The sequence below is a fragment of the Pan paniscus genome, chromosome X, assembly GCF_029289425.2.
Source record: "Pan paniscus chromosome X, NHGRI_mPanPan1-v2.0_pri, whole genome shotgun sequence".
Lineage (NCBI taxonomy): Eukaryota > Metazoa > Chordata > Mammalia > Primates > Hominidae > Pan > Pan paniscus.
This window is the reverse complement of record NC_073272.2, coordinates 121,681,149-121,753,237: the sequence shown is the minus strand read 5'-3', so window position 1 is coordinate 121,753,237 and position 72,089 is coordinate 121,681,149. Positions and strand designations below refer to the sequence as shown.

At 36.8% G+C, this 72,089-nt stretch overlaps 1 long non-coding RNA gene across 3 annotated transcripts; it reads right to left on the bottom strand.

The window, feature by feature from the left end:
• Positions 1 to 39,824: 39,824 nt before the first annotated feature.
• On the bottom strand, positions 39,825 to 67,021 carry LOC106634325 (uncharacterized). 3 transcript variants are annotated; one of them, XR_008622799.1, is made up of 5 exons: positions 65,785 to 67,021; positions 60,906 to 61,011; positions 58,456 to 58,524; positions 57,588 to 57,715; positions 39,825 to 40,003 (listed from the first exon to the last, which is right to left on the bottom strand). It is a non-coding gene; the product is annotated as an uncharacterized LOC106634325 (long non-coding RNA). The 3 variants fall into 3 exon arrangements; XR_001337703.3 differs by having other exon boundaries at positions 60,906 to 61,008; XR_008622800.2 differs by lacking the exon at positions 65,785 to 67,021 and adding an exon at positions 63,783 to 64,744.
• Positions 67,022 to 72,089: the final 5,068 nt, after the last annotated feature.

The following is a 72,089-nucleotide window of genomic DNA, read 5'->3' as shown; positions in this document are numbered from 1 at the left end:
ATATACATATCTATATATACATATATACATACATATATGTATATACATATCTATATATACATATGTACATACATATATGTATATACATATCTATATATACACACATATATATATATATACACACAACACTTTCTTTATCCACTCATTGATCGATAGCCATTTGGGTTGGTTCCACGATTTTACTATTGTGAATTGTGCTGCTATAAACATGTGTGCAAGTATCTTTAGTGAATAATGACTTCTTTTTCTCTGGGTAAATACCCAGTAGTGGGATGCTGGATCAAATGGTAGTTCTACTTTTAGTTCTTTGTGGAATCTCCACGCTCTTTCCCATAGCAGCTATACTAGTTTACATTCCCACCAGCAGCGTAGAAGTGTTCACTGATTGCTGCATCCACGCCAACATCCACTGTGTTTTGATTCTTTGATTATGGCCATTCTAACAGGAGTAAGGTGGTATTGCATCATGGTTTTGATTTGCATTTCCCTGATCATTAGTGTTGTTCAGTATTTATTCATATGTTTGCTGTCCATTTGTATATCTTCTTTTGAGAATTGTCTATTCATGTCCTTAGCCCACTTTTTAACGGGATTGATTTTTTTTCTTATTGATTTGTTTAAGTTGGTTGTAGATTCTGGATATTAGTCCTTTGTCAGTTGTATATATTGTGAAGATTTTCTCCTACTCTGTAGGTTATCTGTTTACTCTGCTGACTGTTCCTTTTGCCATGCAAAGGCTCTTTAGTTTAATTATGTCCCAGCTATTTATCTTTGTTTTTATTGCATTTGCTTTTGAGTTCTTGGTCATGAAATCCTTGCTTAAGCCAATGTCTAGAAGGGTTTTTCCAATGTTATCTTCTAGAATTTTTACAGTTTCAGGTCTTAGGTTTAAGTCGTTAATCCATCTTGAGTTAGTTATTGTATAAGGTGATAGATGAGGATCCAGTTTCATTCTCCTACATGTTGCTAGCCAATTATTCCGTCACCATTTGTTGAAAAGGGTGTCTTTTCCTCACTTTGTGTTTTTGTTTTCTTTGTCGAAGATCAGTTGGCTGTAAATATTTGGGTTTATTTCTGGGTTCTCTATTCTGTTCCATTGGCCTATGTGCCTATTTTTATACCAATACCATACTGTTTTGGTGACTGTGGCCTTATAGTATAGTTTGAAATCAGGAAATGTGATGCCTCCAGAAGGGACATACCTTAATGTAATACAAGCCATCTATGACAAACCCACAGGCAACATAATACTGAATGGGGAAAAGTTGAAAGAATTCCCCCTGAGAATGAGAACAAGACAAGGATGTTCACTCTCACCCCTCCTCTTCAACATAGTACTGGAAGTCTTAGCCAGAGCAATCAGACAAGAGAAAGAGATAAAGGGCATCAAAGTCGATATAGAGGAAGTCAAACTGTTCCTGTTTACTGACGATATGATCGTTTAACTTGAAAACCCTAAGGACTCCTCCAGAAAGCTCCTAGAACTGATAAAAGAATTCATCAAAGTTTCTGGATACAAGATTAATGTACACAAATCAGTAGCTCTTTTATACACCAACAGTGACCAGGCAGAGAATCAAATCAAGAACCAATTAATTTTTTTTATCCCATTTGTGTATTCTTTCAATCCAGAAGACTGAGGGTGGTATGCACAATGAAAATGTTGAAAATATTGGCTGGATGTTTTAAATGGACTGAATTATTTGACATGTGAAATGGGTTGCTTGGTTGCTGTGAAGCTCAGAAGAAACTCCACAAGGAATAGGACAAGAGTTAAAATGGCCATGGTTAAAGATGCAATTCATAAATTCTAATTTGAAGCTAACAGGTATTGGTCACAAATAAAAAGACAAGTCCAAATTACAATCAATAGAAAGCAGCTGCAATTTTAAAAGCATGCTATTTAATTTAATGTCAAAAGAAGTGAAACCATCAGTGCTAGACTGCCAATACCTGGACTTCCTGCTGTGAGACAGGTGGAGAAGGCAGAAATTATCTGTAGAGTTATTTGCCTGACCATAACCCAAACATTCTGTCCTGAAGCAGAGGCATAGAAGGCAGTTTTCTTTTTTTTTTTTCCTGAAACTTGAATCTCTTTCTTGTAGACAGAGATGGAAATCTCCATTCTAGAAAGGGAGGGTTGAAAAGAACAGTTCAAGCAAAGTATAGACATAACCAAAGAGGGGGAAGGTCCAAATTCAAGAGAACTCACACTTTACACTCAATGTCATCAGAGCTGAAAGAACTAAAGGGGTTCTGGTTGGCCAGGCATTGAGTCTGGGAGGAGTATCAAATGGCTGGAAGGGGATTCACTCTGAAACCTGTTCACAGTCCCAGAAAGATTGACCAAAAGGAAGAAAATGAGGCACAAAATATTTTAAAGTGTTTACTTGTGTCAAGATAAGGACAGCTGCCCAGAAGACTAATACCCAAGTACCCTTGGAGATAAGCTCTGATCAGCCTTTATTGATCAGCAGATTTTAAAGGCAAAAAGGGGGACTAGGAGTACGATGATACAAAGATATCTGTCAGAAATTCCCATTGATTTACATAAATAACACTGGTTAGTAATTGACTGTACATTGTTGAACTATAGGGTGCAAGTTACAGTGTCCAGCATGCAGCATTATTGGGTTAATTTTTAGCTACTGATGGCAGCAACTAGTTTAGAGTTCACATAGCAAACAGATTCAATAGATGATTACTTAAGGTAGGAAAGTGGGATGTGACTGCTATTTCATTTTCATTCACCTCTGGGCCTGATAATTTAGAGGAGATGCACATTTCTTGCTTGAAATCATTTATTTTCTTTTTCACCATTCCACATCTTTATCGAACTTATTCTGGAGAGAATATCTCTCTTCCATTGTTGGACATTATGGACTATGAAATGTGTTCCTTGGTCTGAGGAAATGTGACTTGACCCTTCAAACTTGTGCAATATCTTCTGTTCTGGTCCTTCTGTAGCACTTTGAGCAGTTGCATTTTCCACCAAATAAACAAAGACTTATCCAGGGTTGGTGTCTATTCCTGTCAAGACCCGTTTGTACCTCCCAGGATTACCAGCATCAGTCTCACTTGATAGCTATGTTTAGGGCCTTTGCTCCAGAGAATCTGTGCCACATCCATTTGCGGTCTTTCTCTTCTTTGCTCTCAGATAAAACAGTTGCCCAGGCTGGAGTGCAATGATGCAATCTCAGCTCACTGCAATCTCCGCCTCCCAGGCTCAAGTAATTCTCCTGCCTCAGCCTCATGAATAGCTGGGATTACAGGCATGGGCCACCACCCCCAGCTAATTTTTTTCCTTTTTTTTTTTTTTTTTTTTTTTTTGAGTAGATACTGAGTTTCACCATCTTGGCCAGGCTGGTCTCGAACCCCTGACCTCAGGTGATCCACCCACCTCAGGCTCCCAAAGTGGTGGGATTACAGGCATGAGCCACCACGCCTGGCCATGAAATAGTTCTTATTGGCATTATGTGCCTGAGAAGGCACAAAAGGAATATATCTAGATTCAGGCCATCTTGACATTGCTGCAGCTCTTCCACATCTACTCACTGAATAAAACATGATGTGAACACACATGGATATCTGCTTGTTGACTCCAATCACCTTCAGAACCTGAAGTTCTTCTGATGGGCATCAGCCTGTTCTACTCTAATGCACCTCTCAAATTTTCATAGAGCCATGGCCCATGAGGAAGTCCCCTTTAATACAGTAGGTTTCCATTGTTCTCCAGCCTGACCATGTAGCCTGGCCATTGACCTCTGCCCATGAGTCAGTAAAAACCCAAACATAGGCACTTTTACCACTGTTCAATACTTCCATCATTGCTAGAAAGAGATCATACAGTCTAGCACACTGAGTTTATTTGTTTGTACTTTCTTCAATCAGTGACATCCCTCCAAATAAGATGAAGTTTCTTTTCACCTTGGAACCATGGTCTACAAACCAAGACTCTCTTTGTCAGGCAGTTGATAGCCGCTTATATGGCACTGTCCAAGTGTTGATAGAATCCAAGAGCTCCTTGCACAGTTCCAGATTCAGCACTAGTGGAAAAGAGGCCTCCTGTTTGCATCTTCTCCTTGAACTTCCCAGGTGGCGTGGTTTTGTATAAACCTTTTGAATTCTCTAGTCCAAAATTCCAGTGGTCATTGGGAAGAGCTCACAGGCTTTTGCCATAAGCCCCATTCTACCCTCAACATTACAACACTAAATATATATATAGTTTTATGTAAATTTTAGAATTTTTTTCTACTTTTGTTAGGAAAGTCATTGGTATTTAAATAGGTATTGAATTAAATTTATAGATTGCTTTGGGTACCATGAACATTTTAACAATATCAACTCTTCCAAATCATGAATATGAAGTACTTTTTCATTTTTTGGTGTCCTCTTGAATTTCTTTTATCACTGCTTTACAATTTTAATTGTAGAGCTATTTTACTTTTTTGGTTAACTTAATATTCTTAGGTATTACATTTTATTTGTGGCTAAGGTAAATGAGATTACTTTTAATTTTTTTCAGATTGTTCACTGTTGGCACATAAGAATGGTACTGATTTTTTCTGTTAATTTTGAATCCTGCAACTTTACTGAATTTCCTTATCAATTGTAGTAATTTTCTTGTGGAGTCTTCAGGTTTTTCCAAATAAGAGATCATATCATCTGCAAACAAGGATAGTTTAACTTCTTCCATTCCAGTGTGGATGCCCTCCATTTCTTTCTCTTATCTGATTGCTGTAGCTAGGACTTCCAGTAGTAGCTATATGCATGGTGCAAGCGGGCATCCTTCTTATGTTTCAAAGTTTAGGGGAAATGCTTTCAGTTTTTCCCCATCCAGTATGATACTAGCTCTGGGTGTGTCATATATGTGTTTATTATGATGAGCTATGTTCTCTCTATCACATTTTTTTAGGGTTTTTATGAGTTATGTTCTTATGCTCTTTGTGTACCATTTTTGAGGGTTTTTATGAAGGGATGTTGAATTGTATCATGTTATTTTTCAGCATCAATTGGAATAATCATGTGGTTTTTGTTCTTCATTCTGTTAATTTGATTTATCACATTTATTTATTTATGTGTGTTGAACACTCCTTGCATACTAGTGATAAATCCTGATTGGTCATGATTAATTGTCTTTGTACTGCATTGTTGGATTTGATTTGCCAGTATTTTGTTGATAATTTTTTATTAATATTCCTCAAAGATATTGGCCTGTAGTTTTTTTCTTGATATTTTTTGTTAATGTTTTGATATCAGGGTAATACCAACTTCATAGAATGAGTTTTAAAACAGAGAAGCAGTATTTATTCCTCCTCTATTTTTTTAGAATAGTTTAATTAGGATTGGTATTAGTTCTTCTCTAAATGTATGGTAGAATTCAACAGTGAAGCCATCAGGTCCCCGGCTTTTCTTTACTGGAATAATTTTTACTACAGCTTTGATATTGTCATTTGTTATTGGTCTTTTCAGCTTTTGAATTTATTTCTAGTTCAATCTTGGTAGGTTGTATGTATCCAGGAATTTACCCATTTCTTGTAGATGTTTAAATTTATTGGTAAATAGATGCTCACAGTAACCAGTAATTATTATTTTTTAATTTCTGTAATATCAGTTGTAATGTCTCCTTTTTCAACTCTGATTTTATTTTTATCTTGTCTTCTATTTTATAGTTAGTCAGGCCAAAGGTTTGTCAAATTTATTTATTTTTTTCAAATAAACTACTTTTTGTTTCATCTGTCTTTTGTAGTTTTTTTCTTTATTTTGTATTCATTTGTTTCCACTCTCATCTTTATTATCACTTTTCTTCTACTAACTTTGGGTTAGTTTTCCTCTTGCTTTTCTAGTTATTTAACATGCAATATTAAAGTGTTTATTTGAAGTTTATCCCCTTTTTTGATGTAGGCACTTATAGCTGTAATCTTCCCTCTGAGTACTGCTTTTGCTGTATCCCATAGATTTGGGTATTTTGTGTTTCCATTATTATTTGTTTCAAAAATGTTTACATTTCCTTCCTAATTTCTTTATTGACCCACTGGTCATTCAGAAACATATTTTTAATTTCCATGTATTTGCATAGTTTCCAAAATTTCTCTTACTATTAATTTCTAGTTTTATTTTATTGTGGTCTGAGGAGATGGTTGATATTATTTCAACTTTTTGAATAATTTAACACTTGCTTTGTGACCTAACTTATGGTCTATCTTTGAGAATAATCCATGTACTGAGCTAAAGAACGTGTATTCTGCAGCTGTTTGATCAAATATTTTGTAAATACATGTTATATCCCTTTGTTCTATAGTGTAGATTAAGTGCAATTTTTTAAAATTAGTTTTCTGTGTGAAAGACATGTCCAATGCTGAAAGTGGAAGGTAGAAGTCCCTAGCTATTATTGTATTGGAATCTATGTCTCTCTTTACCTCTAACAATACTTGTTTTATGCATCTGGGTGCTTCAGTGTTGGGTGCAGATGTACTTAAAATTGTTATATTGTCTTTATAAATTGACATCTTTATCATTATATAGTGAGCATCTTTTTCTCTTCTTATGGCTTTTCTCTCAAAATTGATTTTGTCTGAAATAAGTATAGCTACTTCTGCTTTTATTTTTCTTTCCATTTGCATAAAATATATTTTTCCATCCCTTTATTTTCAGTCTATCTGTGTCTTTATAGGTGAAGTGTCTTTCTTGTAGGTAACACATTATTGGATCTTGTTTTTTTATCCATTCAACCACTCTAAGTCTTTTAATTGAAGAGTTTAGTCCATTTTCATTTAATTTTATTATTGATAAGTAAGGACTTACTCTTGTCATTTTGTTATTTGTTTTCTGGTAGTTTTCTGTTCATAGCTCATCATAATAAAGCTGTATATGACAGACCCAGAGCTAGTATCACACCGAGTGGGAAAAAAACTGAAAGCATTTCCCCTAAAATTTGAAACATAACAAGGATGTCCCTTTACACCATGCATATAGCTAGTACTGGAAGTTCTAGCTACAGCAATCAAACAAGAGAAAGAAATGGAGGGCATCCAAGTTGGAATGGAAGAAGTTAGATTATCCTTGTTTGCACATGATATGATCTCTTATTTGGAAAAACCTGAAGACTCCACAAGAAAACTATTACAACTGATAAAGAAATTCAGTAAAGTTGCAGGATTCAAAATCAACGTAAAAAAATCAGTACCATTCCTATGTGCTAACAGCAAACAATCTGAAAAAAAATTAAAAAGTAATCTCATTTACCTTAGCGACAAAAAAACCCTAAGAATATTAAGTTAACCAAAAAAGTAAAATATCTCTACAATGAAAATTGTAAAGCAGTGATAAAAGAAATTCAAGAGGACACCAATAAATGAAAAAAATATTTCATATTCATGATTTGGTAGAGTCAATATTGTTAAAATGTTCATGGTACCCAAAACAATCTATAAATTTCATTTGATACCTATTAAAATACCAATGACTTTCTTAACAGTAGTAGAAAAAAAAATTCTAAATTTATGTGAAACTACAAAGACCCAAAATAACAGTAGGTCACAATCAGCAGCTTAGGGTTGGGGGAAGGGTGATGACAGCACTCTCCTAGCCACCCCTGCTGTCTTGGTAGGTCACATGCCCCTCCCAGTAAACTGAATCTGGGCTCAGTTCAGCACCAATAGTCATGTAAATGGTGCTGTTCCTGTGGCCTAGACTGCCACCAAAGCCTACCTAGAACCTCAGAGCACTTTAACCTGCAGTGGCTTGGGCTGCAGAACCTCAAGTTCCAACCACTAGAATCATAAAATCTCCTCTGACTAAGGCTGGTTTGAATGCTTGCTCCATGGGTGGGCATCATCTGAGTTAGGTCAGTTTTTCTTTTCTTCTATAACAGGACAGCACTGAGTTCAATGTCACACAATTGCTGAGCGCTCCCTTCACCCCAGAACACAGTAATGCTTTCTGCAACATGTTGCTGCTACAGGGGAGTAGGGGAGGGGTGGCATCAGCAGTTCAAGACTGTGAATGCTCACTGGATTTTTGCTTCTTATGAAGGTGCTTTTCTTGTGTAGATAGTTGTTAAACTGGTGTCCTTGTGTGAGGTACAATAGGTGGAGCTTTCTATTAGACCATCCTGCTCTGCCTCCCTCCCCTACCTTTACATTTTTGTTCTCGTTTCAGGAATTTCTCTTCTCCTCCCCTTTGAGCATTTTATCCAGTCTAGTGCAGAAGGCATTGGGTCTCCAGCTGGGAATTACACCAATTTGTTCTAGCTATTTTGTCTATCTTTATTTTTATTAATCTGCCTCATTATTGCCCTAGGCAATTACAGATCAGATTTTTCATTATAATCTTTGCCTTCTGACTTTTAAAATTTCTCCAAACTGGGGAAAATAGAGCTAATTTGTTTAATCCCTTTAATGTTGCAGGACAACCAGGGGCTCCCTTTGGTTCACCCAAGCTTTGATAGTGTTGTATTAAAACCTTTGTTTTAAGCCCATCAATTTCCATTTTATTCATCTAATTTATTAATAATCCTTTTAAGATTTCTACCTTTCTTTTTCCTTTTGTTGCCGTGCTCTGATTAATGTTTGTTTTATTCATCTTATTTTAAAATAACCCTTTAAAATTTCCACCTTCCTTGAATGAGTCTGACTCTCACTTCTGCCTTTCACTATTCCCTTGTTAATTAACCTTATTTTTGTGCCTGTAAGAATCATGAAAAGAAGCTGAGAAAGAAAATCTGGTAAGACTTCCTGAACTGTTTTTCCATTGCACAGCAGCAAAGTTATAGGGGAAATCCACATTAAAAAGCCCTCCTTGTGCACAATATTTACCATGACCTTGGTAATGGGCAGATTTCCTGGGTGAATATTTCTGTCATCATGAACCAGTTCTAAATGGCCTGCATGAGAAGTATATCAAGTGCTTCATTTGGGGTGCTCCACTTGGTATTTATTGAGGCAGGAGGGTGGTTTGGCATCCTTACTCTCGGGATCAACACTCTACAGTGGCTTTTATTCAGTCCACTAGGCTGGCAATTCCTTCAGAAATAACCTCCTGTGAGTTTGAATCACATACAGCCATATGTGATTGTTCCATAGTGAGCTGTGGGTCCTGCATCAAGCCAAATATGCTCCTAATAGCATTTAAAACCAAAGATGCTGCTCCTAAATTAGTTATTCTCACAATCTATTTTAATTAAAAAATTCTCAGGAATCTGATAATACTGGTCTTCAAAATGAAACAATTCCTTCACCATATACCCTCTGGTTTCAACAGTTTCTTGGTTTTACCCTTCTCCTACGTTGACTACCTTCTTGGTAACCAGAAGCCTTGCAGCTGCTTTCTGTTGTCCTGCATATTTTTTCCCTTGGGGCTCAGCTTTGAAGCTAGCGGCCCAAGTTCGGACTCACTGAATTCTGAGCTTGATCTAGCACCAAGATGCAACCAGGCACATCCTTTGAATTTTCTTATAGCCATAAAAAATAACTACAACCAAGAATTTGAATGTTTTGCTTTATTGTTAGTAGCTTGCATTTTCTTATATGTCCAGTGAATTAAACCCTGGGAGTTGGATCAATTCTGAATTCCATTGGTAACCTTTACTTTTAGCAATTGATTGCAGCACAGCTGCTGCTCTATACCATGGGTCACCATGTGGCCACCCCAAAATCAAAAGTTTCTCATTCCCTAATTTTTTAATTTTTTTTGTTCCTAAACTACATGCCTCCATGAGCCAGAACCATTCTAGAAAATCCCACCACTGCCACCAACTCACAATATGTATAGGAAGAGCCAAAGATGTTTTTTTTTTCCTACTCTAACTACCAAAACTGACTCAAGAAAAAATTGCAAATCATATTGGGTATATAAAAAAAATCAGAAAGAAATTGAATTAATAATGATATAATTTCATTTATAAAGCCCAAGTCTAGATAGCTTTACTGGTGAATTCTACAAAAAATAAAATAATTAGTACCAATTATTCACAAACTCTTCCAGAAAATAAAAGAGGATGAAAAAAATTTCAACTCATTCTAATAAGCTATGATTACCCTGAAAGTAAAATCAGATAGTGACTTCAAAAGAAAAAAAATACAAATCGATATTCTTAATGAATGAAAAAGCTAAAATTCTCAATAAAACAACCAGAAAACCAAATGCAACCACATATAAAAAGTATTATACATCATGACTGAGTGGGATTTATCCCAGAAATGAAATGTGAGTAACATCACTTAATGTACACCATATCGACCACATTAACAGAGCAAAAGGCAAAAAACACATGATCATCCTAATAGACACAGAAAAAGCATTTGACAAAAATCCAAAATCATTTTATGATAAAAAAGAAAAGCACTTATTCGATTAGAAATAAAAAAAGAACTTAACCTAATAAAGTCCATCTACAAAAGCTTCTCAGTTAGCTTCATACCTAATACTTATCCCTATGATCAGAAAGAAGTCACGTATATCTGCTTTCACCAGTTATATTCAATATTTTTCTAGGGGTTCTAGCCATAGCAATTTGACAATGAAAATAAATAAGAAGTACTATGATTGGAAAGAAAGAAGTAAAATGACGTCTACTTAAAAATGGCATAATCTTGTATATTGGAAATCCTAAGGAAATGAATAAAATACTTTTAGAACTAACATGAGTTCAATAAGTTTGCATGATACATGATTAATATTCAAAAACAAATTGTATTTCTGAGTATTTGCAATTAACAATCTGAATATAAAATTAAGAAAACAATTGCAATTTTAATAGCATGAAAAATAAAATACCTAGAAATGACTTTAATAAAAGTTATACACTGAAAACTATAAAACTTTCGGGAAAGAAAAAAAAGGCACAAATAAATTAAAAAGTACATCATGTTCAAGGATTGAAAGACTTAATAATTCTAGAATGGCAGTACTGCCCTATTTGATCTACAGATTTAACACAATTCATGTCAAAATACCAAATACATTTTGTGCAGTAATTGACAAATTAAATTTAAATGTATATAAAAATGCAAAGGATCCAAGTTAGCCAAAATAACATAAAAAAAACAAAAAAAAAAATAATGAAACTTTGGGGGACTCATATTTTCCACTTTTAAAACTAGTTTCAATGATGCAATAATGAAGACAGAGAGGTACTGACATAAGGATAGACAGGTAGATCAATGGAATAGAATTGAGAGTCTAGAAATAAACCCTAGAATACAAGGTCAGTTATTTTCAACAAAGGTGTAATGACTTTAAAAAGGAGAAATAATATTCCTTTTAAAAGATATTACTGGGATAACTGGATATTTACATGTAAAAGAATGAAGCTGGAGGCCTACCTTAAACAATTTACAGATTAACTCAAAATGGATCATAGACCCAGATGTAAGTGATAAAACTATAAAACTTATAGAAGAAAATTAACTTTTCATGACCTTGGTGTAGACAATTTTATCTTGAATATGACACAAAGTGCAAGCCACAAAAATAAATGAATTGAACTACATCATATGAAAAACTTCTAAGCTGTAAATACCACCTAGAAAATAAAAATATGTCAGAGAATGAGGAAAAATATTATCAAATCATATATCTAATAAAGGACTTATATCCTGCATATAAACAGAATGCTTACAACTCAGTAATGAAAAGATAGATGATAGCCTGAATTTTAAAAAGGGTAAATTACCTGATAGACATTTCTCCAAGGAGAGATTAAAAATGGCCAGTAAGAGATACAAATGGCCAGTATGCTTAACTTCATTGGTGATTATATAAATAAGAAACAAAGCCATAATTAGGTTCTAATTAACATTCACTGGGTTGTCTATAATAGAAAATACAGACACTAACCAGTGTTGGTTGGGACGTGAAGCAACTATCTATACAATTGAATAGTATTTGGCAATAAAAAGTAATGAAGTTCTGATACATTCTACAACATGGATACAACTTGAAAATATTTTGGTATGTGAAAGACTTGTTTCTTTCACAAACAAAAGACAAATATTGTATGATTTGATTTATATAAAAAAGAATGAATAGGTAATTGTATTGAGATATAAAGTAGATTATTGTTTACCTCAGGAGAAACAAATGGGGAGGTAGAATGAAGAATTGCTACTAATGGCTTTCGGGTTTCTGTTTGGAGTGATGAGTATGTTCTAAAGTTAGATTGCAGTTATGGCTGCGCTACAAATATGTGTATACAGTAAAAAGTACTAAATTTTACAATTAATGAATTATATGGTTTGTAAATTACATATCAATAATGCTGTTTTAAAAAAATAGCCATAGTTTACCGAGAATGATGATTTCCAATTTCATCCATGTCCCTACAAAGGACATGAACTCATCATTTTTTATGGCTGCATAGTATTCCATGGTGTATATGTGCCACATTTTCTTAATCCAGTCTATGGCACATGTATACATATGTAACTAACCTGCACATTGTGCACATGTACCCTAAAACTTAAAGTATAATAATAAAAAATAAATAAATAAATAAATAAATAATAGCCATTATCTAATCTATATTTGAAATAAGTTTAGCAGTCCCCAATTGATCAAATAGTGCATTAATTTTGGGCATAGTATCATATAATTTAATTATCTATGATACATATAGGATTTACTATTCCTTCTACTTAGAAACAAGATTGAGGGAGAAAATTAGAAATTCTGAGAAGTTTGATTAATGTCTTATTTTACTATCTTACCATTATTCTGACTTCATCTCAAACCTCTCCATTCATTTTATAAATCTGTGCCCTAATTTAATTATCATCCTTTCCATATAGGCAATCAAATTGGTTCTACATGTTTTTTAGTGAAATACATCTATAATTTCTCTTAGCACAAATATATTTCTTCTGTACATGTCATAAAAAATAAATTGGACTACATCAAAATGAACAACTATTTTATGTAAACAATGGCACTAGAAAGTGCTCTCAGATTATCTTCAGTATATCTGGGGCTATTCTTCTAGGAGATGATGAAGAATGCGATTATTTCTTTTTTTTTTTTAAATTTGGGGTTTTCCCAACCATCAGATCTCATAGTGACCACTAGAAGTAAACTTTCTAAGATTTCCTGTGTGTCTGAAATTTTTTAGTTGGAATCCTTTCATTATGTTAATCAAGAGTTTTGTTTAATAGTATAACATGGACTCTATAATGGACCCACTTAATAGGTATCTATAGTGGTAGAGCTCAATAATTTTATTTTTAACAAACCCTTAGGGAATTCCAATGTGTATTAGTATTTGAGAAAGTCAGTTTAGCTTAATTTGTATATATCACTTGAAGTTTCTCTGGTGACTTATTCAACAGAAATTCCATAAGACTCTTTATCTAGCTAGTTTGGAATCATAAGTTGGCCTCTCCAGTAATCTTCACTTTTCTCTTCAGTAATCTTCAATATCTTTAATATTCCAGGCACAAGAATAACATTCTTTCCTTTTTCAAAAATTCTAATATTTGTTGTTATATAAATTTGTTACTTCTAGGTTGTTAGTGAATTTTTGATATTTTTGGTTTTCTCTAAAACATTTTTATAAACCTATAATGATTAACATATGCATATTATTGACACATAATATTCTTAAAGTTCCTAGTCCTTCCAGTAAATTGTAGCCTTTTTGCATTTTTCTGATCTTTAACTTTCTTCATCAGTTATTTTAAGCATACAAGAATATCTTCCAATTATTTTTCAACCTTTCGCTTGTTTCATTTGGCCAATAGTGAGAAGTCTTCATAAATTTTACTAACTGGAAACAAGTTGGCATTTGGTATTAATATTAATATAATAGTATAGCATAGCGTATGTGAAGTATACATGTGTAAATAAAGCTATGTGTCCAATTGTGCTTTTTATTATAGATAAACATATGTGTCAGTTTTAGTTGATATGTGCAAAACTTTAAAATTTTAAATAATATATAAATTAAAAGGGTAGTTTAAATAATAAAACATATAAAAAGTGAGCCATGTATGATGTTTCTAAAGAATCATATAAATATGGTAAACTATTAGCACGTTGATATTTAAATGATTTACCCTAAAAATGGTGAATGATGACATGTATATTAGACTCTACAATTTAGTGTAATGTATTTGCATGGATAATCTAGTTATTGAGGCAAAAGTACTTTCTTATTTTCTTCCATGTAAAATTATGTATTATAAAAAATGAAATAATTTCTGTGAGACCTCTCTATATGTAAATGACAGAAGTGATAAAACATCTAAATTATTAGCAAGATTATCCACATACTTTTAAATTATTCCCTTCAGGGTTGCATTAAATCTTTTCTGTAGTTCACTCTGGGAATTAAGCTGTAGCCTTGAGTTGGTTAACCACAACTGCATTTCTATCACATTTGGAATAAATCTGTGTACTTGTTAACATTAAGGGTAAAGTGCCCAGTGAAAAATAACACCCAGCAAAGCATTGCCTAATACCACATTGTCAATAGGGGCATAGAAAAGAACCTAATATATCCAAATCAGTCAATGGATGCTATTTATCTATGAGTGAAGAATTAACAAGAGCTCTTTTTTTGGTATCTGCTCTTTCTTATTTTATAGAATGTCTAGAAACACAAAAGTCATCATTTGCTATCATTTCCATACTAGGTAAAATTTGTCAAGTCTTTCTCTGATCATGTTGATTCACAAAAGAATTGCAGTATCTCAATAACCATTTTTCCCCTTGGTGAATGACTCCAAGAGTCCAGGTCTGGTGACTTCTGGGTAGTATCACTATGACTTATATGCTTGTCTCAGAGAAGACCTTATAGACAAAATCACAGTAGCTTCCCCTTTGTGCATGACTCCTGGCATTCCTGATGGTGTTTTGTGTGTGTGTGTGTGTGTGTGTGTATTATTCTTTTGCAGCAGTAGTTTGATATTTTGATATGTCTTTGTTTCCTTCAAGGTGTATGTAATTGTAACTTTTTTTCTAGGGCTTTTCTAAGTTGTTCTACTCCCTCAGATGAACAGGTAGCCCTTGTGAAAGTTATCAGCTTGTAGTTCTTGCCATAAAAATCTTTACTTTAGAGTACTGTAAGCAAGCATGATTGTGTAACACTGCAGTGTCATGCCCTTAGCTTCTTTAAACTACTCCAATTCCTTGAAGAAAATGTGAACCTTTTGGCACACCGTTTCCACATATTTTCTCAAGATGGTATCTTGCCTCTGTATCAATTAGTTCCTGAGGTAGATCAGATAAGAGCTGTCTCCCAGAATTTCAAGTCTAGATAGCTTGGCAAGGAACCCAATTCCTTCTCTTTGGAAATAACCATAAGTTTTCTATAGTATATATTAACACAAAGACAAATTTTAGTCCCGGGAAAAAATACTAATCTCACAAAATAATTAAATTTAGCAACTCCATTCAATAGAGTTAGCAATGATGCTGCTGATTAAATAGTTCTGGGTCTCTATCTCTCAAAGAATTTTTAATAAATGCTAAGAATATTTTTGGATTTCAAATTTAGGTTATAGAAATCCCTAACCAGTTAAACCTCAATTATTTTTTATCAAGTCAACCAGAATATTAATTTATCCATGAATTGTATTTGTATATTTACAAGGGAAAGAAATATTCTTGTTAAAAATTTGTTTTATTACTAAGCTGAGTGAAAAACCAGCTAAACAAGCAGATAAGCAACAACAAAAACAACTTGCCTATTATACTATGAGGTCAGTATGTCCTTTAGGAATTCACATCTTCTCCAAATCCAATTCTAGAAAATCACTCTTAATAATAATGTGATTCCCTTAATTATCAAGGCAGCATAGGATGATATTAATTAAAATGTACTCATTAAGCAGAAAATGTGTTTAAATAGCTTAGAAACAGGTTAAAGTGTAAAGGATTGTGGTTAAACACACAAATTCTGTTAACTAGAACAATCCAGTCTGTTAACATTTGCACTTCTTCAAATATGACTCTGTATCACAAAGCAAGCATCACTTCATTCATTTTATTAGATGGAAGCATTAAACTTTCATTTCAATTTTGTTGAGGTATCCTATTTTATACAAATAAACAGAGAGAGGTATGCTGCAAGTGGGAGGAGGTATGACAGAAGAAAGACACAGACAAAAATAGTTTGAGAAGTGCACCTCTCTTTGTTTAAAGGTTGCGACATCTACCTAGGTAAGTTGAGAAATTTTTGAAATAAAGTAGAAACATTTAGTGATTTCATCTTTGTTTTACAGACAGTGCATTTTCTATTTATTTAGGTTCCCATGAAAAACAAAAGTGAATACATTTGAGTAGAATAGACAGTTGAAATGCTCTATTTCTTTGACCTTTAAAATATTTTCAACTGTGAACAGCTGGCCACTCTGCCCCTTTCCCAGAGGCTGCTTAGACTGTAAACAGAAGGCAAAGTAGAATTGAAGCCAATCTAATTATGGAATATTGAAAAGGTCAAACCATTGCCCTGGGCTACAAAATAGTAAGATCTTCATTTAGAAGAATGCCAAATGTCCTAGCTAATAAATGGAACTGCAAACACTTATATTTTTTATAGAATTAGTATTTGGAAGCGATTCCTTATACATAAATTTCTGGTCTAGCAAAAGAATTACAATGCTATTCATAATTGTCCTGAAAAGCAGGAGGAGCATCTACCACAAACCATATTTTAAAAATTCTCCAAGTTAGGGACAATGTAATTTATGTGTAACATGTTTCAGTAAGAGTTCAATCAGAGATGCAGAATCACTGAGTGTTAGAGAATAAGAGGCTTATATAAGGTTTAGATCTTAGGAAATTGAAGAAATTGAACATTTCCGAGGCAGGCTGTTGTCCCTGTGTCTGGTGATATGTCTGATGTTGCTTATTCAGCAGAGCCAAGGGGTTGGGAAAAATCTGGATGTCACACAGGGGAGTGTGAACAAAATGAATCCCATGAGAAAAAAAAAAATTGGAACTCACAAGGAATAGAACATACGAGGGCTAACTGATATCCATATTTGTCTCTCATCGCCTTTATCCTCAACAACACGATTAAACTGCCGAATGAGCTGTTGTGCTTGCCATGCAGCTATACACATGCTTGGCTCAGGACTTGGAGAAGTTGAAGGTAGAAATCTGGTAGATGTTGGAGAGTTGTGGTACCAGCTGCAACCCCATGTCAACTAGGTGAACCAGCAGATTAGCAGCAACATGCACAATCAGCTGTGGGACCTAGGACCCTACACCAACATTCAGATATAATGTTTTTTATTTTATTTACACCTTCCAAAGTTCATGCATATTGCTCTTGTGGCAAACTCAAACCCAAAACTATACATCTTTTAAGTTTAGTTAGATTGACACATTGTGAAACCACCATGATCACTCAGGAGAAGCATTTGCTAAGGGGACTGAAAGCATAAAAAATCTATGCACTATGTTATGTAATATGAGGGATTTTGAAGTTCATATGAATGCCTCTGACATTATTTCAACTCTATTCTCTCATTTGTACGACAATCAAGAGTTAGGTGCATTCTATTTGGAAGGCAATTGAAGAAATTTCTATCGGGAAATTAAGCAGTTGGGCTGAAGTAAAAAGATATCTCTCAATGCTGAAGATAGCTGAAAAAGAAAAAAACAAATGGCAGAGTCGGGTTAAATTTACTCATTTTGCCTGCTACATCCTGTAGGAATCCCCATGGTAAATTTCATATTAATAGATAACTAGTGGGTTTGCATGTGATGAGAAACACGTAGCAGAGGAAACAGACGTATTTGGGGCAGATTCCCTGAGGGAAAAATTTTAGTTATCTGATAGTAAATATCCAGTGACCAATCAGCTTGTCATTCCGCTGAATTTCTGAAAAGTTTATTTTTTTTAATTGGACCTGAACTGGTCTAATTTTTAAAAAAATAATGTCATAATTTCAGCAAATTGTTCGCAGTCCAAATCCAACTGAGGAGATTACTTTTTATGACTGGTCCAGCTGTCTTATTATATAAATTATACTTATGCCCATATTTAGTAATTAGCATGTACTTCTAACAGTATCATAGATGTCACAAAAAGCCCACATGAACTTTACCGTTTAGGTAACTCTAGCAATAAGATGTTCTCTTTGTGTTAAGTATCATGGGAAGAGGTTAGAAATGACTAATCTGGCTTCTTCCCTCCAGTTATTTTCACATGAATTTGAACTTGCCAGTCATGTTCATTAAAAAAATAGATCATAGCCCATGGCAACCCAGTGGGTGATCAATTAATTAAAATTAATTACATTGGACTGAATTAGAATGGCTTGAGGAAAGGAGGCTGTGGTTGCTCTGATTTCAAGGCCCACAAAACTTCTCTGACAACTCTCAGAGTAACTACAGTATAGACTTTTCCAGTAATCACCAGAGAGCCCTGCCCTGTTGCATTAGTTCTTCAGTTCCAGACTATATGTACATTCACACACACACACACACACACACACACACACACACACAGAGAGAGAGAGAGAGAGAGAGAGAAAGGAGAATCTGGAAGAGAGAGAGAGAGAGAGATCCTGACTTAGGTTTTATGTTGCTATCCTTTCCTTTATATCATTTTATCAAGCTAGCCAGCTTTGAGAACTTCCTTGAGAACATTGAAAATTATTAAGTTTTTAGAAAAAAAGAGTGTTTTTCTCTGGAAACCTGCATTTAATCACTAGCAAATATTATCTATGTAATCTATTGCAGCATCTCAGTCATTGAAATTATGAGGTCATAATTAGGGTAGACTTTGTTCAATTTATCCAACAGACATAATGCCACATACTTAAAATTTTTTGGATTTTAGCTTGCCACACTCAAATTGTGTATGCATGCATAAGAACTTCAAAATCACTCATATTACATAATATAGTGCATAGTTTTCTTTTGCTTTCAGTCCCCTTAGTAAATACTTCTCCTGAGTGATCATGGTGGTTTCACAATGTGTCAGTCTAGCTAAACTTAAAAGATGTATCATTTTGGGTTTGAGTTTATCACAAGAGCAATATGCATGAACTTTGGAAGGTGTAAATGAAATAAAAAACATCATATCTGAATGTTGATGTAGGGTCCTAGGTCCCATAGCTGACTGTGCATGTTGCTACTAATCTGCTGGATGAAGGAATGTCTGTTTCATTGAAGTAGTCAATGAAGAGGCAGACTGCAATGACTGAAAAAGAAGGCTGTTTTTTTCAAATGCCAAATTTCTAACAACAAAAACAACAAATCACAAGGCATACAAAGAAACAGGAAATCATAGCCCATTCACAGGAAGAAAATAAATTGGCAGAAACAATCCCTGAGGAAACAAAGACATCAGAATTACTACAGGAAGACATTAAAACAACTGTTCTAATATGCTCAAAAAGCTAAAGAAAAAAAAGAAAAAGTAAAAGAAATCAGGAAAATTATATATGAACAAAATAATAATATCAATAAAATGATAGAGATTACATAAAGGAACAAAATACAAAATCTGGTCCTGAAAACAATACAGTCATTAAATTCAAAAATTCAGCAGAGGGATTTAACAGCGGATTTGAGCAAACAGAACTTAGAATCAATGAATTTGAATTCAAGACAATTGAAATTATCACATCTGCAGAGAAGAATGATAGAGTGAAGAAAAGTGACAGACCCTCAGAGACATGGGGGATAACATCAAATGAACCAATACATACATCAAAAGAGTCTAAGAAGAAAAAGAGAGAAAAAAAGGGCAGAGATTATTTGAAGAAATAACAGCCAAAACTTCCCAAATTATAGAAGACATGAATCTACAGATCCAAGAAGCCAAACAAACTTTGAATAGAATAAACACAAAAAGACACACATGGAGACACATTATAATAAAACTGTCAAAAGGCAAAGACAGAATATCTTGAAACTAGTAAGAGGTAAATGACTCATCACATACAAGAGATTCTCTATAAGATTATCACTTAATCAGCAGTAACTTTGAGGTCTAGAAGGCAATAGGGGGATATATTCAAAGCACTGAAAAAATAAAAACTTGTCAACAGAGAATTATATGGCTAGCAAAACTGTCTTTCAAAAATGAGGGAGAAATTAAGAAATTTTCAGATCAACGAAAGATGAAGGAGTTTGTTACCACTGGAGGTGCCCTACAAGAAAGTTTAATGGATTTTTGCAAATTGAAATAAATGGAAACTGGACAGTAACTTGAAGTCATAAGAAGATATAAAAATCCCTGGTAAAAGTAAATACATGGAGAAATACTTAAGAAAATATGATATACTTTTATTTTTAACTCCACTTTTGATTTTTTACAGGATTTCAGAGATAAAAGCATAAAAATAAGTATGAATTTACAATAATGAGCACACATTGTATAAACATGCAATTTGTTACATTAGTAACATAAAGCCAAAGATTGCAGAACCAAAGGCTCCATTGATTGTCTCCCCACAGGGACACCAAGACACCAACAACTATCTACACAGAAAAGACACCCACATAAGAAGGAAAAATCAGATGAGCACTCACATTACCAGGTTTTTACTTCATATTGCTGAAAGAGGCACTGAAGAGATAAAACAACAGTTCTGAATTGCCAGTGCCACCACTCCTCCAACCCCAGCAGGAGCAGCATGGTGCACAGAACTTCTCTGGGCCCTGGGGGAGGGAGAACACAGCAACCGTGAGACACTGAACTCAGTACTATCCTGTTAGAGCAGAAAGAAAAACTGGACCAAACTTAGCTGATGCCTGCCCATGGAGGGAGCATACAAACAAGCACTAGCCAGAGGGGAATCACCAGCTGAAGTGGTTGAAACTTGAGTTCTCTCAAGCTTTACCACCATGCACTGTAGGACTCTGTTTCTCTAAGTAACCTTGAAAGGCAGTCTACACCATAAGGATTGCAACTCTTAGGAAAATCCTAGTGCTAAATTAGGTCCAGAAACAGTGGACTGTTGGGGGAGGCACACAACATACAGAGACACCAGCTGGGAGAGCCAATGGAGTGCTGGCATTCACACCTCCCCTACGCCCAGACTGCACAGCTCATAGCTCCAAAGAGACCCCTTTCTTCTGCTTGAGGAGAGGAGAGGGAAGAGTGAAGTGGACTTTGTCTTGCATCTAGGATACCAGCTCAGCAACAGCAAGATAGGGCACTGGTCAGAGTCCTGAGGCCCTCATTGCAGACCCTGGCTCCCAGACATATACAGACACACCATGGGCCAGAAGGGAATCTGCTGCCTTGAAGGAAAAGACCAGTCCTGGCAGCATTCATCACTGGCTAACTAAAGAGACTTTGGGCCTTGAATAACCAGCAGCAATACCAAGGTACCACATCAAACGCATTGGGTGAACCTCTGAGGTGTGCCGGTTTTAGGTGAGACTTTGCACATAACCAGCCTTGGTTGCTTTAGGGCAAAATTCCTGTGTGAGGAAAGCAGAGGGAAAAGTAAAGGGAACTTTATATTGCACCTTAGATACCAGCATGGCCCCTTTGGGACAGAACTCCAAGTGGACTTTTAGAGTTCACGAGTCCAGGAATTGACTCTTAGACAGCATTTCTGGATCTGCCCTGGGCCAAAGGGGAGCCCACTGTCCTGAAGGGTGAGTCTTAGACCAGTCAGCATTCATGACAAACTGACTTAAAAGATCTCAAGCCTTAAGGGAAACTCAGTGGTAGACTGGCTACTGCCAGACACCTCATGGCTTGGGGTGGTAGTTCCTATAAAGTGAGGCCCCTGTGCCTTTGGAAAAAAGAAGGAAGAGTGAGAAGAACTGTGTCTTGTGGTTTGAGTGCCCCCTCAGCCACAATACTATAGAACACAAAGTAAACTTCTAAGGTTCTTCACTCTAGTCCCTGATACCGAGATGACACTTCTAGACCCACCCAGGGAATGGGGGACATTGCTACCATCATGGGAAGGACATAGGCCTGGCTGGCTTTTCCGCCTGCTGATAGTAGAGCCCCATGGTCATAAGTGATCATAGGCAGTAGACAGAGAGTGATTAAAGCAGGCCTTCAGCAAGACCCAGTGCTGCATTGGTTTCAGGTCTGACCCAGTGCAGTTGTAGTGGTGGTGGCCACAGGGGTGCTTGTGTTACTTGAACCCAGACTTTAGGTGGCTCAGAATGGAGAGAGAGACTATATTTTTTAGAGGAAGTATAGGAAGGGAACAAGACATTCTGTCTGGTGATGAAGAGAATTCTTCCTGAACTGTTCCAAGACCATCAAGATGGCACCTCTATTAGTCTGGAAGAACCACAGTATTACTGGGCTTGAAGTGTCCCCTAAAGCAGATACAGCTAAGATCACAACACTCAAGTCATTTCAAAATATCTGAAAGTCCTTCCCAAGGAGAGCTACAAATAAACCCAGACAGTGAAGACTGTAATAAATACCTAATCCTTCCATGCCCAGACACCAAAGAATATCTATTAGCATTATCACCATCCAGTAAAATAAAATATAACCAAATAAACTAAATAAGGCACCAGGAAACAATGCCAAAGAAACAGAGATATGTGACCATTCAGACAGAGAATTCAAAATAGCTGTGTTAAGGAAACTCAAAGAAAGTCGAGATAACACAGAAAAGGAATTCAGAAGTGTATTAGATAAATTTAACAAAGAGATTGAAATCATTTAAAAGAATCAAGCACAGTTGAAAATGCAACTGGCATACTGAAGAATGCATCAGAGTTCTTCAATAGCAGAATGGATCGAGCAGAAGAAAGAATTGGTGAGCTTGAATACAGGATAATTGAAAATACACAGAAGAGACAAAAGAAAAGAGAATAAAACACAATGAAGCATGTCTACAGAATCTAGAAAATAGCTTCAAAAGGACAAATTTCAAAGTTATTGTCCTTAAAGAGGAGGTGGAGAAAGAGATAAGAGTAGAAAGTTTATTCAAAGGCATAATAACAGAGAAATTTCAAAACCTAGAGAAAGGTATCAACATGCAAGTCCAAGAAGGTTATAGAACACCAAGTAGATTTAACCTAAAGACGACTACCTCAAGGCATTCAGTAAGCAAACTCCCAAAGGTGAAGGAAAAAGAAAGGATTTTAAAAGTAGCAAGAGAAAAGAAACAAGTAATATACAATGAAGTTCTAATACATCTGGCTGTAGACTTTTCAGTGCAAACCATACAGACAGGAGAGAGTGCCATGACATATTTTAAATGCTGAAGAAAAAACAAGAATAGTATACCCAGTGAAAATATCCTTTAAACATGAAGGAGAAATAGAGTTTCCCAGACAAACAAAAGATGAGGGATTTCATTCTTATTAGGCCTGTCCTACAAGTAATGGTAAAAAGAGTACTTCAGTCAGATAAAAAAGGACATTAATGAGGAATAAATAAACACCTGAAAGTAAAAAAAAAAAAAAAAAAAAAAAACCTCACTGGTAATAGTAAATACACAGAAAGCAGACAGTTAAACACAGTAACTGTGGTGTGTAAGCTACTCTTATCCTAGGTATAAATACTAAATGATGAACCAATCAAAAGTAATAACTACAACAACTTTTCAAGACATTATCACCACAATATGATATAATTACAAACAATAAAAAGTTTAAAAGTAGGGGAATGAATATAAGGAACAGAGTTTTTATTTGTTTTATTTTTGCTTGCTTATGCAAAAGTGTTGTTATCAGGTTAAAATAATAAGTTATAAGGTAGTATTTGCTAGCCTCATGGTAACCTCAAACCAAAAAAAAAAAAAATACTACAATGGATACACAACAACAAAAGCAAGAAAATAAATCCAATCACCAGAGAAAATCAAGAAGACAACAAAACAACCATAAAGCAAATAACAAAATGGCAAGAGCAAGTCCTTACTCATCAATAATAACATTAAATGCAAATAGACTAAACTATCCATTTAAAAGACATAGAATGGCTTAATGGATGCAAAAACAAAACCCATTGATCTGTTGCCTGCAAGAAATATACTTTACTTATAAAGACAAATGACAACTGAAAATAAAGAGATGGAAAAAGATATTCTGTCAATGGAAACCAAAAAACAACAGGAATTGCTATACTTATGTCAGAAAAAATAGATTTCAAGACAAAATCTACAAGAAGAGACAAAGAAGGTCACTATATAATGATAAAGTGGTGAATTCAGCAAAAGAATATAACAATTTTAAATATATATGTACCCAACACTGGATCACCCAGATAGATAAAGAAAATATTATTAGAGCTAAAGAGAGAGATAGTCTGTGATACAATAATAGCTGAATCGTTCAGCACCCCACTTTCTTCATTGGCCAGATCTTTCAGACAGAAAATCAACAAAGAAAAATCAGACTCAATTTGCACTGTAAACCAAATGTATCTAATAGATATTTACAGAACATTTCATCCAAGAGCTGCAGAATACACATTGTTTTCCTCAGCACATGAATCATTCTCAAGAATAGAACATATGTTAGGTAACAAAACCAGTATTTTTTTTTTCAAAACCAGTCTTAAAACATTCTAAAAACTTAAATAATATCAAACATCTTCTTTCACTACAATAGAGTAAAACTAGAAATTAGTAACCAAAGGAATTGTGGAAACTATACAATACATGGAAATTAAACAATATGCTCCTGAATGACCAGTGAGTCAATGAGGAAATTAAGAAGACAATTTAAACATTTCTTGAAACAAATAATAATAAAAACACAACATACCAAAACCTATGGGATACTGAAAAAGCAGTACTCAGAGGGAAGTTTATAGTTATAAGTGCCTCCATCAAAAAAGAAGATAAACTTCAAATAAACACTTAAATAATGCATATAACTGGAAAGGCAAGAGCAAAACTAACCCAAAATTAGTAGAAGAAAAGAAATAATAAAGATCAGAGGAGAAATAAATAAAATTGAAATAAACAAATACAAAAGATCAATGAAACAAAAAGTTGTTTTTTTGAAAAGTTAAACCAAATCGACGAAACTTTATCAGACTAACAAAGAAAAAAACAGAGAAGATCCAAATAAATAAAACCAGGAATAAGAAAGGAGACATTGCAACTGATACTGCAGAAAATCAAAAGATAAATAATGGCTACTGTGAGCAATTATATGCCAATAAGTTGAAAAATTATATGTGAGCAATTATATGCCAATAAGTTGAAAAATCTAGAAGAAATAGAGAAATCGAAATCCTAGACACATACAAACTGCCAAGATTGAAACAGAAGGAAATCCATAACCTGAACAGACCAATAACAAGTAACAAGGTAGATAGAAACCATAATAAAAATACTCCAGTAAAGAGAGGCCTGGGACCCAATGGTTTCACTGCTGAATTCTAACAAACATTTAAAAAAAGAACTAATTCTACCAAACATTTAAAAAAGAACTAATACTAATCCAACCCAAACTATTCAAAAAAATAGAGAGGGAGGCCATGCTTTCAAATTAATTCTATGAGGCCAGTATTACCCTGATAGCAAAAACAAAGACACATCCAAAATAGAAAACTACAGACCAATATCTCTGATGCATATTGATGCAAAAATCCTCAACAAAACACTGGAAAGCCAAATAAAACAATGCATTAGAAAGATTATTCATCTTGACCAAGTGAGATTTATCCCAGGGATGCAAGTATGGTTCAGCATATGCAAATTAATCAATCAATATGATACATCATATCAATGGAAAGAATAATAAAAACCATATAATCATTTCAATTGATACTGAAAAAAACATTTGATAAAATTCAACATCGCTTCATGATATAAACCCTCATAAAACTAGGGATAGAAAGAGCATACCTCAACATGATAAAAGTCATATACAACAGACACACTAGTGTCATACTCAATGGGGAAAAACTCAAAGCCTTTCCTCCAAGATCTGGAAAATGGCAAGGATGCCCATTGTCATCACCACTATTCAACGTAGTACTGGGATTCCTGGCTAGAGCAAGCAGATAAGAGAGAAATATAAAGGTCATTTAAATTAGAAAGGAAAAAGTCAAATTATCCTTGTTTGCTGATGATATGATCTTATATTTGGAAAAACTTAATGATGCCACAAGAAACCTATTAGAACTGATAAATAAATTCAGTAAACTTGCAGGATACAAAATCAATATACAAAAATCAGTTGCATTTCTATATGCCACCAGTGAACGATGTGAAAAAGAAATAAAAAAAGCAATCCCATTTACAGTAGCCACACATGAAATTAAATGCCTAGGAATTAACCAAAGAAGTGAAAAATATTTATAATAAAAACTATCAAACACTGATAAACGAAATTGAAGAGGACACCAAAAAATGACAAAATATTCCATGTTCATGGATTGAAAGAATTAATATTGTTAAAATGTCCATACTACCCAAGGCATCCTATGGAATCAATGCAATCCTTATCAAAATACCAATGACATTCTTCACTTAAATAGAAAAAAAAATCTTAAAATTTATATGAAACCACAGAAGACACAGAATATCCAAAGCTTTCATAAGCAAAACAAAACAAAACAACTGGAACAATCACATTATCTGACTTCAAATTTGAAGCTATAGGGCTATAGTAACCAAAACAGCATGATACTGGCATAAAAACATGATACTGGCATAAAAATAGACCAATAGAACAGAATTGAGAACCCAGAAGCAAATCCACACACCTACAGTGATCTTATTTTTGTTAAAGGTGCCAAGAACATACACTGGAGAATAGACAGTCTCTTCAGTAAATGGTGCTGGGCAAACTGGACATCTGTATGCAAAAGAATAAAACTACACCCTTATCTCTCACCATATACAAAAATCAAATCAAAATAGATTAAATACATAAATCTAAGACCTCAAACTCTGCAGCTACTACAAAAAAAATTTTCAGAAAATCTCCAGGACATTGAACTGGGAAAAAATGTCTGGAGTAATACTCTACAAGCACAGGCAACTAAAGCAACATGTACAAATGAAATCACAGCAAGTTAAAAAGCTTTTGCACGATAAAGAATACAATCAACAAAGGGAAGAGACAACCCACAGAATGGGAGAAAATATTTGCAAACTACCCATCTAACAAGGAATTAATAACCAGATTATATAAAGAGCTCAAACAAATGTATAGGGAAAAAATTATAATAATCACATCAAGAAATGGGCTAAAAATTTGAATACACATTTCTCAAAAGAAGATATACAAATAACAGACAGGCATATTAAAAATGCTCAAAATCATTGATCATCAGATAAATGCAAATCAAAACTACAATAAGATATCATCTCACCCCAATTAAAATGGTTTATATTCAAAATACAGGCAATAACAAATGCTGGTGAGGACGTGAAGAAAAGTGAACTCTCATGCCCTGTTGACAGGAATGTAATTTAGTACAACCACTATGGAGAACAGTTTGGCATTTCCTCAGAAAACAATAAATGGAACTACCATATGTTCCAGCAATCTCACTGCTTGGTATATACCCCAAAGAAAAGAAATCAGTATATCGAAGAGATATCTGAACTTCTATGTTTGTTGCAGCACTGTTGACAATAACTAAAATTTGGAAGCAACCTGAGTTACCATCAGCAGATGATTTGATAAAGAAAATGTGATACATATACACAATTAAGTATTATTCAGCCATAAAAAAAGAATGAGATCCAGTCATTTGCAACAACATATATGGAACTGGAGACCTGTATGTTAGGTGAAATAAGCCAGGCACAGAAAGGCAAACATCATATGATCTCACTTATTTGTGGGAACTAAAAATCAAATCAATTGAACTCATGTATATAGAGAGTAGAAGGATAGTTAACAGGCTGGGAAGGGTAGCAGGGCGTTGGCGGGGAGGTGGGGATGGTTAATTGGTTCAAAAAATTAGAAAGAATGAAAAATGCCTACTATTTGGTATCACAGTAGGGTGATTATAGTTAATAGTAACTTTATTGTATATTTTAAAACAACTTAAAGAATGTAATTGGATTGTTTGTAACTCAAACGATACATGCTTGAGGGGATGAGAGTTTTATTCTCCATGATGTGCTTATTTCACATTGCAAGCCTGTATGGAAACATTGCATGTACTTCATAAAGATATAAACCTACTAGTTGCCCACAATAATTTTAAAAATTACAAGAAAAATAAAAAATAACATATAGTCAGGGGATCTGTATATGAGTAGAGTTTTGGTATGTGATCAAAGTTAAATTAATATCAATTCAAATTAGATTGTTATAATTTTAAGATGTTATACATAATTTCCATGGAAACCGCAAAGAAAATACCTGTAGAATATACAAAAAAGAAAATGAGAATGAATCTAAAGGTGTCACTACAAAAAATTAACTAAACACATAAAATAGGAAATGAGGAATAAAAATCAGTAAGATATACAGAAAACAATTTTAAAATGATAAAATTAAGTCCTTTTTGAGTAAATAAATTTAAATGGAATAATTCTCCAATCAAGTCATATATTGGCACAATGGATAAAAGAAAAAAAAGACCCAATTATATGTAGTCCATAGGAGAGTCAATTTAAGTGTAAAGACACAAATAGTTTGAAAGTTAAAAAATTAAGAAATACATTACATTCAAATAGTAACCAAAAGAGAACACAGGTGGCTTAATTAATTTTAAGTAAAATAGATTGCAAGGCTAAAACTGTTTCAAGAGACAAAGAAGGACCTAATATATTGATGAAAGGATTAATTTATGAAGATGTAACAATTATAATTACATATGCATCAAATATCAAAGATCCAAAATACATAATATACATATTTGCAGAATTAAAGGGAAAAAAGACAGTTCAACAATAGTAGTTGCAGACTTTAATACACCACTTTCAATACTGGAAAGAACATCCAGACAGAAAATAAGTAGGGAAATAGAGGATGTGAAAAACTTTATAAATCAATTGGACCTAACAATCATGTGTAGAACATTCCAACAAAGAACAGCAGAATATACATTTTACTAAAATGCACGTAGGACATTCTCCAGGACAGACCATAGGTTAATCACAAAACAAATCTCAATAATTTTTAAAATATTCAAATCATACAAAGTATTTTTTCCAATATGATGGAACAAAACCAGAAATCTGTAACAGAGAAAAAAATTGGAAAATTCACAAACATGTGCAAATTAAACACATTCTTAATGACCCATGAGGCAAAGGCTGATTAAAAATTACAAGATTGATTTAAAAATATCATGAGACAAATGAAAACAAAACAGAACATACCAAAACATATGCAACACAGCACAAGTATTGCTAAGAGATAAATTTATAGCTATAAATGCTTACATTAAAAAAGAAGAGGCCGGGCACGGTGGCTCATGCCTGTAATCCCAGCACTTTGGGAGGCCGAGGTGGGTGAATCACGAGGTTGGGAGTTCGAGACCAGCCTGGCCAACAGGGTGAAACCCCGTCTCTACAAAAAATACAAAAAATTAGCTGGGCATGGTGGTGGGCGCCTGTAATCCCAGCTATTCGGTAGGCTGAGGCAGGAGAATCATTTGAACTCAGGAGGTGGAGGTTGCAGTGAGCCACTGCACTCCAGACCGGGTGATGGTGTGAGACTCTGTCTCAAAAAAAAAAATTTTTTTTAAATAAATAACCTAACTTTACACCTTAAGGAACTAGAAAAGAATAAAATAAACCCAAAGCTAGAAGAAATAAGGCAATAATAATGATGTAAGTGAACATAATAAAATAGAAAATATAAAATAGAGAAAATCAATGTAACCAAGTGTTATTTTTTGTAAGGATCAATAAATCAACAAAGTTTGAGCTAGATTAAGAGAAAAGATTTAAGTTACTAAACAAAAAAATGAAATTAGGAACATTATGACTGATTTTATGTAAATAAAAGGATAATAAGAGTACACCAACAATTTGAATAAACTAGATAAAATGGAAAAATTCCTAGACATGCACAACCTACCAAGAGAGAATCATAAAGAACTAGAAAGTCTGAAGGGACCTATAGTTAATAAGGAATTGAGAAAATAATCAAAATTCCCCCAACAAAAACAAGTCCTGGACTATGTAGTTTCATCGGTGATTTCTATCACATATTTACATATTTAAAGAAGATTTTATATATATATATATACTTGTATATTATATATATATATAATTTTAGCTGTGGGATTGTCATATTTGGCCATTATATGTTGTGGTACATTTCCTCTGTACCTAGTTTGTTGTCCAATTTTATCATAAAAGAGTTTTGAATTTTGCCAGATGCTTTTTCTGCATCTATAGAGGTGATCATGTGATTTTCATCCTTCACTTTCTTAATGTAGTTTATTCACATTTATTGAATTGTGTACATGGTCAATTATACTTGTATCTCCAGGATAAATTCCTCTTGATCATGGTGGATAATCCTTCTTGTGTGATTTTGAAGACAGTCTGCCAGAAATTTGTTGAGGATTTTTACATGAATGTTCATCAGGGATATTGGGGTACATCTCATTTTAAGTGTACTTACCACAAAATGAAAACAAGACACCAGAAAACTTTGGAAGATGTCATATATTTTATTATTTTGATTATGGTGATGGTATAATAGGGGTTTGCATATGTCCAAGCTCATCAAATTGTTCACATTAAATATGTACAACTATTTATATGTCAATTATGCCTTAATAAAGCTGTAAAAATTTAGAAAACCCAAATCTATTTTAACCATGAGTATGATAAATGTAAATGCTACAATTAGAAGACTGTTTTTTATAAAAATCAAACAAATTTTTTACAAAGAAAATATAACACTGATTCTTTTCAATCCATTTCAAACTCTTCCAAAAATTTCAGGAGGAAGGGACACTTCCAAACTTATTTATGAGACCAGCGTTAATTTTATATCCAAACCAAACAAACATTCTATAAGAAAACTACAAACCAATATTCCTATGAATTTTGACATGAAAATTCTCAACAAAATACTAGTAAATCAAATTCAAAAGCATATTTAAAGGAGTATGCACTATACCATAGTATGATTTATTCCTACACAAATAAATATTTTGAAACTCACTAAAAGGTGAAAATAGTCACATGAAGAGTTTCTTGGGTAATTATTATTATTTATTATTATTATTATACTTTAAGTTTTAGGGTACATGTGCACAATGTGCAGGTTAGTTACATATATATACATGTGCCATGCTGGTGTGCTGCACCCATTAACTCGTCATTTAGCATTAGGTATATCTTCTAAAGCTATCCCTCCCCACTCCCCCCACCCCACAACAGTCCCCAGAGTGTGATGTTCCCCTTCCTGTGTCCATGTGTTCTCCTTGTTCAATTCCCACCTATGAGTGAGAACATGAGGTGTTTGGTTTTTTGTTCTTGCGATAGTTTACTGAGAATGATGATTTCCAATTTCATCCATGTCCCTACAAAGGACATGAACTCACCTTTTTTATGGCTGCATAGTATTCCATGGTGTATATGTGCCACATTTTCTTAATTCAGTCTATCATTGTTGGACATTTGGCTTGGTTCCAAGTCTTTGCTATTGTGAATAGTGCCGCAATAAACATACGTGTGCATGTGTCTTTATAGCAGCATGCTTTATAATCCTTTGGGTATATACCCAGTAATGGGATGGCTGGGTCAAATGGTATTTCTAGTTCTAGATCCCTGAGGAATCGCCACACTGACTTCCACAATGGTTGAACTAGTTTACAGTCCCACCAACAGTGTCAAAGTGTTCCTATTTGTCCACATCCTCTCCAGCACCTGTTGTTTCCTGACTTTTTAATGATCGCCATTCTAACTGGTGTGAGATGATATCTCATTGTGGTTTTGATTTGCATTTCTCTGATGGCCAGTGATGGTGAGCATTTTTTCATGTGTTTTTTGGCTGCATAAATGTCTTCTTTTGAGATGTGTCTGTTCATGTCCTTCGCCCACTTTTTGATGGGGTTGTTTGTTTTTTTCTTGTAAATGTGTTTGAGTTCATTGTAGATTCTGGATATTAGCCCTTTGTCAGATGAGTAGGTTGCGAAAATTTTCTCCCATTTTGTAGGTTGCCTGTTCACTCTGATGGTAGTTTCTTTTGCTGTGCAGAAGCTCTTTAGTTTAAGTAGATCCCATTTGTCCATTTTGGCTTTTGTTGCCATTGCTTTTGGTGTTTTAGACATGAAGTCCTTGCCCATGCCTATGTCCTGAATGGTAATGCCTAGGTTTTCTTCTAGGGTTTTTATGGTTTTAGGTCTAACGTTTAAGTCTTTAATCCATCTTGAGTTGATTTTTGTATAAGGTGTAAGGAAGGGATCCAGTTTCAGCTTTCTACATATGGCTAGCCAGTTTTCCCAGCACCATTTATTAAATAGGGAATCCTTTCCCCATTGCTTGTTTTTCTCAGGTTTGTCAAAGATCAGATAGTTGTAGATATGCGGCATTATTTCCGAGGGCTCTGTTCTGTTCCATTGATCTATATCTCTGTTTTGGTACCAGTACCATGCTGTTTTGGTTACTGTAGCCTTGTAGTATAGTTTGAAGTCAGGTAGCGTGATGCCTCCAGCTTTGTTCTTTTGGCTTAGGATTCACTTGGTGATGCGGGCTCTTTTTTGGTTCCATATGAACTTTAAAGTAGTTTTTTCCAATTCTGTGAAGAAAGTCATTGGTAGCTTGATGGGGATGGCACTGAATCTATAAATTACCTTGGGCAGTATGGCCATTTTCATGATATTGATTCTTCCTACCCATGAGCATGGAATGTTCTTCCATTTGTTTGTATCCTCTTTTATTTCCTTGAGCAGTGGTTTGTAGTTCTCCTTGAAGAGGTCCTTCACGTCCCTTGTAAGTTGGATTCCTAGGTACTTTATTCTCTTTGAAGCAATTGTGAATTGGAGTTCACTCATGATTTGGCTCTCTGTTTGTCTGTTATTGGTGTATAAGAATGCTTGTAATTTTTGTACATTGATTTTGTATCCTGAGACTGCTGAAGTTGCTTATGAGCTTAAGGAGATTTTGGGCTGAAACAATGGGGTTTTGTAGATATACAATCATGTCATCTGCAAACAGGGACAATTTGACTTCCTCTTTTCCTAATTGAATACCCTTTATTTCCTTCTCCTGCCTAATTGCCCTGGCCAGAACTTCCAACACTATGTTGAGTAGGAGTGGTGAGAGAGGGCATCCCTGTCTTGTGCCAGTTTTCAAAGGGAAGGCTTCCAGTTTTTGCCCATTCAGTATGATATTGGCTGTGGGTTTGTCATAGATAGCTCTTATTATTTTGAGATATGTCTCATCAATACCTAATTTATTGAGAGTTTTTAGCATGAAGGGTTGTTGAATTTTGTCAAAGGCCTTTTCTGCATCTATTGAGATAATCATGTGGTTTTTGTCTTTGGTTCTGTTTATATGCTGGATTACATTTATTGATTTTCATATATTGAACCAGCCTTGCATCCCAGGGATGAAGCCCACTTGATCATGGTGGATAAGCTTTTTGATGTGTTGCTGGATTCAGTTTGCCAGTATTTTATTGAGGATTTTTGCATCGATGTTCATCAAGCATATTGGTCCAAGAGCTGGTTTTGTGAAAGGATCAACAAAATTGATAGACCACTAGCAAGACTAATAAAGAAGAAAAGAGAGAAGAATCAAATAGATGTGATAGAAAATGCTAAAGGGGATATCACCACTGATCCTACAGAAATACAGACTACCATCAGAATACTACAAACACCTCTACACAAATAAACTAGAAAATCTAGAAGAAATGGATAAATTCCTCGACACATACACCCTCCCAAGACTAAACCAGGAAGAAGTTGACTCTCTGAATAGACCAATAACAGCCTCTGAAATTGAGGCAATAATCAATAGTTTACCAACCAAAAAGAGTCCAGGAACAGATGGATTCACAGCCGAATTCTACCAGAGGTACAAGGAGGAACTGGTACCGTTCCTTCTGAAACTATTCCAATCAATAGAAAAAGACGGAATCCTCCCTAACTCATTTTATGAGGCCAGCATCATCCTGATACCAAAGCCGGGCAGAGACACAACCAAAAAAGAGAATTTTAGACCAATATCCTTGGGCTAATTATTAATACTATAAGTCCTCATTCAGAAAAAATGTCTCACTACTCAGTGGATGGAAAGTTATGGTAATAAAATCATGTCACCTGTAAATAAAAGAATATCTAGTACCTCTCTACAATACCTAAATCATTTCTCTAAAATAATTATCAACTTAGCACTCCAGAACATGCATTTCTGATAACTTCCAGATTGGATATCAGTGTACAGAATGTTATTAATGATCATTTTAACATTTTTGTTAAGAACTCAGCCTTGGCTATATAATCAAAGGACAGACCCATTAACTTTTACATGAATGATTTTAAATTCCAATACTGTATTTCAACTTATCCTTCATAAATAAAAATGTCTTATCTAAAATAGCCCTTTTTCCAATGAACACCCTGAATTTTACCTACAAAGGAAATTTTTGTTGTTTCGCTTTCCTCATTCATAAACATATAGTTCAAACATTCACCAGATAGTGAAGTAAAATTATTATTTTTTTACTAATATTCACATAGGCAACTTAGGAAATAGAGGATGTAACCGACTCTAATATTAGCCTCACAGCAATCAGAGAGAAAATAAGTTGGCAGAAAATGAATTGAGATACAGTGACCACTGGCATTTTATGCTTCTACATTCTCTGGCTGTGAAAATTTGTTATATAAATGATGTATTTTAATAATACTAACTTAAAGAGTTGTTTTGGAGCAATTCATATTGAAAACATCTTTTTAACCCACAATACACAGGCATGAAATTAATGATTAATTAAATGTCATGATGCATATGCTCTATTTTACTTTAGCAGATCTTTATGATCAAATACTTCATTATTTTTCCAAAGATAAAATATTCCCAAGTGTTTGCTACCTTTCTAATCTGTCCTCAGGTGAATAAATACCTTTCATATAACTTTGTTGACATTCAGTCTCATTCGTTGCTTTGTCATCAACTGGATCTCTTATTTCCACAAAGACCATGTTACCTATTTAAAGCCGTGATTAGAATATCTGGGGATATTTATTGGAAGTTTATTCTTTGACATATTTTGTTTGGAAACTGACAACATATTCTACAAATATTACCATTGCATGAGGAGGTAAGAAAAGTTATCTTGTCTGTCATAATTTATTTGTACTCACTTGGGTTACCTCCATCCATCACAAAGATATATTTGTTAAGCTCCTACAACAAAAGACATCTTAAGGGTGACAAGTGTTAACAAAACATAAAGAAGGGATGATCTTGTCTTTCCCTGTTTTTCCAATGCTATGGTACAGTTTCTGTGAATACCACACCTGTAATTCCAATGACAGGGATACACAAAAATCAGCAGTTTCAAAGCAATTAGGTCACTTTTTTTTTTTACCATTCCATAGTAAAAATGCCAAGTAAATTGTTTGCAGAATTAATTATATGTTGACTGGACAATTGAATTCATCCAAATGGTTGTTCCAGGAAGCCTACATGCATAGAATCATACATAAAAGTGCATATACTGCGTTAATAGAAGAAAATACAGTGATGTGATGATTAATATTGAGCGTCAACTTGATGGGATTAAAGGATGCATAGTATTGTTCCTGGGTGTGTGTGTCCGTGAGGGTGTTGCCAAAGAAGATTAACATTTGAGTCCGTGGACTGGGAGAGGCAGACCCGCCCTCCATCTGGGTGGCCACCATCTAATCAGCTTTCAATGTAGCTAGAATAAAGGAGGCAGAAGAAGTTGGAAAGAGCAGACTTGCTGAGTCTTCCAGCCTTCATTTTTCTCCTGTGCTGTATGCTTCCTGACCTCAAACATCAGACTCCAAGTTCTTCAGCTTTTGGACTTTTGGACTTACACCAGTGATTTGCCAGGGGCTCTCAGGCCTTCCTCCACAGACTGAAAGCTGCACTGTCAGCTTTCCTACTTTTTAGGGTTTGGGACTTGGACTGGCTTCCTCCTTCCTCAGCTTGCTGACGGCCTATTGTGGGACTTCATCTTGTGATCATGTGAGATTGTTTACATAATAAACTGCCCTTCATATATACATATATGAAGTTCACTTTATGAGGTGTCAATAGTGTTTCCAGGATACCTCCTCATGGTCTGATGCATTTACCTAATACATCCAAAAATGTTTTCTGAATACTTTGAATTTAACATTCTGTTTAAATTACATAGTTTATTATTACACACGAAATAAGTATCAACAGAATAAAAATGTGTGCTAGAGACTTAGCAAGGATTGAACAATTGGATAAGTCATTTCCATAGAGTTGTTATATTTTAACTTAAAACAAAGTAAGGCTGCAAGTATTGGCCTAGTTCCACTTGGCCAGCCTGTAACCTTTAAGTAACCTTCAAGTAACCTTCAAGTTACCTCTAAGACAATACTAGCCCTGATTTCTCTGCACATATTTAATGGCAGATAATGTTGCAAATTTCTGTTGTTATTTTCAAATATGTAACAGGAATTTTGCTTGTACCTTCTGTGATGCATTCATAACAAATTAATACTAATTTGTTGCCTTCTGTCTCTGCAATAAGGAAGACCACTTTCTTGGCTACCTTGTTTGTTTTCTTACATTATCAATTCCCAGGAATTAAAATGAATTAGAAAACTACTCTTGAGCTTACTAAAATATGTTCTTACCTCAAAGAGATAATTAAATTCCAAGCAATCAAAAATCCTTATTGAAAAGTTAACTTCAAACATAAAATATACTTCTTCTCAAAATGTCTTAAAACTGTCTTTGTGAAACGTGCTGGGAATACATTTGAAAGCCTTCTTGGATCTGATTTTTCCTTTTTTCTCTCTCTAAGATGAATCAATATGTAGTCAACTTGAATGAAAAAGTCACCTTTATCCTCAGAATCATCTTTACCATACAAATATCCCAAACCACATCTTACGGCATATTAAGGATATTCTTTTTCTTCAGAGAAATAAATCTGGTGTCTCAATGCCCAACCAAGAGCCATTAGAAGAGGCTTTGTGAAATTATGCCCATAAGCAAAATGAATCCCAAAATGTTTAACAATGTATACTGTGAGGATATAATTAATGGCAACATCTAGAGTAACTTGAAGAAGAAAAAACCTGACTGAGAACACCATTTGCTAAATGGAGACCTGCCTACAACCTGAAAAGAAATTACTGAGAGTTATGAAAGGTGACATTTTTATGAAGGAGGGACATTTGGGAAAATATCTATGGTAACAAATCTAGGACTAGTCCTCCTGAATTTATATACTTTAGTTAAACCAATGACATTGGATCTACTTAAAAAGGCTTTTGAGATTACTCCCACCAAACACTAATACCAAATTCAATACAACTGACATCATTTAATCCCCGTCAAAGACATACAATTTGAGGTTTGGCAGTCCCATTTGATTGAAACTGCATTTTTTTCAGTGAGTTCCATATGTGTTGTAAAAAAATGATCTGTAGGCCCAGCACAGTGGCTCATGCCTGTAATCCCAGCATTCTGGGAGGTGGAGGTGGGCGGAGCACCTGAGGTCAGGAGTTTGAGACCAGCCTGGTCAACATGGTGAAGCCCATCTCTACTAAAAATACAAAAATTAGCCAGGTGTGGTGGTGTGCGCCTGTAATCCCAGCTACCCAGGAGGCTGAGGTGGGAGAATCGCTGGAACCCAAGAGGCAAAGGCTGCAGTGAGCTGAGATCATGCCACTGCACTCCAGCCTGGGCAACAGAGACTTTTGAGACTCCATCTCAAAAAGAAAAAAATAATAATAATCTGTGCTAAAATGATAGTGGTAGCACTGATGTTCTGGTCCATATATCCAGTGAGACATTGTCAAATAAATGTATTGCTTGGCATTGTTCCCTTTCTGAATATGGGCTGACTCAGTAGTTAGCTGTGAATATCTTAAAATTTTCCTCAACATAGGGCAGTCTATGTCATTATGTGCAAGATATCTGGTGAGTAAAACGGGAATTTTGGTGTATAATTTCTGCCTTAGCATATATCAGAAACATTATGTGTAAAAATTTATATTACTGCTAACACCTCTTAAAAATTTAGAAGGAAAAAATAAAACTTTTACTTCTGCAAATGCTAGAGTGTGAAAAATTTGAAGAGGAAGACAAGAGAAAAACAAATAGTTTTAATCTGCCCAAATAATGTATAATGCCTAACTTAGTGGGACTGTGGATGTGGCAGGATTTCATAATGTGGAGTTCCTTGATCTCTAGGGAGACCATGAATGTTCAATGCGTTTTCTCAAAACTTTTTCCTGTGTAGTATATGCACATGCATGCATAGTTATATTTACATGTTAAAGGTATTTTTAATGAAATTGGATTATACTATACACAATGATATGCAAACTGAACTTTTCACATAATGTTTTAGGCATCATTTTGTGTTTATTTATATAAACAGACATCATAGATTTTAGTGGACCTATAGCATTCAATTAGATGGATAGACCATGATTTATTAAATTAACTTCCTAATGATGATCATATAGGTTCTGTTTTTTCTTTCACAGTAATATTACACTGAATATCTATGTTTATACCTACATTTATATTTCCAGTAGGACACTTTCCTAGGTGTGGATTGTCTGTATTAAGGAATATACCAAATTTTTAAAACTTTTCAGTTATTTTATAATTAAATTTCATAAATATTGTACCAATGTATAACCTCATTCACTAGTCTATTACATATCTTAAATCTCCACACTCCCATCTCCATCTCCAGGCATTATAATTCTTTTTAATATTTTTCTGACGTGATATGTAAAATAAATGTTTTAATTTGGATTCCATTGATTAATAATGAGTTGGAATTCACTAGTGAATTTGAACTCTGGAAATTCAGGCCATACTCAACCCAGCCTTATCTCTCTGTTACTTTGCAAACTGTCTTTGATAATTTGTTGTCGCTTTTTCTGGCAAAAGGAAGATCAGTTGATGAAGATTTTTTGATCCTTTAGATTGGCCCACTTTTAATATGTTTACCCGCTTTACAGAAGATGCACAGACTCTGTCTTAAGTATAGGTCCCACCCCATTTTCAGTAATAAGCCAGCTCTTGGCCTCAACATTTTGGTTCCCAACAACATTTGAGTATAGTATTGGTATTCATTGTACATTGTGCTGACATGAAGCCTAGTACATAGGTATAATTTGCCCCCAAAGTCTTAATTTTGTTGGAAAAGTATATAGACTACCAGAATCTGGATGAGGCTGAGGATAATTGTAATTTCCCTGTGGAAAGGAAATTCCTAGGTTGATAGACTTTAGGGGCTGAACTACTCACAGAAAATACCCAATGTGATATTCATGGAGATTTTGCATTATGTAGTTTATGGAATGTAGTGGAAAGAACTCCAAGCAGGAAGCAATTTATACATTCTCATCCCAGATTCTTCAAAGTCACAATGTTAATACATTCCTCCTCCTTAGCCCTGCATGAAATCATGGGCTGGCTAGTGGCAACAAAACCTGTTTCACAATATATTAGCAAGGTATTGTGGTCTAGATTTTTCATATAGCCCATTGCTTTAGAATGTGATCATACATAGCACATATTGTACTATTCTCAGACTGTAAGGCCACTGCAGAAACACTGAGATTGAAAGTATTCCATTTTAACATGTTATACTGGGTTGGGAAAAAAATGTGTTTTCAACATGGTCAAGAAAATATGAGCATTGTGATACAGTTACCAGTAAGTTTCCATGGTTTCAAAACCTCATTTAACCTCTATTGTAGAAGGGGATAAGGATACAAATAATACATAGTCTCTGTTCTGGATAAGTCTGCAATTTACTTGGACAAACAGGCTAAGCATGGAGGATACAATTGGATGGTTATTCTATAGGAGTTGGCTCATGGTTAATTCTGACAGCTGGAATCCTGCTAAAACTTCCATTGCTGGGTCTTGTTTTTGGCTTTCTCCTGTCACTTGGGGCAGTCATACATGGCAGCATGTTCTAGACAAGGCCAAATAAGCTTCAGAAATCTTTGATGGCTGTGCTAATTAGAATAAAAAGAATATTATTTTTTAGAAGGTATCAAATGTGAGATCTGATTCCCAGTCACTTTTGTAGAAATCCCATAATTTCTCATGAAAAATCACCTTCAAATACCTGAAAAATGCATATTTTTTCCTAAAGGTCACCTAACAATTATGTTACCAATTTTCCATGTAGACTCTACCTACAATCAATCAAAAGAGAATGATTTCCCAAATTGTACAAGCACGGTGCCTTTGGAGTCACCCTTGTGTAGTGGAAAATGACAGTTTCTGGAATCAGACAGACTAGTTTTCCTGCCCCATTTCTGCCTCTTACTAGTTAGGCAAGTTCATGTAGTGGTTTAGAGGACAGATAATAGAGACAAGCTGCCTGATTTCAAACTTCTGGTTTGCCACTGTATTTTGACATTGAGCAAGTTACTAAACCTTTCTGTTCCTCAGTTACTTCACTTATAAATGTTGTTGATGAAAAAGCTAAACTTTGTAACATATTTTAAGAGCTTTATTTTAAGCCAATGTGAGTGACCACGGTCCAAGGATCTGTTTCAAAAAGGTCCTGAGAAGTTAGTTTAGTTTACTTTTCTACATTTTAGGGAGACAGAAGTTACTGGCAAAGACATAAACCAATACATGCAAGGTATATGTTGGTTCAGCTCTGAAAGGTGGGATATCTCAAAGCAGAGGGGCTTACAGGTTATAGGTGGATTCAAAGATTTTTTGATTGGCAATTGGTTGAGAGTTAAGCTAAAGACTTGAAGTCAGTAGAAAGAAGTGCTTGAATTAACATAAGAGGGGTGACAAAGCCAAGGTTCTTGTTATATAGATGAGGCCAGAATAGATGGTAAATGTGTTTTTGGAGATCTTAAAAAGTGTGAGATTCTTAGTTAATCTCTCCCAGATCTGGGAAAGGCCTATCTGCATTAATGGAGACTCTCTACAGATGTAAAATTTCTCTCACAAAGATGGCTTTTCAGTGCCATTTTGAAATATGTCAAAGAAATGTATTTTGGGGTAAACTATTTTGATTTTCTTCAGGGTCAGCTATGTATCATGTGATGCTATACCAGAGTCAGGTTGGAATTTGGTTTCTTACTGCCAAGGAGTCTGTTTTGTCAGGATTACGATGTCTACTTTAATGTTAATGCTGGTTAGTTGTCCCTTAACTCCAAAAGGGAGAGGTTTTAATGAGACGTGTCCAATCTCCCTTCTCCACATGGCCAGGAATTCAGTTTTCCTGGCTTTCCTTGGCTCAGAGCTTGTTAGTTTAGTTGGTTCCAAGGGGGTTGGGGGGCACTTAGGATTTTTTGTTTGTTTGTTTACAGTGTGACTAAAAATAGCTCCTAATTTATAAGGCAGTTATGAGAAGGATATGAGTTCATATATGGAAAACACTTAGAAGAGTGGCTAGCACAAAGTAGCACTGTGTACATCCTAGGAATGGTGATGATGATAATGATAACTAGTAAGATGATGGTCCCAGGGATAATATATATATATATCAGGGCTACAGATTCCTCATCTGCTAAAGTACAGGTAGTGTTGTCTATTTCTAAGGATTACTGCAAGGGTAAACAGATAAGTATATAAATGATTTCAAATATAATACTAACTAAATAAATGTGTTTCCCACCACCCTATCTCAACCATTCTTTCTTTTGTCTATAGAAGAATGGAAATAGCAAGTAATGAACTCAGGATTTGGCTTTTTTCTTTTTTTAATGTCATTGATCCCACAAGCTTATACATGGTCTTTCAGCACCTGTACTTAGCTAACTTGATTTTTTACATACCCAGCAGTTTTTATGCTGCTTCAGTCTCAAAATCTTTTTGATAATGTAATATTTACTATATATTCTTCAAAACAATTATAATAGTTAATCCTTGAAGCAGTAATTTGGGGTGTATTACAAGCAATCCTTTCTCTTGTCCTGGAAAGGGAGTGCTCCTTAGAGAAGCCATCTGCTTAGCTATCAAATAGGCCCACCCAATCAGACCAACAGACAAAACTTCTCCTGATTCATTCTGCTGCTAGTTAGCACCACGGCAAGGTTTTATAGCATTTAACAAACATTTACTGAACCTTTTCTATACAACTATCACTTTGATAAACATGGCAATGTATCATCTAGATCCCCCTTCAAAGAAGTATTTGTTGCCCTAGCTGTTGGGAGTGCACTCAGCCCTTTCAGGAACTGCCCAAGGTCATACCATGCTAGGGAAAGCCAATATTCAATTTGAACTGCCTTTTAAAAAATTATAACTGAGAAAACTATGACAGTGAATGACATCTGACCTAACCGACTCCATCTGGCTTCTAAACTTCAAGCTGCCCTTGTTCATTTCTGGGGATAGGCAGAAATAACTTTGGGAGGAACTTAGTTTATACTTTAACTTTGAAACAAAGATGATAATAGCCCTTTCCCAAAACAAACCCCCTTCTTGCCTAGTTACCAGACTGCCTTTGTAGAACAAATTAGCCACAAGATTAGAAATTATGGTTTAGTAGTCATCAGCTAGAGGCCACATTACTCTAAACCTCTCCCATTGATCCTGAGAATAGCATCACTATTATAAAACCTGAGATTGGTGCTCAAGATATTTTTCAGACCCTGCACTTGATGGATCAGCTGGTGCCACCCAGATAAACTGGCTCCACCCAGATAAACTGGCTCATGTACTCTTGTGGTCCCCACCCAGGAACTGACTCAGTGCAAGAGGACAGCCTTGATTCCCTATGATTTCATCTCTGACCCGGCCAATTAGAACTCCCCACTCCATAGCCCCTTACCCACCAAATTGTCCTTAAAAAACCCCAGTCTCCATATTTTGTGGAGAACTGAATTGAGTAATAATAAAACTCTGGTCTCCCATTCAGCTGTTTCTGTGTTAATTGAACACTTTATCCATTGCAATTCCTTTGTCTTGGTAAATTGGCTCTATCTAGGCAGTGGGTAAAAGGAACCCATTGGGTAGTTACACAGTGACTTGAGGTGAGGTTATAAAAGTCTGGCAGTTTTGGCTCAGTGAGAGCCATTTTAGCTCTACAGCTCCCTGTGAGGTTGGCTGAGGCTTTTGTATCTACATTGTAGCTCAATGTCTCCCTCTGCTCAGTTCTACTTTCTTCTCCTCCCTTCTACAGTTGTTGACTCATGGCCACTCCCTAATAAACATCCATCTCACTAAACTCCAATTGAGAATCTGCTTCTCAGATAATTCACACTGGAACACACTGCCAGTTACTTTCTAGGGGGTCTGTGTGATTTTGCATTTGGGAAAAGAAAAAAAACTACTACAGCCCCTGTCCTTCAAGAACTTTTCTGTCTTACATAGATACAAGACCAGTCCACACAAAATAACACCTACTGACTTAACATTATACTTTCACAGCATAAAAGAAAAAAGTTTGGTCACCATAAGTCAATTAAGTCAGAGATGGCTTGTAGAATAAGCTAGGGCTTGAACAGGATTTTACAAATAAATTAAATTTAGATAGTAAAAAGAAACAGAGAATGCATTCTCCATGATAGGAACAGCATAAATAAATGCATGACTGTGGGAAAGACCATGGTACACTCAGCAAACCATAAGGAGATCTGGCTGACTGGTTTAAGCTTCTATTGGAGGGTTGTAAGAGATACTTTTGGAAGATAGAGGGATGTCAGATTTTGGAGGGTTGGCTAATGTGTCATGGACTGGAAAAAGTATACATACCTATAACCTTTCACAATTTACCATTTGCAAGATACATATCTGTTTTCCCCAGTTTAAATTAGTTTTCTTTGAACCATCCACCATTTATTTGTTCCTCCACTTACTGCTGGGAGAGGTTCAGGAATATCCTTTCTAACTTTTTAAGAAAGAAAAGCTAAACAGTTTAATCCAGGCTTAAAATCATTGGTTTAAATAATAGCAAATACTAAAAGTATCACCAAGTCATGTTAGTCTTCTTATCCATCCATCTAAGATGCACACATTGACAATGGAATAGAAAATTGACATTCAGAGCTCAGAATTTGAGAATCCTCGTTTTGTGTATCACCCAGCCTAAGTCTAAAAAACTTTGCTTGGCTGATCGGTCATTCTGAACCAGAGGTTGACATTCCCCACCCCCATGACACTACAGGGCCTTTTAACATATTTTGAAGGCATGTTTGCTTATCACAACTAGGAAGGAGTCCAACTGACATCTATTGGGAAAAGGCCAGAGTTGTTGCTAAATATTCTATAATGATCAAGACAGCCCCACCACAGCAAATAATTATTCAGCCAAAAATGTCAATAGTGCTGAAGTTGATAAGCAGAGTTGATAAACTCTGTTTTAGTCTACTTCTATATCAGCCTTATAAGAACCCTCATATCTTGAGGCCTAAAAATATACCTTTATTCTTTTCCAAATGGTAGCAACAGTTCAGCATTTCCATGGCCATGTGTGGAACAGTCTTCAAAAAAATTTCCAGACTTTGTTGTCTAATAGAGTAGATACTAGTTGTATGTGGCTAATAAACACTTGAAATATGGTTGATCCAAATTGATACAAACTATAAATGTAAAAAATACTCACCGGATTTCAAAATCTTAGCATAAAAAAGAGTGTAAAATATATACTTATATACTTAATATTTTTTAAATACTTATTGCATGTTGAAATTATACTATATGGACATATTTGGTTAAACAAAATATATTATTGAATTTATTTTACTTGCTTATTTTTCTAAGTTGTGCCTACACAAAAATGTAAAATTATATATATAGCTTGCATTATAATTGCATTGGGCAGTGCTGAGCTATATGACTTTTCATCTTTATCACTTTCCACATAGGCTCCTAAGAGATCTCGATACTCATACTAATTAATTAGCACATCCAGGATCCATTGAGAACCCTGTTCTATTCAATTTCCTAGACCTACTGTTTAAAAAACTCAGCCCAGAAAAATACGACACAGTTATGCAACTTTGCTTTTTTATTCAGAATTGTTCACATTTTATTCTAATAGTCAGAACAGACTACCTCTATATCAGTGAAAAACTGCTATTTCTAAAATAGCATTCTTACAAACACTGCAAAAATTGCCTATAAAAGTTTCTCTATAAAGAAAGCTATGGTTCTACCATGGTAGGAGAAGCATAAACTCAGGATGTCTTTGGTGGTGACAGAGGTCATGATTTAAGAGACATAAGGAAATGTGAATATTAATAAAAAAGAGTAATGAAGTAAGGTCTTTCTAAAGAAAGAATTTCAAGGTGATGACCCTCTCACCTTTCTCTGAGAGAAAAGATGCTTGGATTGGTGAAATGGAAACAGCACTGGACTGAGAGTTAGATACCTTAATTCTAGTGGTGTATCTGACACGTACTGAATGTATAACCTTGGGTGAACTACTTAATTTCACTGAACATCAATTAACTTAACTATAAAATAAGAAAAAGAAATTCAAAGGTTGTTGTTAGGATTATATGAGAAATTCTACATAAAATACTTTTGCAATGTAATGTTATGCTTATATAAACATGTAAGAGGTTATTAGTATACCATCTCTTCTAAATGCATTAATAATGCGGAATGCATTTGAAAAAAATGTGTGTCCAAGTTAATGAAATGTAAGTCATTCCCAAAATTAACGACTGCCATTACTCAAAGGTTATATTTACATAAATGGATTGACTTAAAATCAGTTATCTATTTCAATGAAACAAGGGCAATAAGTTGTTTGTTTTCAAAATAACTGATCATTTTATTGTGATTGATGGTATTTTGAAGTAATGGAAAACACTATTTATGCCTAAGTTTTTGGCCCCCAACTAGGATCAGTTCTCACCATATTGACAGTGTTTCAAGAGTAGCCTTTTATTTGGAACAACTAGGCTCCATGGTTGTGGTTAAGACACAAAGAGAAGGTCATGCTTTTACACTGATAATATTTTGAGACAAATTCTTTTTCAACAGTTGATCATATTTATTTGTGAAAATGATAGAAGCAGAGACAGCCAAATGCCTAGGCAAATAGGGAAGTATCCCTGGAGAATCTCCAACCCACCCGGGTCATTGTGTGTAAGGGGTTTGTCTAAACATGCCCACGGCAAAAAATTCCATCCCTTAACACATGCACAGTAAAGCAAATAAATCAATTTGGAGTGGCTCAGACTAAGGGCCCGCATATTCACTGGAAGAATGGGGTGGAGCTACCAGGAATTTGCGCCTCATACAGGGAAGAAGGCTGGCCTCTTCAACTCGTGTATGGTGGCGTGGTACTCAACTTGTGAGGTGAAAACTTGTGTGCAGGACCCCTCTTTTTGTCGACAGTTTTCCTTTTGCTTAGTAAATTCCACCCTCCTCACTTTTCAATCTGCTACATGCCTAATTTTTCCTGGCCATGAGACAAGAACCCATATTTAACTGAACTAAGGAGCAAAAAACCTGCACCAGAACCATTTACTATCTTTAATTAGTTATAATATGAAACAAAAGTGTTTTGAGGGTGCTGATTCCAGGTAAAATAACACAAAAGTCAAAACTCTTGTATTAGTATAAAACTGGGTTTGAAATCAAGCTCAGCCACTATATAGTGTGTATTATCAGGACTTTGAACAAGCTATGTAATCTTTTTGGTCTCAGGTTTCTTATCTGTGAAACAGTGATCATAATAGTATCTGCTGCATTGGGTTATCACAAGAATTAAAGGAGAAAATCAATGTCAGGTACTTAAATAACATTGTATAGTTACCATGTGCTCAATGAAATTATTTAATATCAAAATTTTTGATAATAATAATTACAAAAAGAAAGGATTAGTGAGACCATCTTAAGCAAAGGAATTGAATAAAAATGCATGGAAATAGAGCTATAAAAAGAGTACAAACTATATTGAGGGTAAGTGAAAAGAAGCTTCTACTTTAGAGTTCATGAGGGAGACTAATGGGAAAGCAGGAGACTATGGATTTATGTATTGAGGATAAGAATTTAGAACTCTATACTGTAAGCAATAAGGAGTCACTGAAGTAACTGTTTTTAAACAGCACCAAGCTTTCTATATATATATTCTACTACAATTTCACGATGGCCAGGGAAGTTTTAGTTTTTAACAATCATTGAGAAATAAGTCTGTTGGAAAATCATATGCTTAGTTTAAATGTGTTTTTAAAATGATATCCTAGTACAGCATTGATTTGCAGCTACAAGTTCTTTAAGCAGTTTGTCTCAAACTATCAAATACTTTTGCTCTCTGAGTGATAAGTGTTAAAAACAATTTAACACAATGTAATCAGTAAACACTTAACAGGCAAATACTGATAAAAAAAATTGTAAATACTGCTTTCAAAGTAAAAGTTGTTCTCAAGTATTCATGACTCTAACATGTAGGTACACCAGGCAATCATAATCTCTATTTTATACTGCTAAGACACAGAAATGGAAAAAGTGAGTGCAAAACAAAAGGAACTCAAAAATGTAAATCAAAACCACAATGAGATACAAATTCACAGCAATCACAATGGCTTTAAAAAAAAAAGGAAAAAATAAGGTGTTGGTGGGGCTGGGGAGAAAAGGGAATGCTTACAACACTGCTGGCAGAAATGTAAATTAGTTCAGTCACTGTGGAAAGTTTGGAGATTTCTCAAAGAACTTAAAACAGAACTACCATTTGAGCCAACAATCCCATCCCATTGCTTGGTATATACTCAAAGGAAAATAAATCATTCTACCAAAAAGACACATGTACCCATATGTTCTTCACAGCACTGTTCACAATAGCAAAGACATGGAATCAACCCAGGTGCCCATCAATTGTGGATGGGAAAAAGAAAATGTGGTACATATACATCATCGAATACTATGCAGCCATAAAAATAGAATAAAATAATGTCCTTTGCAGCAACATGGATGCATCTAGAAGCCATTATCTTATGTGAAAGGATGCAGAAACAGAAAATAAAATATTGCATGTTCTCACTTATAAGTAGGAGCTAAACAAAGGGTACATGTTGACATAAAGATGGAAACAATAGACACTGGGGAATATAAGAGGGTAGAGTGGGGAAATAATTTAAAACTACCTTTTGGGTACTACAGGAGATGGGATAATTCATACCCCAAACCTCAGAATCTCACAATATACCTTTGTAAAAATCCTTCACATGTATCCCCAGAATCTAAAACAAATGTCAAAAAAGAAAAAAAAAGGAAAAGAAAATCAAAACAAGTGTAAAATGTATTTAGAAGTAAAGCAAAGTGAAAGAAATGATAATTGGCTGGAGGGTTGGCTCAGGCCTGTAATCCCAGCAATTAGGGAGGCCGAGGCGGGTAGATCACTTGAAGTCAGGAGCTCAAGACCAGCCTGACCAACATGGTGAAACCTCGTCTCTACTAAAAATACAAAATTATCAGAGCATGGTGGCTCCTGCCTGTAATCCCAGCTACTTGGGAGGCTGAGGCAGGAGAATCGCTTGAACCCGGGAGGCAGAGGCTGCCATGAGCTGATATCATGCCATTGCACTCCAGCCTAGGAAATAGAGTGAGACTCCATCTCAAAAAAAAAAAAAAAAAAAAAAAGATGATAATAAAGTAGTCATGGATTCTTTCATTCATTCAGTGATTCATTGAACAAGTCTATTGCTTACTTATGCCTTCTACTTGCTAAAGTGTACTTTTACCTTCAAAGGAAATTGAAGGCAATCCTGACTGAGCCAAAAAGGTTAACAGCAGAAAGGTCAGAAATAAGGGTTTGTCCTTTCAATCAGGAAAGTAGACAGCCAAGCAAACAAAAGAACCCTGTGGTAGTGAGAGAGTTAAATTACCAGCAAAATATAAGAGAACTTCCAATCACCATAATGGCTAAATATTAAGTTGTTGGGATTCCTTCATGTATGGGTAGAGATGTTTACATTTAAATATTGAAAAAAGCTAATGTTTGTCCCTGAGAAAATCTTAAATAGATGTATCTCTATTCTCAAAGGTTTAAGAAAATATTCAAATCTGCATCTGTCTTTAAAGCATGCTCCAGTTTGTTTCCTATTTAATTATGGTATTTTGGATGCAAGATTTTTTGCTCCTTAGTTCAGCTAAATCTGGGATCTTGTTTCACAACCAGGAAAAATTAGGCATGTAGACACATTAAAAGGTAAGGAGGGCAGAATTTGTTAATAAAAAAAAAAAAAAAAGCTGTCAACAAAATGAGAGGTCTTACATGCAGGTTTCCACCTCACAAATTGAATATTAGGCCACTACACATGAGTTGAAGATGCCAGCCTCCTTCCCTGCATAAGGCACAAATTCTTGGTGGCTCCACCCCATTCTTCTAGTGAGCATGTGGGCCCTTAGTCTGAGTCACTCCAGACTGATTTATTTCCTGTACTGCGCATGCGTTAAGGGAGAGAATTTTTTACTGTGGGCATGTTTAGGCAAGACCCCTGCACACAATGACCTAGATGGGTTGGAGGTTCTCTGGGTACCCTTCCCTAATTGTCTAGACATTTGGCTGTCTCCTGCCTCTATCATTACCCCCTCCAAAGAAGTACATCTAACTGCCATTAGGATAAGGACAAGGACAAGGACAAGGATAAGGATAAGGACGATAACAACTGATCTTAAATGCTTTCTGCTGACTGGTGGTGCTGTATTGTGAAAACAGCAGTCAGATCTCTCTCAGAGGCCTATCTAAGGATCCCTGGTAAAAGGAGGGCCATTGTTCAAGGCTCCGGTTGCTTGACCATTTGGAGTTCAATGGCCTGAAGGTGAGAAGAGACAAACAAAATGATTAGAAGACATATATCAAAATGAAACAAAAGTGGGGGCAAGGACAGCTTTAAAATTCTGAGGCTGCTAGCATGCCCAGATAACCGGTGGCTATAGTTATGCTTGCTAAGATTTAGGTACATGGGGTTTCACTTTGGTTAGCTCTCTTGGTCTTATAAAAAACAAAAAACAAAAAAACCAAACTCTGGGTTACAGACACCCTATTTATTCCTATCACCTGGCAGGATTTGCAGGGTAACTGCCCAGAACTAGACTATTGATCCAGATTTTTACACTACACATTTCTTTTGTTTCTTCTGAGCTGCAGCCAGAGATTTCTGGTTGGTTCACAGGAATGAGTAGGATTAGTCCAAATTGTAGGCAAAAAACAACTAATGATTCTAGAATTTAATGACAAATGTAGGATAATTTTTGAAACATAATTTCTCTCTCTCCAGTCCTCATTTTTGTTAAAAGCAAATCATGGGAGATCATGGCAGATGGGAGTCAGGACTAGATTGCAGCTCCGTACAGAGCAGTGGGCAGCGACTCACATTGTGAATTTTAACTCCAGATGTACTGCAAGAGTCAACCAGCAATCCCCAAAGGACCCACAGACCCTCTGAAGGAAGCGGACTGCTCCTGCAGGACCCAGGAGACCCCCCCCAAAATTGTGAATGACTGAACTGCAGAAGTGGGAAAGGGAGACCCTCCTCTCCTGAACACATACCTGCACAGGAGAAGCCAAAGGTCTGTTTGTGGGAGAAGTTTCTGACTTTACCTTGAGCTGAGTAAATTTGGAGAGCCAAGTGAAATACAGGTGTAGAGGAAACAGCAGAAAGGCCCCTGGGAGCTAGCTGGGTCCCCTAGCAGGCCATTCCTTCCTGGCACCACAGGAAACCAACAGGAGAAAACAGGGGCTAAAGCTACACAGAGAGAAGCAAATCTCTAGCTGAACTTTAACAATTTGAAAGGGGTGAAAAGCTTTCTGACCAGAACTCTGGAGAGGGCGCAAATCTGGTGTGCAGACTCCACAGGTAGGGGAAGAAGCAAGCCCCTTTCTTTCACAGCTGGGAGGCGGATAGCCTGGGGCAGGTTTTCAAGCCCATCTCTCTCTCCACCTGGAAACGGTCTGGGAGCTGTTGTGGGGGACATGGTGGGAGTGAGACCAGCCCTTCGGTTTGCATGGGAGCTGGGTGAGGCCTGTGACTGCTGGCTTTCCCTCACTTCCCTGACAACCTGCATGACTCAGCAGAGGCAGCCATAATCCTCCTAGGTACACAATTCCGGTGATCTGGGAATCTCACCCTCATCCCCCACAGCACAGCAGTGGCAGCAAGACCTGCCCAAGAAGAGTCTGAGCTCAGACATGCCTAGCCCTACCCCCACCTGGTGGTCCTCCCCTACCTACTCTGGTAGGAAAGACAAAGGGCATACAATATTGGTAGTTCTAAGGCCCTGCCCACTGCTAGTTCCTCCCCATAATTCCACAGCTGATGTTCTCTGGAAAGCACCACCTCCTGGCAGGGGGTCAACCAGCACAAAAATAGAACATTAAACCACCAAAGCTAAGTACCATCAGAGAGTCCATTGCATACCCCGTCACCTCCACTGGAACAGGCACTGGTATCCATGGCTGAGAGACCCATAGATGGTTCACGTCACAGGACTCTGTGCAGACAACCCCTAGTACCAGCCTGGAGCTGGGTAGACTCGCTGGGTGGCTAGACTCAGAAGAGAGACAACAATCCCTGCAGTTCGGTTCACAGTAAGCCAAAGTAAGGAAAAGGGGGAGAGTACTAAATCAAGGGAACACCCTGTGGGATAAAAGAATCTGAACAACAGCCTTCAGCTGTAGACCTTCCCTCTGACACAGCCTACCCAAATGAGAAGGAACCAGAAAACCACCCCTAGTAATATGACAAAACAAGGCTCCTCATCATCCCCCCAAAAAATACACTAGTTCACCAGCAATGGATCAAAAGCAAGAAATTTCTGATTTACCTGAAAAAGAATTCAGGAGGTTAGTTATTAAGCTAATAAGAGAGGCACCAGAGAAAGGCAAAGCCCAATGCAAGAAAATCCAAAATAGGATACAAGAAGTGAAGGGAGAAATATTTAAGGAAATAGAGAGCTTAAAGAAAAAAAATCAAAAATTCATGAAACTTTGGATATACTTTTAGAAATGTGAAATGCTCTGGAAAGTCTCAGCAATAGAATTGAACAAGTAGAAGAAAGAAATTTAGAGCTCGAAGACAAGGTCTTAGAATTAACCTAAACCAACAAAGACAAAGAAAATATGAACAAAACCTCCAAGAAGTCTGGAATTATGTTAAATGACCAAACCTAAGAATAATCAGTATTCCTGAGGAAGAAGAGGATTCTAAAAGCTTGGAAAACATAATTGCACGAATAATCCAGGAAAACTTCCCTGGCCTTGCTAGAGACCTAGACATCCAAATACAGGAAGCACAGAGAACACTCGGGAAATTTATCTCAAAGAGATCTTTGCATAGGCATGTTGTCATCAGGTTATCCAAAGTTAAGATGAAGGAAAGAATCTTAACAGCTGTGAGACAGAAGCACCAGGTAACCTATAAAGGAAAACCTATCAGATTAACAGCAGATTTCTTAGCAGAAACCCTACAAGCTAGAAGGGATTGGGGCCCTATCTTCAGCCTCCTGAAACAAAACAATTATCAGCTAATAATTTTGTATCCAGTGAAACTAAGCATCATATATAAAGGAAGGATACAGTCTTTTTCAGACAAATGCTGAGAAAATTTGCCATTACCAAGCCACCACTACAAGATCGGATAAAAGGAGCTCTGAGTCTTGAAACAAATCCTGGAAGCACATCAGAACAGAATCTCTTTAAAACATAAACCACACAAGACCTATAAAACAAAAATACAAGTTAAAAAGCAAAAACTAAAAACAAAAAAACCAAAGTATACAGGCAACAAAGAGCATGATGAATGCAATGGTACCTCACATTTCAATACTAACACTGAAAGTAAATGGCCTAAATGCTCCACTTAAAAGATACAGAAGAGCAGAATGGATAAGAACTCACCAACCAACTATCTGCTGCCTTCAGGAAACTCATCTTGTAGATAAGGACTCAAATAAACTTAAAGTAAATGGGGGGAAATTGTATTTCATGCAAATGGAAACCAAAAGCAAGCAGGGGTAGCTATTCTTATATCAGAGAAAACAAACTTTAAAGCAATAGCAGTTAAAAGAGACAAAAAGGGACATTATATAATGGTAAAAGGCCTTGTTCAACAGGAAAATATCACAATTCTAAACATATATGCACCTAACACTGGAGCTCCCAAATTTATACACAGTTACTAATGGACCTAAGAAATGAGATAGATAGCAACACAGTAATAGTGGGGGACTTCAATACTCCACTGACAGCACTAGACAGGTCATCAAGACAGAAAGTCAGCAAAGAAACAATGGATTTAAACCATACCTTGGAACAAATGGACTTATCAGATATATACAGACCAAAGGATACACATTCTATTCAACAGCTCATGGAAATTTTTTCCAAGAAAGACCATACGATAGGCTATAAAATGAGCCTCAATAAATTCAAGAAAATTGAAATTATATCAAGCACTCTCTCAGACCACAGTGGAATAAAACTGGAAGTCAACTCCAAAAGGTACCTTCAAAACCATACAAATACACGTAAATCAAGATAAAAATTAAAAAATTCTTTGAACTGAACGACAATAATGACACAACTTATCAAAGTCTCTGGGATACAACAAAGGCGGTGCTAAGAGGAAAGTTCTTGGCCCTATAAAAGCCTACATCAAAAAGACTGAAAGAGCACAATTTGACACTCTAAGGTCACACCTCAAGGAACTGGAGAAACAAGAGCAAGTCAAACCCAAACCCAGCAAAAGAAAGGAAATAACCAAGATCAGAGACAAACTAAATGAAATTGAAACAAAAATAAATACAAAAGATAAATGAAACAAAAAGCTTGTTCTTTGAGAAGATAAATAAAATTGATAGACCATTGGCAAGATAAATCAAGAAAGAAAACAGGGGATATTACATCTGACACCACTGAAATACAAAAGATCATTCACAGCTACTATGAACACCTTTACGTATATAAACTAGAAAACCTAGAAGAGATGGGTAAATTCCTGGAAAACTACAACTCTCCTAGCTTAAATCAGGAAGAATTAGATATCCCGAACAGACCAATAACAAGCAGTGAGATTTAAATGGTTAATTAAAAAATTAACAATAAAAAAAGTCCAGGAACAGATGCATTTACAGCAGAATTCTACCAGACATTCAAAGAAGAATTGGTTCCAATCCTTTTGACACCATTCCACAAGATAGAGAAAGAAGGAACCCTCCCTAATTCATTCTATGAAGCCAGAATCACCCTAATACCGAAATCAGGAAAGGACATCACCAAAAAAGAAAACTACAGACTGACATCCTTGATGAACATAGATGCTAAAATCCTTAACAAAAAACTTGCTAACCGAATCCAACAATATATCAAAAAGATAATCCACCATGATCAAGTGGGTGTTTCTTTTTTTTTTTTTTTTTTTTTTTTTTGAGACAGAGTCTTGCTCTGTCACCTAGACTGGAGTGCGGTGGCGCGATCTCGGCTCACTGCAAGCTCCACCTCCCAGGTTCACGCCATTCTCCTGCCTTAGCCTCCTGAGTAGCTGGGACTACAGGCGCCCGCTACCAAGCCCGGCTAATTTTCTGTATTTTTAGTAGAGACGGGATTTCACCTTGTTAGCCAGGATGGTCTCAATCTCCTGACCTTGTGATCCGCCTGCCTCAGCCTCCCAAAGTGCTGGGATTACAGGCGTGAGCCACCGCGCCTGGCCGATCAAGTGGGTTTTGTACCAGGGATGCAGGGGTGGTTTAACATAGGCAAGACAGTAAATGTGATACACCACATAAACAGAGTTAAAAACAAAAATCACATGATCATCTCAATAGATGCAGAAAAAGCATTCGACAAAACCCAGCATCCATTCATGATTAAAACTCTCAGCAAAATTGGCATACAAGGGGCATATCTCAATGTAATAAAAGCCATCTATCCATAGCCAACATAATACTGAATGGGTAAAGGTTGAAAGCATTCCCTCTGAGAACTGGAACAAGACAAGTTTGCCCACTCTTACTACTCCTCTTTAAAATAGTACTGGAAGTCCTAGTCAGAGCAATCAGATAGAAATGAGCAATCAGATAGCAATCAGAGAAAGAAAGAAATGGCATCCAAATCAGTAAAGAGGAAGTCAAACTGTCACTGTTTGCTGATGATATTATTGCTTACCTTGAAATCCCTAAGGACTCCTCCAGAAAGCTCCTAAGAGTGATAAAACAATTCAGCAAAGATTGCAGATACAAGATTAATATACACAAATCAATAGTTCTTCTACACACCAACAGCAACCAAATGGAAAATCAAATCAAGAACTCGACCCTTTTTACAGTAGCTGCAATAAAACAAAATACTTAAGAATATGTGTAACCAAGGAGTCGAAGACCTCTACAAGGAAAACTACAAAACCCTGCTGAAAGAAATCATAGATGACATGAACAAATGGAAATACATCCCACATGGGTAGAATCAATATTGCGAAAATGACCATGTTGCCAAATGCAATCTACAAATTCAATGCAATTCCCATCAAAACACCACCATCATTCTTCACAGACTTATAAAAAAATTCTAAAATTAATATGAAACCAAAAAAGAGCCTGCATAGCCAAAGCAAGACTAAGCAAAAAGAACAAATATGGAGGCATCACACTACCTGATTTTAAACTATACTATAAGGCCATAGTCACCAAAACAGCATGGTACTGTTACAAAAATTGTCACACAGACCAATGGAACAGAATAGAGAACCAAGAAATAAACCCAAGTACTTACAACCAACTGATCTTTGACAAAACAAACAAAAACATAGAGAAGGGACACCCTTTTCAACAAATGGTGCTGGTATAATTGGCTGGCAACATGTAGGAGAATGAAACTGGATCTTCATCTCTCATACAAAAATTAACTCAAGATGGATTAAGGACTTAAACCTAAGACCTGAAACCAGAAAAATTCTAATAGATAACACTGGAAAAACCCTTCTAGACATTGGCTTAGGCAAGGATTTCATGACCAAGAAGCCAAAAGCACATGCAATAAAAACAAAGATAAATAGCTGGAGCCTAATTAAACTAAAGAACTTTTGCACAGGAAAAGGAACAGTCAGCAGAGTAAACACAACCTACAGAGTGGGAGGAAATCTTCACAATCTATACATCTGACAAAGCACTAATATTCAAAATCTACAACAAACTCAAGCAAATCAGTAAGAAAAAAACAAAAAATACCATCATAAAGTAGGCTAAGGACGTGAATAAACAATACTCAAAAAAAGATATACTAATGGCCAACGAACATGTGAAAAAAATGCTCAACATCACTAATGATCAGGGAAATGTAAATCAAAAGCACAGTGTGGTACCACCTTACTCCTGCAAGACTGACCATAATCAAAAAATCAAAGAACAGTAGATGCTGGCATGGATGGGGTGAACAGGGAACACTTCTACACTGCTGGTGGGAATGTAAACTAGTACAGCTGCTATGGAAAACACTGTGGAGATTCCTTAAAGAACTAAAAGTAAAACTACCATTGGATCCAGCAATCTAAGTACTGGGTATCTACCCAGAGGAAAATAATTCATTATTCAAAAAAGATACTTGCACATGCATGTTTATAGCACAAATTTCACAATTGCAAAATCGTGGACCCAACCCAAATGCCCATCTATCAATGAGTAGATAAAGAAACTATGGTATATATATATATATATATATATATACATATATATATATATATACATACATACACATATATATACACAGATATACACACACACACATATATATATGATAGAATAGTACGCAGCCATAAAAAGGGATGAATTAAGAGCATTTGCAATGACCTGGATGAGACTGGAGACTATTATTCTTAGTAACTCAGGAATGGAAAACCAAACATCGTATATTCTCACCAATATGTGGGAGCTAAGCTGTGAGGACACAAATGCATAAAAATGATGCAATGGACTCTGAGGACTTGTGGGGAAGAATGGACGGGGGGACAGGGGATAGAAGACTACAAATATGGTACAGTGTATACTGCTTGGGTGATGGGTGCACCAAAATCTCCCAAATCACCACCAAAGAACTTACTCATGTAACCAAATACCACCTGTACCACAATAACCTATGGAAAAATAAATTAATTAATTAATTTAAAAATCATGATAGGACTGAGTTGTTTGCAAAATAAACTTTAGTCTTATAGTTAGCCTGATTATTTGCATAAAGTGCAGCAAGAACAATTATTTTTACATAGGTTTTTAAAATTGAATATGATGGAACTCTGTTCCACAAGGCGTCTCAGATAGGAGTTTTTAAAGTTGAGCCCAGGCATGGGTTTGTACTCTCAAATACCTATGAGCTGGGTGAATTTCTTTCTTCTTGAGGTCCTAATAATATGGGGTTCCTGGTTCTGTTAGAAAATGACATTCTTTATTCACCACAGGTTAGGAATCCTATATGGAGACTGTGTAAACATGCTATCAGTACAGTTTTCCCAAGGAGATTTTATCAATTCTGTAAGCCAAGCTTGATTCCTTAAAGGGAAGCATATCCTTCTAGTAAAAACTTTGGTAAAAGAACCAGTTCCTCCAATTGTGTCCTGTTGCAAAAGAAAATAGATTCTTGTTGTACTGGTGCAAAGAACCATGTTCCCATAAGTTAAGAATACTCACAGATAGTTTCCAAATTCTAGAAGAAACAGGCAGAGAGAAACAAACATGCTCCAAATTTTCTTCACAGGACTCTGCCTTATTCAATTATTAAAGACTGCAAATAGCATAAAATAAAAGTTTCCTTGACTCTGTAAAACAAAACAAGGATCAGCAATGTTTTAAGCAAAAGTTTGTTAAAAATTACTTCTGTTTTCTATTAGTTCAGTCCATTTCATTAACAATTGTTCTGCTTGATATCCATAAACATTTAAGCTCTTCATGAGTCCTGTACTTTTTTCCTTTATTCCAATGTCACAATCTCCAAAGTTATCAGAACCCTGCATTTGAGAGCACTTGTCAAAGTTCTACAGCTGATTATAAACTCTTTTGAAGAGAATCAAAACAAGACAACAATTCTCTGTTAATAAGAAAATGTCCAGGGTAGTTACAGTTAAAAACACAATTGACAAAGAAATTTGGTTATCTCTGTGGTTTACAGTAACTTAATATAGTAACCTTAAGTATGATTGATAGCATATACTCAGACATTAAAAATTTTAGGAATCCCATACGATTTTATAACATATATTAATATTATTCATTTAAATATAACCTGAAGAAGATTAAGCATCATTTTGGCAAGTCCACGTACCTAAACATGTCAATTAATCCTGTTTACCTCTTTTGGATGCTCCAGGGGCCCTCTCTAGCATCCAACAGCTAGAGGTCAAGAAAGACAACCCTGAAGCTAAAATTTGATTTTGGGAAGCCTGTTTAATGTTAGAGTTTCGAAGCACTTGATATTATGAAACAGAATTTGAGATTACCCTAAGTTATTATTTTGCCAAAATGATGACTCAAAAAATGTTTAAATAGCAAAAAACTTAACTCTTTAAGAGGGAAGACTTCGCATTCCAAACAGTTTGTCTCCTGTCTTCTCTTTCTTCTCCTTGACAGTCTATCCACAAGGCAAATGAAAATCATTCATTATCCTTTACTGTTATATGAAAATCTTGTACAAGGGAGAGAAAGCCAAATATAACACTTACATTAGTTTACCATTAATGTCAATCCCAGCTTTTCTAATGAAACCTTATAGACAATTCTATCCCATCTTAACCAGTTTAACCATGAGGTGAGATTCTTATAAAACTTTTATAACACTTTACACATTTTGCTAAAGAGCAGATTAGTGCCTGAAGGAAACCTTGTTGTGTTTTTATTTCAATGCTCAATTTACAGAAAAACCATGTAATATCCATTTGAATTTATTTTGCAAGGTTAATTTTTTAAAACATCCCATAACTTGTATAAACCTTTAGCTTTATTTTATCTAATTTAAAACAATCCTTTAGCTCTAGGCAAAAATTTCCATTTTCATGCTTTCTTATAATCTTTCACTAAAAACACATTTTACCATTCTTACACACCTTGCATGTAAATCCATTTTAAGTGGTCTCAATTACATGTTATAATGGTAATTCTTAGCAAATTTTAATTTTAGTGTAAAACCTGGTAAGTTGTTTTAATTATGCATTAAGTACTGATGAAGTTTGATTCCTTCCAGCATAGTTAAGGGCATGGTGGCCAGTCAAACAGCTCTCAAAGGCCAAAAAAGCAGTTTGCAACCTTAAAACATTTAGCAAACCTAGTATCTGACTTGCACAATTTAGATCACCTATTTACATTTTAATGACATTTGTATTTTCCTATAATCTTTAAGACCGTTTTTATTTCTCAAAGATTAGTCATGTGAACTAAAAAGCAGTACAGCTTTTACTTTTCCTTCAAAAACTTTGATCTAAGAGCTTATTTTTCTTTAAGCCAATTAAATATAGCTATTTTTTATATACATCACATACAACATATATAACTACACAGACAAACAGAAAATCCAGTAGTTATAAGATTTTTCATTTGCCGATCTCTCAATTGGATTACTAGTCTCAAGTGGGGCCTTTTAAAAGCAGGGCTAGGAAAACAAGCAGTTTCTAGGGACTAATAAACAGGTATAGGTAGAAGACAAAACTAGATTTTGAGAGGGATCTATCTGCATCTAATTCCTGGGGTTCCATAAGGAAAACAGAGGTTGCTCCCAAAATGGAATCTGTGACACCTTTTTTGTTTTTCCCAAGGAGTCCCAGGCAATCAGAAATTATCTTAGGGACTCTCAAGCGTGCATTAAGAATGGCAAGACAAGATGGAGAAAAGTAATTCAGTCAACTAATTAAAACCTATTTCCAGCAAAATAAGATCCAAGAAGAAAAAACATAAAGGCCTTTTAAATATGCCTATAACTTGGATATCCATTTTTAATTAAGCTGAGCATTCTTTAAGAAAGTCCTTTTAAATCCCTTATTACCTGACTTTAGCCATGCCAAGCAGCCAATTTCTGGATTTTGAATTTTATCAAAAGTAACCTCACAGGTGAAACCAACAAGCCTCAATTAAAGTTATGTCTTAACTGTGAGCATACAAGATATTTTCAAGACATAGTAAGCAGTTTTTTACAAAATCTAGAACCTTTATGGCTCAGGGAAAGGATGATTTAAGAAAGGAAGCTAGAACTTGTTCATGAGAGGGGAAGAGAATTAGCAAATGGCATAAGTCACGCAGATATCAACCTGAAAGCACTCATTCCCCAAGCCAGGATTGAACCTGGGCCACCGTTGTAAAATGGCGGAGACTAAAACAAAATACTGTCATATGGTTACAGGTCATGCTCCTAAAGACATAAAATAAGATGGAGGCCTGCAGCAAAGTTTGTTACTGACCAGATTGCAGGGCTGACTTAAATAGTGGGCTTATGGGGTCCTTGGCCCACATGATATCCTAAGGTACCCCTTTTTTTCTAACAGAACCATACTGAAAGACACACAAAGCACACCAGATTGGTTACAGCTTAAGAACAACTTCATAAATCCTTTTTCATTAACCAAAACTTTACAGAGAATATAAACAGTGGTCCTTGTCATTCCTTTTCTTCATGGGCGTCCGTGTGAAGAGACCACCAAACAGGCTTTGTGTGAGCAGCATGGCTGTTTATTTCACCTGGGTGCAGGCGGGCTGAGTCCGAAAAGAGAGCCAGTGAAGGGAGATAGGGGTGGGGCCATTTTATAGGATTTGGGTAGGTAAAGGAAAATTACAGTCAAAGGGGGGTTGTTCTCTGGCGGGCAGGAGTAGGGGTCACAAGGTACTCAGTGGGGGTGCTTTTTGAGCCAGGATGAGCCAGGAAAAGGACTTTCACAAGGTAATGTCATCACTTAAGGCAAGGACCGGCCATTTACACTTCTTTTGTGGTGGAACATCATCAGTTAAGGTGGGGCAAGGCATACTCACTTCTTCTGTGATTCTTCAGTTACTTCAGGCCATCTGGGCGTATACGTGCAAGTCACAGGGGATGCGATGGCTTGGCTTGGGCTCAGAGGCCTGACATTCCTGCCTTCTTATATTAATAAGAAAAATAAAACAAAATAGTGTTGAAGTGTTGGGGCGGTGAAAACTTTTGGGGCTTGGTATGGAGAGAGAATGGGCGATGTTTCTCAGGCCTGCTTCAAGCGGGATTAGGGGCAGTGTGGGAACCTAGAGTGGGAGAGATTAAGCTGAAGGGAGGTCTTGTGGTAAGGGGTGATATTGTGGGGATGTTAGAAGAAACATTTGTTGTATAGAATGATTGGTGATGGCCTAGATACGGTTTTGGATGAATTGAGAAACTAAATGGAATAACAGAAGGAGAAAAACAGGTATAAAAGGTCTAAGAATTGGGACGACTCAGAATATCTGATTAGAGAGTGCCTAAGGAGATTCAGCATAGTCCTGCCAGCAAAGATTATTTATTTACTTCAAGAGTTAAGAGTGGCAGTTTGGGGATAGCACGAGGAGATATCAGCTGTGATGGCTTGGAGAAACAGTGTAAACCGGCAGTGTAAACAAGAGCAGGGCATGTATGAGTAGTCGAGAACGGTGAATAGGAGTATGACTAGACAGAAGATAGTAGGGATGACAAGTTTTTTGGGGCACAGTCTACGTTGGTCTGGTGTCTGGAATGAGACTGGGGCCTAATAAAAAGGAGCGTCTATACAGGAACTTAAATGGGCTGTACCCTGTAGCATTCCGAGGACAGGCCTGAATTCTGAGAAGGGAAAGTGGTAAAAGTATTGTCCAGTCCTTTTTAAGTTGGTGGCTGAGCTTGGTGAGGTGTGTTTTTAAAAGACCTTTAGTCCATTCTACTTTTCTTGAAGACGGAGGACCGTAAGGGATATAAAGGTTTCACTGAATACTAAGAGCCTGAAAAACTGCTTGGCTGATTTGACTAATAAAGGCTCGTCTGTTATCAGACTGTATTGAGGTGGGAAGGCTAAACCTCAGTTTATGTATAATTATGTCTGACTGAACGGAAGAAATGACTGCGGTGGCCTTCTCAGACCCTGTAGGAAAGGCCTCTACCTATCCAGTGAAAGTATCTACCTAGACTAAGAGGTATTTTAGTTATCTGACTCAGGGCATGTTGAGTAAAGCTAATTTGCCAGTCCTGGGTGGGGCAAATCCTTGAGCTTGATGTGTAGGGAAGGGAGGGGGCCTGAATAATCCCTAAGGAGTAGTAGAATAGCAGATGGAACACTGAGAAGTTATTTCCTTGAGGATAGACTTCCACGATGGAAAGGAAATGAGAGGTTCTAAGAGGCAGGCTAGTGGCTTGTACTATAGTATAACCTGCCTTTGCTGGTGTGTGGCGATTAGGCCTGGTGGAACTGCCATCAATAAATTAAGCGTGATCAGGGTGAGGAACAGGAAAGAAGGAAATTTGGGGAAATGGGGTGAATGTCAGGTGGATCAGAGAGATACAGTCATGGGGGTCAGGTGTGGTATCAGGAATAATGTGGGAGGCCGGATTCAAGTCTGGGCCAGGAACAATGGTAATTGTGGGAGACTCAACAAAGAGTGAGTATAGCTGAAGGAGCCAGGAAGCAGAAAGTATATGCATCAGATATGGGGAAGAAAATAGATTTTGGAAGTTATGAGAATTGTGGAGAGTGAGTTGAGCGTAGTTTGTGATTTCGAGGGCCTCTAAAAGTATTAAAGCAGCGGCAGCTGCTGCACACAGACATGAGGGCTAGGCTAAAACAGTAAGGTCAAGTTGTTTGGACAGAAAGTCTACAGGGTGTGGTCCTGGCTCTTGTGTAAGAATTCTGACCGTGCTAACCATGCCTAGGAAGGAAAGGAGTTGTTGTTTTCTAGAAGGTGCTTGGGTTTGAGAGATCAGTCGGACACGATTGGCAGGGAGAGCACGTGTGTTTTTATGAGAATTATGCCGAGATAGGTAACAGATGAGGAAGAAATTTGGGCTTCATTGAAGTAATGGGGGCTGTCTGTGAAGCTTTACGGCAGTACAGCCTAGGTAATTTGCTGAGCTTGATGGGTGTCAGGGTCAGTCCAAGTGAAAGTGAAGAGAGGCTGGGATTAAGGGTGCAAAGGAATAGTAAAGAAAGCATGTTTGAGATCTAGAACAGAATAATGGGTTGTAGAGGCAGGTATTGAGGATAGTAGAGTATATGGGTTTGGCAGCACGGGGTGGATAGGCAAAACAATTTGGTTGATAAGGCGCAGATCCTGAACTAACTTGTAAGGCTTGTCTGGTTTTAGGACAGGTAAAATGGGGGAATTGTAAGGAGAGTTTATAGGCTTTAAAAGGCCATGCTCTAGCAGGCAAGTGATAACAGGCTTTAATCTTTTTAAAGCATGCTGCCAGATGGGATATTGGCGTTGAGTGGGCTAAGGGTGATTAGGTTTTAATGAGATGGTAAGGGGTGCATGATCGGTCGCCAAGGAAGGAGTAGAGGTATCTTATACTTGTGGGTTAAGATGGGGGAATACAAGAGGAGGACGCAAAGGAGGCTTTGGATTGGGAAGAAGGGCATCAATGAGATGCGGCTATAATCCAGGAACAGTCAGGGAAGCAGATAATTTGGTTAAAATATCTCGGCCTAATAAGGGAACTGGGCAGGTGGAGATAACTAAAAAAGAGTGCATAAAAGAGTGTTGTCTAAGTTGGCACCAGAGTTGGGGAGTTTTAAGAGGTTTAGAAGCCTGGCCGTCAATACCCACAACAGTTATGGAGGCAAGGGAAACAGGCCCTTGAAAAGAAGGTAATGTGGAGTGGGTAGACTCCGTATTAATTAAGAAGGGGATGGACTTACCCTCCATTGTGAGAGTTACCTGAAGCTCGGCGTCCGTGATGGTCTAGGGGGCTTCCGAGGTGATTGGGCAGCGTCAGTCTTCAGCCGCTAAGCCAAGAAGATCTGGGAAGCAGTCAGAGAGCCTTGGGCCAGAGTTCCAGGGGCTCTGGGAGTGGCTGCCAGGTGAGTTGGACAGTCCGATTTCCAGTGGGGTCCCGCACAGATGGGATGTGGCTTAGGAGGAATCCTGGGCTGCAGGCATTCCTTGGCCTGGTGGCTACATTTCTGGCACTTATAGCAAGCTCTTGGGGGAGGAGGTTCTGGAGGAATGCCTGGCCGCTGTGGTTCAGGCGTTTGGAAGTTCTTGTGTGCTGGAGATGTGGCTGGGGTTTGTCTCACAGTGGAGGCAAGGAATTGCAACTTTTTTCTATTATTGTACACTTTGAAGGCGAGGTTAATTAAATCCTGTTGTGGGGTTTGAGGGCCGGAATTTAATTTTTGGAGTTTTATTTAATGTCGGGAGCAGATTGGGTAATAAAATGTATTTTGAGAATAAGATGGCCTTTTGACCTTTTAGGGTCTAGGGCTGTAAAGTGTCTCAGGGTTGCTGCCAAACAAGTCATGAACTGGGCTGGATTTTTATATTTGATGAAAAAGAGCCTAAACGCTATCTGATTTGGGATAAAGAAAAAGGAGCATTAACCTTGACTATGCCTTTGGCTCCAGCCACCTTTTTAAGAGTAAATTGCTGGGCAGGTGGGGGAGGGCTAGTCACCGAATGAAACTGTAAGCCGGACCAGGTGTGAGGAGGGGAGGTGATAAAAAGATTATAGGGTGGAGGAGCAGAGGCTGAGGAAGAATTGGGACCTAGCTCGGCCTGGCGAGGAGCAGCCTGGGGAGGAAGGGAGAGGTCAGATGGGTCTGTAGAAAAGGAAGATTAGAAAGACTCAGCGACGCTTGGGGTTGGTACTGAGGGGACAGGCGGGAGGGAAAGGAGGAAGATTTGGGACGAGTTGCACTGGGCACAGAGACTAGGAAGGGACTGATGTGTAAAAGAATGCCTGGACGTCAGGCATCTCAGACGGTTTGCCTATTTTATGACAAGAATTTAGATTTTGCAGGATGGAAAAATTCAAAGTGCCATTTTCTGGCTATTTGGAACTACTGTCGAGTTTGTATTGGGGTCAAGCAGCATTGCAGAAGAAAATAAGGCATTTAGGTTTTAGGTCAGGTGTGAGTTGAAGAGGTTTTAAGTTTTTGAGAACACAGGCCAAGGGAGTAGAAGGAGGAATGGAGGGTGGAAGGTTGCCCATAGTGAAGGAAGCAAGCCTAGAGAAAAGAGAGAGTAGAGAAATGGAGGGGAGGGGTTCGGGGGTTCTTACCTTCCAGAAAAGTGGGAAAAGGGGTTGGGGCACAGAGATAAGAGGTCAGGGCACGGAAATAAGGGATTGGGGCGCAGAGATATAAGAGGTTGGGGTGCGGAAATAAGGGATTGGGGAGCAGAGATAAGAGGTCAGGGTGTGGAAATAAGGGATTCGGGTGCAGAGATAAGAGGTTGGGGCATGGAAATAAGGGATTGGGGGTTCTTGACCAGTAGAAAAGCGGGACTTGCCGCTAAGGGTGAAGGAGAAGGGGTTGAGGGGTACTTGCCCCTCTCCCAGAAAAGCAGAGAAGGGGTAGAGACAAGGAGAGAAGGGGTTGAGGTACTTGCCCCTTCCCCAGAAAAGCGGGACTTGCGGCTAAGGGTGAAGGACCAAGGCAGGCGTCCCTGCGTGGCCTGACACCTTATTCACCCACGTTTCAAATCAGAGAGTGTCCCTGCAATGATTAAACACCAAGGGAAGGCTGCCTTCCCAGTCCGTGACCGGCGCCAGAGTTTTGGGTCCACGGATAAAACGTGTCTCCTTTGTCTCTACCGGAAAATGAAAGGAATTGAAATTAAGAGAAGGGAGAGATTGAAGGGTGGTGCCAAGATTGAAAGGAGAAAGAGGTTGAGGGATAGTGAGGGAGGTTGGAGAAGAGAGTAAAAAGAGGCCGCTTACCGGATTTGAAATTGGTGAGATGTTTCTTGGGCTGGTCGGTCTGAGGACCTGAGGTCATAGTTGGATCTTTCTCACGGAGCAAAGAGCAGGAGGACGGGGGATTGATCTCCCAAGGGAGGTCCCCAGATCCGAGTCACGGCACCAAATTTCATGTGCGTCCATGTGAAGAGACCACCAAACAGGCTTTGTGTGAGCAACATGGCTGTTTATTTCACCTGGGTGCAGGCGGGTTGAGTCCGAAAAGAGTCAGTGAAGGGAGATAGGGGTGGGGCTGTTTTATAGGATTTGGGTAGGTAAAGGAAAATTACAGTCAAAGGGGGGTTCTCTGGTGGGCAGGAGTGGGGGTCACAAGGTGCTCAGTGGGGGTGCTTTTTGAGCCAGGATGAGCCAGGAAAAGGACTTTCACAAGGTAATGTCATCACTTAAGGCAAGGACCGGCCGTTTACACTTCTTTTGTGGTGGAATGTCATCAGTTAAGGTGGGGCAAGGCATATTCACTTCTTTTGTGATTCTTCAGTTACTTCAGGCCATCTGGGCATATACGTGCAAGTCACAGGGGATGCGATGCCTTGGCTTGGGCTCAGAGGCCTGACACTTTTACCAGTTTGCAGAGGGAGAGAGAGGCCAAAAGTCTGACTGGTAAAAAAAAACTTTTACCCTTTTGCTGGCATGTCAGGCTTCTGGGTTCCCTTCCCCCAAGCTCAATTCTTAACCAACCAGTTTAAGGTGTGGGAAATTAACTTTTCTCAGTTTGGAGGATGCATCTGAGGGGAGTATCCTGTAGTATGGGGACACAATTACCTATCTGTGTAGAGAGGACAGAGGAGGAAAAAGGAGAAAATAAGGTTTTTTTGTTTTTTGTTTTTTGTTTTCAAAGGAACTCCAGGGATTCAGAATGCATTCAAAAGGGGGACAGACTGAAAAATGAATGGCCATTCATCTAGAAAGTGGGGAGTCAGGTGTTCCTGGTTCCTTTCTCTTCCTAGTGAATACCTGGGGGTACATAAGGGAGAGAAAGAAAACGGATCCTTTTTCCTTTTACTATCATTATATCCCTCAGTCCTGAAAACCTCAACAGGGTGCTGCCCATGGGTGCCAATGAGGCTTTCACCCATGCTAATAGGAAGCATAGGGGATGGCATTATCTGCTCTTACCTTTTCCCACTGCTGTCAGTAGCCTTTTAGTTCCCTGCACCTCATTTATTCCATGGATACTAACACAACCTCTATCCATGAAATGGGAGGCTTGGCTTAATCCGCAGGAATTAATCATGCCCACCTGCACTGCACCTATTAACTTCCATTGTTGTCTGCCTCTGGATCCCTTAGATCCAATTTTCTTTCCCAGCTATTTGACCTGAAGCTTGGAATTGAGTTTGTGACCAAAGAACTGCCTCAGGGGAATGCATAGACTCATCAAGCCCCAGGTGTCCCTCACCAGACCAGCTGCTGCCTCCTTATCATAAGCTGAATGCTAAGGTGAAACTGTGCAATTGGGTCCTTCTCAAACAAGGGAAGGAAAAAGGGTGTCCTGTGAATTGGGATCCTGTTCTAATAAGACGGTTTTCAAGAACAAAACCTCTTACATAAAAGTTAACTCCTGACAGGGTGGAGAAAAGAAAAAAAAGCAGCTTAAGTGTGGGGCTGTGAAGATGCCTGGAGGAATAACCTCTTATTCTTATGCAAATGGACTTCTCTAACAGGGAGAGAAACTTTTAATTGTTGTGGGACCCAGCTGGACTCCAAGGCTGGGGGAGGGGAAGGCTCCATGGATGTGTGGCAGGAAACACTAGCCAGCTGGCCATGCTGGTCCTGGGCCCCTGAGGCAGCCTTGGGGCCCAGGCAGCAGCTGTGGCTCATTCCAACCTGGCATGGCCATTGGACATTGCACACACATGCGGCAGACATGGCTGTGTGCCCCAGCCAGGAGGGAAGAGGGACAGGGAGCCGCCACTCGCCCGTGCATCCTGAGTGTGTGCCCGTGGCCATTGGGGTGGAGGTAGAACACCCCCAGTATTGTAAAAGAAATGATAGGTGCCATTACAGTCCTGAAGAAAAGAAAGAAAATGCCATAGAAAAGACTGGGTTGGACTGATGCTGACATTCCTGACCCCTAAGTGCAATGGCAGAGGGGCAGTTTCTCTTGCACTCAGAAAAAGTCTGAGGATGAGAACACCCAGAAATGAAAGTGAAAAAGATTTTTTGGGTCCACATTTTGCTCACCCTTCCTCATGTCCCCATATGGGCCACAAAAATGATGCATGATTTTTTGCTCCTTAGTTTAGCTAAATCCAGGTTCCTGTCTCACAACCAGGAAAAATTAGGCATGCAAAAGTATTAAAAGTTAAGGAGGATGGAATTTATTAAGTGAAAGAAAAGCTCTCAACAAAAAGAGGGGTCCTTCACAACAGGTTTCCACCTCAAAAATTGAATAGTAGGCCACCACACATGAGTTGAAGAGGCCAGGCCTCTCCTCTGCATAAGGTGCAAATTCTTGTTGGTTCCACCCGGTTCTTCCAGTGAGCATGCGGGCCCTTAGTCTGAGCCACTCCACATTGATTTATTTCCCTTGCTGTGCATGTGTTAAAGGATGGAATTTTTCACCATGGGCATGTGTAGGCAAACCCCCTGTGCACAATAACCTGGGCAAGCCAGAGGTTCTCCAGGGACCATTCTCTATTTGCTTAGGCATTTCACTGTCTCCTGCCTCTATCAGTTCCAGACAATAAATTCCACTCATGGTGATTCATTGACTTTATCATATCTTAAGAAGTGGAAAACATTAGTTATTAACTCCATAGACAAAACATATATAAAGGCAAACATCCACCACAAACAAAATGTATCCAACAAAGCTTTCATGATTAAAGAGGCTTCTTTTTAATAGGCTTTTATTCGAAGTTGGTGAAAATAGCTTCTCAAACCTTCATGAAAGCTTCAAAGTAGGAAACACTAGATGATTTGTAAAAAAGATATATATATTTTTTTTTCATGGTTAATTTGGTATCATTTATTTTTAAGTATTGGTAACTTAATGAAGTGAAATATTTGCATTAGCACTGATTGAGTGAGAGTCACATATCTCTTGTTATCAATCAAGATATTGTATATACATCAGGGACCCAAGTGCAGACTGGGTACAGTGTGCAGAAAACTATTTCAAGCATGATGTCATTTAAAGCCATATTACAACACCAAATATTTTGCATCACACCAGAATGCCCATTTCTAAACAGCCTTGTTGAGGTGTTGCAGTTTGCAATCAATGCTTAAAACTATTTATTTCAATTGTTTGAAATCAATGCTTAAGTATTTCCTATCTCAGCATGGATTTTGGAGAGGTAGATGTTCATAGGCAAAGAGAGAAAGAAGCACAACAGATATGCCAAAGCTTTAGAAAAGTTCATGTTGCTGAGTAACAAAAATTTTGAAAGTTCAGGTCAAGTCATGTTAGGGATGATGAAAAAATATTATTTTTAAAGTTCTACTAGATCCCATGGACGATAAGAGACTCTGCATTCATTTGTATCACTTAACTTTTACTGTATAACAATCCGCTTCAAAACTTGGCAGATTAAACAAAAAGCATTTATTTACTTCAAGATTTTGCAGTTTGGGAATTTAGGCTCTGCTCACCTGGATAGTTCTCCTGTTTATCTTGGCTGAATTCATTTATACATCTGCACGTAGCTTCTGGGAATTGGCTTGTTATCAACTATAGCAATGGGGGTGAATGTGTCATGTATTTCTCATCACCCAGAAGACTATCCTACACTTCTTTTACTTGGTGGCTAGGGTCCAAAAGAGGACCAGACTCAATGTGCAAGCACTTTCAAAACCTCTGTTTACATTGCTTGCTAGCGTTCAACTGGCCAAAGTTTATCAAATGGCTAATTTCAGATTAAAAAGTAGAGAAATACACTCCACTTTTTAATGGAAGGAGGTACAAAGTCATGTTGAAAAGTGTCACGCAGACAAGAATGGAAGGAATTGTTGGGGCACTTTGAAAACAGTCTAAAACAACATCATCTTTAATATTAGAAATAACCATTGAGGTACATATTCATATTCTCATTTCTTTAGAGAAGCAGAATTTAACGTTCGGAAAGTTTGAATGACTTGCAAACATTTCACATTAGCAGAGCATGGTTTAGAATCCAACTTTGTCTGACTCCAAGTCCTATTATTTGCAATACATGAGGAATCTTCCTGGAAAATCATTAGTGCCAGTTGTTGAGATCCACTGAAGATCCTTGATTCTGATGGTAAAATGGTGAAAAAGTTTTATGAAGATGGCTTCATGTGTTAAAGAGAATAAAATGAGCTGAGATTAAAGAGAATTTTCCCTGTGTTGTAGAAACTGGGATTATGCATTGGATTCTAGGCATGGACACAAGTATCTTCTAGCACACCAGGAAAATAGCCAATGATTCAGGACCCTACAAGCAGCTATTTTGTATCTTCACAGCAGTAAAATACATTCTATTTTCACAGGTAAATAATTTTCTTCTTAAAGTTGCTTGATGGATGCACTTTCAGAAACTCTATTTCTTATAGTCCTCAAGAACCTTAGTTTTCATACAATGAAAACCACTGTAAACAAAAACTAGCACTTTATTTAAAAGACTTTTTATTTTCAAGCATTCCATCTATTCCAAAACATGCTGAATAAAAAATATTTGCTACACTACCTATTTGAAGTTGAACAAAATCTCAATTTCTTCCATTGAACAAATGTGCCCTATCACAAAATACACTTATATAGGAAGAATTAAGTTTAAAACCCGATTGTTCACTGAACACTCCTTTTCATAAATGAACACACATTGCTTATTGCATTCCAGTACCTGGTTTTGAATAAACAATAAAATGTAAATATCTCATAATTCCATAAAATGAATGGCTACTTCCCCAGTGGATGGTTTTCAAAAGGATTTGTAGAAAATAGTCATCCACCTTCATTTTCTTCTGTTTCCCCTGGATAGTTAACATTTTCTATTTCAGGGAGTATTTTTGTGCCTAAGTATAGACTCTTTTGTTGTCAGTTTCTTTCCCACCCTAGTTCTTTGAGGTAATGGCTCAGGTTCTATTACTGCCTACCACACATGCATTCTGAAGCACATACATAACTCACGGAGGTTTTCATTCATTTTATTTTCAGAGGAGCTAATAATCTTAGTATCCATCCCATATATCTCTGAGAGTTATTCAAAGTCAAGACTAAATACTGCAAAGCCCTATAGAAGTAGAATTTAAAGTTTAGCCCCTATTCCACAGTTTATTGACTGTGTGCCCTCAAGAAACATATCACCTTTTAGGACTGTAGGTTTTTATTTGTAAAAATGGAATAACAACAATAACAGCTACTAACTGAAAGGGTTAAAGTGAATATCTCAGAGACAAAGAGCTATGCCCTGAAGTCTTTAATTCCATTAAGACCATTAATAAGAAACCAAAGCAGTTTCTCAAGAAATAGTGTTGTCAGTAGTATTAAATTCAGCTTTAGAAGGCAGCTGTTTCCTGAGTAATGGAGGCTCATGATTTCAGAGATGAATAGCATGTAACCAGAAAATGCAAGATATATTCTTTCCTGGGTCAGGACAACCTGGGACTCTTAAGAAAACACATTTTAAAGAATGGTATTTGATTTTTTTTTTTTTTTTTGAGACGGAGTCTCACTCTGTCACCCAGGCTAGAGTGCAGTGGCATGATCTCGGCTCACTGTAACCTCCGCCTCCTGGGTTCACACCATTCTCCCACCTCAGCCTCCCGAGTAGCTGGGACTACAGGCACCCGCCACCACACCCGGCTAATTTTTTTATACTTTTAATAGAGACAGGGTTTCACCATGTTAACCAGGATGGTCTCGATCTCCTAACCTGGTGATCTGCCCATCTCAGCCTCCCAAAGTGCTGGGATTACAGGCGTGAGCCTCTGCACCTGGCCAAAGAATGGTATTTGACTTTTGATACTTGATCTCATATTCTGCTAGTTGCAGAAGCAATTAACGATGTTGAAAGATGCTCATGCCTGGGATTCCTAGGACCTCGCTTCCAAACCTAGCTCTCAACTTTCTGCCTGCCATTCTGGGATGAATTCCTTTTTTCTCTGAGCCTCAGTTTTATCATCTGTAAAACTAAAAGTCAAAATTATATTGTATGAGTGTGATTTACTAAGCAGGATATTGCTTGTTATTGAAAAAGGATTGATAGCTTAATTATACATTTTCAAGCTAAATGACTTCCAGGCTTTCTACTTCTAGGGTATTACATTGTCAATATGGTGGTGAGATATTATAGTGTCAG